This window comes from Malania oleifera, chromosome 4 (assembly GCF_029873635.1).
Source record: "Malania oleifera isolate guangnan ecotype guangnan chromosome 4, ASM2987363v1, whole genome shotgun sequence".
NCBI lineage: Eukaryota > Viridiplantae > Streptophyta > Magnoliopsida > Santalales > Ximeniaceae > Malania > Malania oleifera.
Window position 1 is genome coordinate 33,766,187 of NC_080420.1, and position 72,089 is coordinate 33,838,275.

The 72,089-nt window shown below is 35.8% G+C and overlaps 1 protein-coding gene across 1 annotated transcript; it reads left to right on the forward strand.

Annotated features, from left to right (window-relative positions):
• The first annotated feature begins 508 nt into the window (after window positions 1-508).
• LOC131153753 (subtilisin-like protease SBT5.3) lies at window positions 509-29,960 on the forward strand. The gene is made up of 12 exons (XM_058106198.1): window positions 509-794; window positions 843-961; window positions 20,433-20,548; window positions 20,638-20,735; window positions 20,833-21,000; window positions 21,405-21,501; window positions 21,911-22,436; window positions 26,752-26,849; window positions 28,018-28,260; window positions 28,589-28,700; window positions 28,912-29,131; window positions 29,249-29,960. Exons 1-12 carry the CDS (start codon window positions 509-511, stop codon window positions 29,833-29,835), a joined length of 2,670 nt encoding a protein of 889 aa, XP_057962181.1. The 3' UTR covers window positions 29,836-29,960.
• Window positions 29,961-72,089: the final 42,129 nt, after the last annotated feature.

Consider the following 72,089-nt stretch of genomic DNA (forward strand, 5'->3'; position numbering starts at 1 on the left):
GGTATTGTTTGCGACATTTAAGCTGACCGGGGAGGCAAAATGCTGGTGGAAATTAGCAAGGTTGATTGAGGAACATAGGCTTGATCCGGTAGTGGTGACGTGGATCCATTTTTAGGAGTTGTTTTTCAACCGGTACTTCGCTGCCACCATTAGGAGAGCGAAGGCAGCAACATTTCTACACCTGACTCAGGAAGAGTTGACAGTACAACAATATGCATCCCATTTCATAGAGTTGTCTCGGTTTGCCCCATATTTGGCGTCAGATGAGGAGAAGAAGGCAAGGAAGTTTGAGGAAGGTGTAAAGCAGAATTTGTTTGAGCAGGTTATCAATTTTCGAGCTCAGACATTTGCAGAGGTTGTGGACAGAGTTGCAGTAATCGAGAGTGGCATATAGAGAGGCACCGTAGCTCAGAGTTAGAGGAAGAGGCCCATGCCTCAGGGTTTCCAGGCTGGTTCCAGCCGGGGCCCATAGAGAGGAGATCGATATGGAGGAGGTCAGGGACAGAAAATGAGGTACAATAGTTTTCAGAGTGGGAAGACCTTTCCTATTTGTCCTGAATGTGGCCGGAGGCATCTAGGTGAATGCAAAAGGGGAGAAAATGTTTGCTATCGTTGTGGGAGACCGAGTCATATGGCATGGGCTTGTAAAGGACCACCGATCCATACACCAGTTCATAGACAACTTCAGGGTGGTTATCAGGCACCCTGTGGGGACCAGCAGAGGAACACAGCACCGGAGAGGGTGTATGCTTTGATGCCAAAAGATGCTGAGGCTGCTGGAGACATTGTTACAAGTATCTTTATTGCTTTTTCATATAAAGTTGTTGTTTTGTTTGACACAGGTGCCACCCATTCTTTTGTCTCATCAGGGTATGCTAAATTAGCTGGGATTGAAGCGCGATTGTTAGATATTGAGTTGGTTGTAGCCATGTCGATTGGATCTACTGTGAGGTGTAGGAAGGTACTTAGAAATTTTCTAGTGGGCCTTCAGGGGAAAAGACTACCAGCTGATCTTGTGATATTACATATGCAAGGGTTTGATGTAATATTGGGTATGGATTGGTTGATAGATAATCACGCCAGCATAGATTGCCCTCAGAAAGAAGTAATTTTCAGACCCTCAAGTGAGCAAGAATACAGATTTGAGCATTCACGTGTGCGCGCCTCGCCACAATTGGTGTCAACTATTCAAGCGGGGAGGCTGCTTCAGGGAGGTTGCCAGGGATATGTTGCTTATCAATCATGGTTGAGAATTGAGTGCAAGAGATGGAGAAGATACTGACAGTGGTGAGTTGCACTAAGGAGTAGAAGGTTCTCTTCGCCACCTTCAAGCTGACAAGAGAGGCCGAGTGATGGTGGCTAGTGGTGAAGCTGCTGGAAGAGTAGCGGTTAACCACAGTTATGACTTGGAGTCATTTCAAGGAGTTCTTCTATGACTGGTACTTCCCCGCCACTACAAGAGATGCGAAGGTGGAGGAACTTCTTAACCTGACTCAGGGGCACCTCTCTATTTAGCAGTACGCTGCTAGGTTCGTGGAGCTTTCTCGCTTTGCTCCCTTCATGGTCCCAGATGATTACCAAAAGATGAGGAGGTTTGAAAGGGGCCTGAAACAGAGGATCCACGAGTAGGTGGCAGTCGTGCAAGTACAAAATTTCTTGGAGCTGGTGGAAAAAGCCATCGTAGCATAGTTGAGCCTGCAGAGAGGTGTAGAGATGTCCAAGCAGAGGAAGAGACCCATGCCTCCTAGCTCCCATGAAGATGCTAGACATGGTTCATGGAGGGGAGACAAAGATAATGTGGGCCAGAGGTCAGATAAGGCTGATCAAGACTACCAAGAAAATTCATCACACCCCCACTCTACTAGATGCAATTGGAGGCATTGGGGGGAATGCCAGGGTAGGAGTACTGTGTGCTATCGGTGCGACAGATACGACCATATAGCTCGAGATTGTCATGGACCGCCCAGCAACGCACCCACTCCTGATCTAAACTGGAGGAACAATTCGGTGCCTCGCAGCGGCCTAGTGCAGATATCGTGTTTAAACACTTACCACAACCAAAGCAGATATCGCTCGTGGCATGACAACAGGTAACATTTTTATGAATTGAGTTAAGTAATAATTTTATTTAATACTGAGATAATGTAGTTATTTGCATATAAATAGCATGATGAAATTTTGGTATAAGCTATGTTAGGTAATACCATAGTTATGTCAAATAAATAATTAATGAATTTCAAGGATGGAATTTTTATAAGAGGGGGAGATTGTAGAGACCCGAACCCAAGAAATAGAAGAAAAATAAATGAAAAAAAGGAAAATAAATAAAGGGAAGGAAAAATAAGAAAAAATATGGAGATGGTTAGGTTTAGCACCAAACCATCGACAGTTTCAAGCCCTCTTAGAAAAACCGTCAACAGTTTAAACTATCGAGAGTTTTAAAAAAGGAGACATAGGGCAAACCATCAATGGTTACAGGAAACCGTCGATGGTTTCACGTGGGGACAGCTTGCCTATAAATAGATATTAGGTCATTTTTGTTTAGAAAAATCAGTTCTATCTCTTAGCTTCGAACCTCTCTCCCTCCCTCATCCCTCACGAGACTTTCTCTCACTTCTATGCTCACCCGAAGCCACTCTCACTCTCCGATCATCACTCTCTCCTCTCTCGGGTTAGTGGATCAATTTCTGCGGCAGATTCATAAAGCTAGGGTTTTCATCTCCCGATCGTTTCAGATATATTTTTAGGATCAAGTAAGGGGATTAAATTATGTCGACTCTTTTGTAAATTTCTACCGGTTAAAATGGAGTTTATAGGTTTATGTATATGAATACCTCTTTTGTTTCGAAACCTATCCATGTTAAAAGGAGTATTTGAGCTTAGGATTATGTAAACGACTATTATTTCCAAAACTAACCGATTAAACTAAGGTACATGGACACATGGTTATAGAAATGGATTTTCTGAATGTTCTAATCGGAATAAATTATTGGTTTTGAATCAATATATGTATTTTATAAATGATCAAAGTGAATAGGGTTGACCATCTTAGTTTATTGAATTATGGTTTAATGCTTAAATCGTGTGGCATTGGATTAACTCTTTATTATAAATTGGTTATGATTACCGTGGTACATGAATTGATATGTTTGGGTGATTTGTTTTGTGTTGTTATTCGGGTATTTTACAATATAACATTGGCAGGCCTGAGGAGTTCATTATATTTCCCTGGATATAAATCACGAATAACATTGGCAGGCTTGAGGAGTTCGTTATATTGTCATTTATATAAATGGGGGTAAAAAATTGGTAGGTCTGAGGAGTTCGTTTTATTGATTTACTATGAATAGGTCATTGTGAAAGTGTAACAGTGGATGTCTGTTGGGAAGTATGTGCTGGGAACTATGGGGAGGGACGCCCTAAGAACCATGGAAAGTGAAGTACTTGTGCAGTATCCTTTGTGGATGTGAATGAAATGTATGGTAAATGTCGATGTGCTGTGGTGTATGTGTATGCATATTCTACGTTATGATTGATGTTGAATGTGTGTGAGTACATGTATGGGAATTAACATTCATTAATGATTATGGCAAAGTAAAACTCTTCGGCCAAGAGCTTACTGAGTAAGGTGAGTGCCCTAATAAATATCAGTTGTAGTCACACCCAAATTAAAAGGGTAAAGTTACAAACGGTATTAGAGTAAAGGGGTGTTACATGTATGGGCGTGTAATCTCCCCAATCCTTGGGAACTCTCGCCTATAAAAAATAATTATGTATGTGTGAGTACAGTCTGCATGTGTTTTTCTAGTTGTTGTTATTAATTAACAAATGATTATATTTTGTATACACTAAAACTCATGATAGATACACACCAATAATAATTTATTCCATCCTTACTGAGAAGTGTCACACCCTAGCGATTTATTAACTTTTCAGGTCCTTCTAGAGATCAAGCTTGAAAGCCTAGGCAAGTTGGGTTTAGTTTTATTGATTGTGAGTGAATGTAAGACATTGAAACATATAAGTTTACGTTTTAAATGCTGCTTATGTAATATGGATAGATGGAAACTCTTTTTGGTTGTATAGTATAGTACTCTGGTATTTTATTTGAGGTAGTTTAATTATTATTCCGCTGCTTGGATGACATTTATGGTATCAGAGATAGGTGAATGGAACATATAATACCTCGGGCCCCACTTGGCAGGTTCGGGGCATTACATTCCATAATTATTTTATTAATATTATTTTCTGGGTCTCTACACTTAGTTTCATTGCTTTCTTGTGCAATTGCCAAAGCATAGCCAATATTATTAGAATAACGAAATTGTACAACATTACTATACCTTGATGATAATTTGATCTTGAAATTAGGAATAGCTTCCCAAGAGGGGGGGTGAATTGGATTCTAAAAATTTCTTTTGATTCCTTTTAAAATACCTTAAACTTCTTTTATTTATTTTAACCAATTCTTGACTTGTTTTTTAATTCCTTAATCAATCAAGAACTTAATTCTTTTATCCAATCAATTAAACACAATCTTCAAACCAAACAATCAATTTATTTGCCAAGTACAAGTTAAATAACAAACAACCAAACCAAGATATAAAGTATTCAGCGATTTGGTAATATAAGATCTTGAGATAGTTTGTTTGTTTATATAAGCCCTGTGATTATGAATTATAATTTATGCTTACTAAAGTAAAGCCCTGTATAAATAAATCCAATCACTCTTTCCAAATATTTAGAATTCAAATAAACTCTTGGTAAATTTATCTTTGGGGTGTTAACCAAGTAACGTACTCCCGTATGGTTTCCGCAAGATATGGTGTAACCAACGTACTTCCTTTCGGTTTCTGCAACCCAAATCAAAATTGGATTTTAAGTTTACTTGATTTCCAAATATGCGTAGTATGTATAATTTAGATATTCAAATCATCCACGCAGTTGTATATGATCTGAAAATAAAGAATAGGGAAAGAGAGAGTGAGACGGAGATTTTTACGAGGTTCGGCTTATACCCAGCCTACGTCCTCGCCTTTGGCAAACCACCAAAGGATTCACTAAACCTGTTCCGTTGACGGGTGGAACAAAACCGATTACAACATTCCTTGGTTAAGGCTAGAGCCTACCTTCTCCAAACGATATTCCCTTGTTCGGTCACCCCTTACATAGGCTAGAGTCCGCCTCTTTAAGCAATATCCCCTTACTTAGCCAACGATGCAAACACCTTGGAATGTCAATGAAATATAAGAAACATAAGTTAAAATCTGCGTACAAGTATACTCTCTCAAAGAGCAAGTTAGTACAATTTCAGCACTATATACTTAAATGTAAAATATCAATAGGAAATAGAATGAAGCTCAAGTGTAGAATTCTCCAATATCCTTCTTAGAAGAGGATTAGTAGTAAGAATTCAAAGGAAGAAGGATCAGCACTTCAGAGTTCTCAGCAAAAAAATTTTTCAATGAGTGAGCAAGAGAACTTAGGAAGAACAAGAGTACTTTCAGCTTCTCAAAATAGATTTTTCAAATTTTGGGTTTATTTTGTTTTGAAAAACCATGTATTTATAGGCTTTCAAACTTGCAAAAGTTTCCTTAAAGAATTTCCCTATTTATTAGAATATTTAAGGTTCAAACGGCTATAATTTAAAACATTAGAATTTTAAAAATTTGCCTGTTGAACATTGTTTAAATGTCTGACAGCAGTGACTCCATTTCAGTGTTTTGACCATAAATTTTTCTGTATAACTCCAAATTATTTTTTCTTGGTATCAAAAGAAAGCTAAGAGAAAATACTACAACTTTCATGTTTACCACTCTTTAAAATAATGAGTTTGTGATAGATAAAAATTCATCTCAATGCGGCTATATAAAAACTGACAGCATTTGGGAAAAACTCTTTTTGGTGCTCTTTATTCCAAAAATGATTCTAACCTTTTTAAAATAATTTTTGACCTTATAAAAATATTATTCAGGTATTTTAAAAGTATCTAGGTCTAAGAAGTTAACCTAAGAGTTTCAAAATATTTCATACGATATTTTAAACATTAAAGCACTTACATGAGACTTCTAAAATATTAACATTCTAAGTTCTTGAGTCTTCATCCTTTGTCCTTGGATTGAATCCATCTTTTCTTCAAGCTTCCATATTCTTTAAGCTTTCTTACTTTGCCTTTCTTTGGATCTTTTGACTTTAATATACCTTAGCTTTCAACAACTTATTCATGTCCTCATGTTCTTCAACAAGTAATTCATGTCTTGGCTCATTTAAGCTTCATTTGATCCTTGTGAGCACTTTGACCTTGCTTCCATCATATTTGAACCTTGTGGGCACTTTGACCTTACTTTCACATATATGAACCCTGAAATATCATTACTCACACAAATACTTTAAATTTCACTTGTTTGTTAGCATCAAAACAAGATAACAAGATTTTAAGTCTTGTAAGGCCAATAGATCTCTCTCCTAAGCTTGTTTGACAATGCTATATGATTCCTCATGTGGAATATTTTGTACTTTACTAGTGTTCTCACTTGAGCTAGTCTAAATAGGAGTGCTCTTCTACAAAGTGGTAGAATCATCTTCAATATCCACTTTCTTTATGTTATTCTTGGCTTGGTTAATTTTTACAATGGTATCTTTCTCCTTTTTTGGGTTAAGTATCGCCAATTCATAAAAAAATAACATATCTACTGATAATAAACTTTGGTGACCCTTGGAATCATGATACCAAAGTCTATAACCCTTCACGTTGATTGTACAAAAAATAAAAATATAGTTCTTCACTCTAGGCTTTAATTTCACTTCATTAACATCTACATAGGCTGGACACTTAAAAATTTTTAGATCAGAATTAATCAATAGATTTATCGAACCATACCTCTTTTTGGATATTGAACTTTAAAGCTGAGGCTAGAGATGATTTAGTAAATAGCAAGCAGTAGAAATAGCCTATGCCTAAAAATCCCTCAATAAATCATCATTTAAGAGTATAAATAACAAGCACTCTCCAAGAGGGTTATATTTATGCACTTAGCTATTCCATTCAGTTGTGGTGTATGTCTGACAATCTTATGACTGACAATTCCTTCATTTATGAAAACTTCTTCAAATTGAAGTGAGCGAAATTCCAATCCTTTATCAATCCCAAGCCATTTGACCTTCTTTTCAATTTGTTTCTTGATTATTTCTTTCCACTGCTTGAAATATTTGTACACTTCGTTTTTATGCTTCAAAAAGAATACCTAGGTGTTTTTTGAGTGGTCATCATTAAGGTAAGCATCTATTGAGCTCTAATTTTGGAAAGAACATGGGAGGGTCCCTAGAGGTTAGAATGTATATAGTCTAGAGTACCTTTGGTTTGGTGGATGTTAGTGTTGAAAGTGACTCGTCTTTGATTTCCAAACACATAATATTCGTATAGTTCCATATTACTTGTACTTTGGCTGTAAAGTAAACCTCTTTTGCTCAATAATGTTAGCCCTTTCTCACTCACATGTCCCAACCTCATATGCCATATTCTGGTAATATCAGAATCTAGCATAGAGAGAAACAATAATAGTACCTGAAACTATAGCACCTTACAAGATATATAAATTAGGAGGTAGGTTCTTTGCTTTTAAAATAACAAGTGTACCCTTGCTGACCTTCAGAAATCCACCTTTACTGGAGCACTTGTACCCTTTATAATTAGGGGCTCCAAGAGAAACAAGATTCTTCTTGAAATCTAGAATGTGTTGAAGTTCAATGAGAGTTTTCATAACACCATTGTGCATTTTGATTCATATTATTCCAATCCCAACAATTTTATAAGCTGCATTGTTACCTGTCAATATAATTCCACTAGTTTATATGAGGAAACCCAATCTCTGTTGGGATACATATGAAACAAGTATTCTAAAACCATCACCTAATGTTTTTTTAAAGTATGCACCACCAGTAGTGGAAAGAACAAATTTTAGCACCTCTTGATTCATTATTGACAACATTTTCTTTGACCTTTTTGTCATTCTTTCAATGATTTTGGTCTTATTTGTTATGATATACTTTCTGATAATGCTATGATATGATAATGCTATATTTCGAGTTGATATGCTAATTTCTTGATCATTTGATACTTGATCTTAAAATTAGGATGTGATTGGCATACGTACTAATATAAAGTGCTCTTGAAAATCTATGATGATTTTTTCGTATATTGGAATGGAGCATAATATTCAATCTTATTTATTTTTTTCATCTTAAATAGGAGGAGAATGTTATAATTAGATTTTGATGATTGACAAAACATCAATGAATTGATGATGAAAACATATATTAATTGGTTTTAACTATATGAAATTTGATGAGATGTTTTGTAATGAACAAGTAGCAGAAGTATTAATAGAAACATAAATAAATGTTTCATTAGATGTGTTAATATGTGTCTCACTAGAAGCTAAGTCTTGATAAATCTATGTTAGTTTCTTCATTAGATGCATAAACAAAATCTCCATAAAAAGTTTGTATAGATGTTTAATGCATTACATTGGTACCTTATATACTAAGTGTCAATGGCTATTTAAAAGTTGTTAATTTATATTAACTCTTTGATTAAGTTTGCTATAGTATTCTAACTTACTTAAATTTTGAATTCAGCATGAATTCAGCTTATAGCTAAATTCTTATTGGAACTCAAGTTTTACTCCTAGAACTTTAGTGTCTCGATAATAAACTTTGTTAGCCTTGGTGGCTACATGAGTTTAATTGTCTTGTTTTGATGATAGTAACCAATTAGTGGTTCTAGATAAGCTTATCTTTGCATGTTAAGATTATGGTAATTTTAAATACAAATGCAAAGAGTAAGTAGATTCTTAATAGGTTAGACATCATCAAATCGGAGAAGAATGTTAGCCTTGGTGGCTATACTATCATGGTTTATATGTTTTGATGATATTAACCTATATGTTGTTCCTAATGCATTCCATCTTTGCAGATCATGTTTAGTACAAGTTCTAGTAACGAGTACATGAAGTACTGAATCAAAGGCAATGAATGGACCGAGTAGAAGTTCAAATAGGAAAGATCAACTGGACACTCACTCGAAAAGGACTCAAGCACAACCAACACAAGCTTAATTGTTAAATTATATGTAATAAGGGTTATGTGAGGTAGGAACATTTTGAAACTCTTGCGAGTGTGTTTCTTGCATGATTTCTGAGTAAGAGTTGAGAAAATGCATGCATACTAGGACACATAAGTAAATAGTATTTCACCTAAAGTCACAAACTCAACTTTAATAGTTTTCAAAGTTAAAATCAAAGAGTTTGTCAAAAGAATCCTAAACTCAAGATATGTTTTCAAAGGGACAAGTTTTTAACATTCTAGTTTTAAGAACATTTTTATACTTAGTTCCGGTTGTGTTAAAACGAATTTTATGTCCTAAGCACTCAAGAAAGTCAAGTATATTTTCATAAAGGACATACAAAACATATAAGATATCGAAACGAATTTTCAAATGTGTTTTCATAAAAAAGATATCATATATTCAAAAGAAATTTCTAAAGGAAAAAAATTTAAATTATATTAGTGTTATAATATTTTACAAACTTTGTCCTAGTTGGGTTTAAAACCTCATTTATGCACCTATCAAATTTCCTGAACACCATTCAGTATTTGGGACATCACTCTTGCTAGAAAAGTCCAAAAAAGACAATTTTGGTGTCCCTGAAAAGTTAAGAAAAAAAATTTCATAACTTTCATGTTGATGACTTTTTCTTATTCAGGGAACTCATCAACGATTGCGTGCAACACGTCGACGAGACACTAGTCGACGAGTGGGGGTTACTAGTCAACGAGAAGCATCGAGAACAATGCAATAACGACTAGAAAACGACTAGTTTCTTTTGGGAATTGCTCCCAACAGTCCAATAATGGTTTTTAGCCATAAATACATGTCCATAGGCTTGTTTAGCATGGTTTTGGTGATTTATACAAGTCCACAGTGAAAAATATCATTTCATTCAAAACCTAACACTTTGCATTTTAGTTATTCATTCCAAGTGCTCAATCTCTCTTGCTCACTTATCTTGTTTGAATCATTCCTTGAGAGAGTAGTGTGAGGTTTGATTGTATTTGATATCAACTCATTGTGAGGAGCATTGCTTTGTACTATCCATTATCTTGTAAAAGGTTCTTTGTGAATTGTTATTGGTGAAGGTTCTTTGTGAACCGAAGGCTTTTTGTGAGCGCAATAGGGATTTGTTCCTGAGTGTAGAGTTTGGTACCCGAGTTGTAAGACTTGCTCCATCGGTGAAGGAATATCTTAGTGGATTATAGAATCCTTGGTTTGGTGCTAAGGCGTGGATGTAGGCTTGGTTCCGAACCACGTTAAAATACCGGTGTTAAACTTTCTCTCCCTTCAATCTTTAATTTTTGTCTTGTACTTGATTTTCATTATATATTGTGATATAATTGCTTGCAATCTTACCAAGAGTTTTATTTTTTCGAGAAAGCTTAAAAACGCGAAAAGAGTCCATTCACCACCCCCTTTGGACTCTAGATACTCCCAGGTGGGACGCTTAACAAACTTGAGTTGTTGCTTGAACCTTGGAGCAATTATAAATGGACCAGCTTTTAGCAAGAAGGGAGAGATTACCACATTGAGAACTACTTATACTGATTTTATATTAAGAAGCTTTTATTCCTATTGTATTCTCCTGAACTTATTTTGCAATCCTAAGATATTGATATCATTATAAGTCTCTATAGCCTCACTAATTCTAAACAAAATACTTATGCGTGAGCTAAAAAAGAACCTCTTAATTAGATTTTATTTTACATTGTAATTGGGTTGTTCCTCGAGGGGACTAGGTGTCCTGAGTGTAAGGTGCACCATATTGGTTAGGTTTATTAGATCAGTTGTTTAGACTAAGTGTATCTTAGTGATATTATTTGATTGAGTTTGGTGAAAATACTCAAACAGGCTTGCTTGAGGAGTAAATAAGGTCTAGTGACCAAACCACTATAAATCTAGTGTCTCTTTTATTTGTGGTTTTGTTTTGCATTTTCTTTATTATACTTTCCGTGGTTTAAGTTATAATTCCAATTGATAGTTAAATTACCTGCATTCATTTTTGGTGTGTGAGTTTAATCATGTTATCAAATTGTGTTAACGTGGTAAAATTTTTAAAAACACCCAATTAACCTTCCTTGGGTGGCTTATATGGACCAATATTTATTTATTTATTTATAACCCGAAATCCCAACCTAAAACTACCTTTGGATTGATTAAGAAGATAGAGAAGAAAATCATGATAAATCAAATTGGAAAAAGTGGGCTCTTCTAATAAGAATGAGAAGGAGAATGATACTACTAATGAACCCAAATTAACTCTACTATTGCATTCTTTGACATCAGCCCTTGCTCATTATCTCCCCCCAAACGTACCATATCTTCTCCACGTGCCTCAACCTCATCGATCCTTTATCATAATTATTGCACTATCATTTAATTAAATTTATTAATTATTTGCACACTTAATAGATTGAGGAAATATCATATCAAGTTAAATCCAAAAAAAAATGCACATTTGGTGCCACTTCAGGGAAGTTGTTATGGTTCATGGTAAGTGGAAGAGGAATTGAGGTAGATCCAAGTGAGTTAAAGGCTATCCAACAAATAACATTCCCTCAAACAGAGAAGTAGGTGAGGAGTTTCTTGGGATAGATGAACTATATTGCCCACTTCATTTCTCAGTTGACAATTACGTGTGCGCCTATCTTCAAGCTCTTTTGAAAGAATAACCCTAAAAGATGGAATGAAGAGGGCCAACAAGATTTTAAACATATCAAAAGATACCTTTTGAATCTACCTGTGTTAGTCCCTTCGGTGCCTGGAAGGCCACTTATTTTGTATTTCAAAGTTTCAAGAAGCTCAATGGGATATGTATTGGGGCAACGAGATGCTTTAGGAAGAAAAGAGCTAGCAAGCTATTTATTATTTGAGTAAGAAATTCACAGAATGTGAAGCGAAGTACTCAGATCTGGAAAAAAACTTGATGTGCATTGGTATGAGCTATTAATAGATTAAGACAATATACTTTATATTACACTACTTGATTAAGTTCCAAAATGGGCCCGATAACGTATGTTTTTGGAAAACCAGCGGTGACTAGTTGAGTGGGTAGATGACAAATGTTACTTACAAAGTACGATATTGTCTATGTTACAAGGAAGGCCATAAAGGGGAGCATAGTGGTAGAATAATTAGCAAATGGGGCTATTGATAATTATCGATAAATGGAATTTGATTTTCTCGATGAGGATATCGATGTGGCCATAGCAAGTTAAGGAAAGTTAACAAAAATGAGTCATGCTTTTTGATGGAGTGTCGAATGTATTGGGATATGGAATAGGAACTGTGTTGATATCACCTAAATAGAAATATTTTTCAGTTACAATAAAACTCTTATTTCCATGTACCAACAATGTAGTAGAATATGAGGCATGTATTTTGGGTTTGCAAGAAGCACTCGACAGAGGGGTTTGAAAATTAATAGTCAAGGGACATTCAGCTTTGGTAATACACCAATTAAAAAGGGAATGGGAAACTCGAGATACCAGGCTAATCCCTTATCAGCAGTTTATCCTTAAAATGACAGAAGAATTCAACAAAATTGAATTTCATCATTGGCCCAAAGAAAATAATCAGATTCTTGATGTTTTGGCTATGTTGGCTGCAATGTTTAAAGTGGAGCCTATGGTGGAAATTGAGCCAATTCATATAAGGGTATAGAATGAGCTAGTGTATTGTGCGGTGGCAGAAGAAGTTGATAGAAAGCCTTGGATCCATGATATAAAACAAAACATCCAAAAGCGCGAATATCCCATGGGAGCATCAGAAAATGAGTGAAGAAAAATTCAATGGTTAGCTATGAGGTTTTTCTTGAATGGAGGCGTGCTTTATAAAAGGAGCCATGACATGACACTCTTACATTGTATTGAGTAAAGAGAGGAGCAACAAGTTATGCAGGAGGTACATGAGGGGATTTGTGGTACACATGCAAGTGGACATTCATTGGCTCAAAATTTTTTTAGGTTTGGATATTATTGGATGACCATGGAGAGGGACTGTATAAGATACGCAAGAAAATGTCACAAATTTCAGATGTACAAGGATTGTATACAAGTCCCACCATTTCAACTCCATGTGTTGTCCACACCATGGCCTTTTTCAGCTTGGGACATGGATGTGATTGGACCAATAACCCCAAAAGCAAGCAATAGTCATCGATTTATCTTTTGTAGCCATTGATTATTTCACAAAGTGGGTGAAGGTAGCTTCCTATGCAAATGTTACCCAAAATTTGATTAGTAGTTTCATTCGTAGGGAGATAATATGTAGATATGGGATTCGGAAAAAATAATCTCAGATAATACCAAGAATTTAAACAATGAGGTGATGACAAAGTTGTGTATCTTGTTCAAAGTCAAACATCATAATTTAGCACCTTACCAACCTCAAATGGATGGATTAGTTGAAGCATCTAATAGGAATATAAAAAATATCTTGGGAAAGATGACATATACTTATATAGATTGGTATGAGAAGTTACCTTTTGCTTTGTTGACATATAAGACAACAATTGATACTTCTACCGGGCAACTCCTTATTCGTTAGTATATGGAATGGAGGCAGTTGTTCTAGTTGAGGTCAAGATTCCATCTTTGCGGGTTCTGAAGGAAGTAAAATTTGAGGAGGCAGAGTAGGTAAAAACAAGATGTGATCAGCTAATCTTATTGAGGAGAATAGGTTGACTGCTTTGGTTCATAGACGACTCTATCAAAGATGGATGATGAAAGCTTTTAACAAAAAGGTGCACCCTTGACAATTCTAAGAAGGTGATTTGGTTTTGAAGAAGATTTTGCCAATCCATAGTCATCCTCGTGGAAAATGGACTTCAAATTATGAAGGACCTTATGTTGTTAAGAAGACCTCTTTAGGAGGAGTATTGCTATTAGCTAATATGGATGGAAATGATCTACTACATCCTGTCAATTCAGATGCTGTAAAAAAATATTTTGCTTGATGTATTGTGTACCTCTTGATGATATCAATGAATTAACAATATTGCTTAACTTTCTATGCTAAATAATGATTAGTGTCTTATGGGTATAATAATAGTGTTCTGATCAAATGATGGGTGACCATCTTTGTAACACCCCAACCCTGAGGGGCTTGGGATATTAACTTTTTACTACTAATTTATAGCGGAAGCAAAATAAACTCAATTGTTATTAAACCAGAGCACTAATTATCCATATTATAATCATTTATTTCAAAAGAAGAAAAATTACACAAGCATAAATATCTGACATCATACTAATATTTCTAAACAAATCTTTATTTTTCTATCCCCACCCGTATGCTTGTTAAGCTTGATTTCCAACATGCTCTTCAGAGTTATCTGAAATAAAAATATGGTTGGAGTGAGACGACGCTCAGTAAGTAAATAAGATTATTATTAGTGTGTGGCCAAAATGAGTTTTTTTAAAAATTTCGTAAAATAATATTTAATATTATAACTTCAAAACTATCTCTAGAATAAATATAATTTTAAAAATTTCTGCATAAAACTTTTACCATCAACTATAACAGTAAAATTTTTTAATCATATACTATAACTGTTAAATTAAACTTTTAACTTTAAAATTGTATAGTATTTAATGATAAATATACATATACTTTTCCTTATACGTTTTCTTTAAATCGTCATTTAAGCACTAGAATAATCCTTTTCATGTAAACTTACACTTTTCCTTCAAATCATCAGTAACTTCGTACACGCAATTAACTATGTATAAACATATATTATAAAAACCACCCTTAGACCTATTTGTCGTAAGTCATGTTTACCCCCATGACTGAGTTGTGCGGTCCGAAGACTGGACTTAGCTGGCTGGCCGACCAAACTAAATCAACGTACGTAAACTTTAAGTGATATTTTCCTTATTAAGTCCTGGTCCGGAGCTAGGTGTGCACTCAGGAGAAATCCACTAACATAAATAACCACTCTGTAAACAGTGTGAGTGCACTCTGATTCGTATAAACTTTAAACTGCAGTACCGAGCATCTGTAACTTTGAACTTGCTTTGCCATAAGGGGTTTTAAAAACCATCTTATTATAATTTATGCAATTTAAAATAATCTCGTAAAAATCTCATCTTTACTCATATTTTCATAAAAAAAATGCAACGTACAAATAAACTCATGCCACACAATTTTTGTGTTAAAAATATATATAATTTTTGTTTCGAATAAAAAGAAATGCTGAAAATTTACCCGAGAGGATTAGAATATTTCTTAACAAAAAAATAAATAAATGCAAGTATATTAAAGATAGAACTGGTATAATTAAATATGCGTAAAAAATAAACTTATGAAAATTTTATGGAACTAACTAACATAATTGAAATTTATTTACAAAATAAACTCGGGTATGAATTTTAAATAAAAAAAACTAACATAATCAAAATTTACTTACCTTCTTCTTTTACTGTGTGCTACGAACACAATAACTATCTTTAAGAAATGAGAGCGGAAAGAGTGGGTGAGTGAGAACTTACTCAAAATTCTCTCTCCACCACAAATTCTTTCACTCACTAATCCTTATCTTCCTTGGAAAATTGTTGTGAAAAATGAAGGTTGAGAGCTCCCTATTTATAGGAAAATTTTGGGGAAGAAATGAAATTTATAAAAGTGTGGGGAGATGGGTGAAATTATAATTTTTTTAAAATTAAAGAATGGGCAAGGGATGGGCAAGGTATGTGTTGAGTATGAGATGAGGGTGGAGGCCATGTGGGAGTGCTTGCCACCATTCCCATTAAATAAATTTTTAATTAACTACTTACCTAATTAATTAATCAATTAGTTAATTAATTATTTTATTATTTTTCTTAATCATTATTATTATCATTGTTATTACTTTTAAACTATTTTTAGTATTTATTTATTTTTGAACAAAAATTAAATTTAAATTTTGAAAACTCATGTGGGCCCCACATGGTCTTGTGGGTCCCATACAACTTCGAGACTCGAATGGATCCTACGTAATTCGAATAACTCTTACACGATTTTATGCATCCTACATAGCTTTGAGACTCGTGTAAACCTCCATACGGCTTCGGGACTCATGTGGACCCCACACAGTCTTGTGGGCCCCGCATAGGATACCTATATTATTATTATTTTATCATATATTTTTACAAATTATATCAGTCAAAACATTATTTTATGTACTTATTTACGTATATAAACAGTGTCTTGTGGCTCCGGGACTCATGTGGACCCTACATAGTCTTGTGGGCCCCATATATGATACCTATATTATTATCATCTTATTATGTATTTCTACAAATTATGTCTGTCAAAACACTATTTTATGTATATATACTTATTTACGTGTACGAACAGTGTCTATCCTGTTTATCTTATGAAATTCCATTTTGACTTGGCCGACCTCTAGGGAGCGACTGAGCCGCAATGATCTCTGAGCACTTGCTTAGACAAGGTCTTTCTTAGGCATCAAACATGGAATCAAGGATCTTACAGAAAAACACTTCTGTGTTGATATTAACTCAATGACCATTTTTATTTTTTTATTATTATTGTGCTTTAATCATATATATATATATATATATATATATATATATATATATATATATTTGGGTCATCACAATCTTTGGCTAACCAATATACCCAAAAAACCAAATAATGTATTGATTTCCCATTTGGCAACTCATCTGAGCCTGGATTTTGAACTAACTTTTTTCTTATAGTCAATTTAACAAAAATTCATCCTAGGTTCGGGTCTCCTAGTGTCAAGTGATTCGTTAGAGGTAATGGTTATTGCCAAAAGGATAACAGACCATCTTTTTGCTATCCAGAAGAAGATTTAAAAGGAAATTTTTTGTTAGCACTATTGAGCCTAAAAAATTTATTTCTTGAATACACCGTCAAAGGATCAACCCCTAAGCTGAGCCAATTTCAAGAAGATTGACATAAAGCCCCAAGTGAGTTCCAAATAAAAAAGGGAAACCAAAATCCATCCACATAGGGAAAAATAAAAGATGAAGTAAAAAAATGATGAAATAAAAAATGAGGGACATGCTTCATAAGTGATCTTTGGTTAATGTTTCCCTACTAAAGTTGATGAATTTGAGTCTTATTAAATCTTTTTTTTCTTTAGCCCATACCACTAGCCTACATTATGGTCTAAAATGAAAGTCCTGATGATGACCTGATTAGCATGTGCTAATACCTCGAATGAATTGTCAAAATCAATAGAGTTTGAACTATGTTATGACCTGATCATAATAAGGTACGTAGACAGTTTGTTCAAAGAACAAGTTCAGTCAACCTTTTACACCATTAGGGGCATAAACATCATTTTGGGGAGGGGGTTTTTGAGTTTTAGTTTCCCTATTCTTTTGGAAACCTGTATCCTTAACCTACATTTTGTCTTGTGTCTTAAAGTCCTCCCTAAGATTGGAATATTGATCAAAATACCCAATAAGACATTGATTGCAATTCAGGATGGAAAGGTTAGAATGGGTTATAGAACACAAATCAAGATAGTACTTTTGGAGTTAATCAAAGACCATTAAATTCAATTTTGGGATAATTTATTATTAATTAGGTACTGTTCGTAGGACAGGCGTGTAGAGGGTACTGATATCTTCCCCTCATATAACGGAACTCTCGATCCCAAATATGATAAAAGCATACTGAGACTACTAGTACCTTGGCATAAGTTTAGTCTAAAAGACTAATCAACAAGTAGTTATCAGGTGAGCTAACCGTACCTAGGTAAATAAAAGGTTAGTGGCGACTCTATTCAACTTTTAATATTTATTTCTCGCCATTCTAGACCCTTCTCCGGGATGCTGCGACAATAGTTAAATTACCTGCATTAATTCTTAGTGAGTGAAGTTAATCATAATATCAAATTGCGTGACTTGAATGTGGTAAAACTTTTTAAAAACACCCAATTATCCTCCCTTGAGTGGTTTATATGGATAAAAAATTATTGATTTTTTTATTAATAACCCAAAAGCCAAAACTGAAATGACTCTTTGGATTGATGAAGAAGATAGAAAAGAAATTCACAATAAGCAAACTGGAAAAGGTGAACCCCGTTAATAAGGATGAGAAGGAGGATGGTACTACTAATGAATCAAAACTAAAAGTAGATCTATTGCATTCTTTGACATCGACCCTTGCTCATTCACTCTCCCCCAATGTACCCTATCTTCTGTATGATGCCCTAACTTCTTCGATCCTTGATTATAATTATTGCACTATCATTTAATTGAGTATATTAATTATTTGCACACTATTGCTTAATTATTGCATGTTGGTGCTATGAAGTTAATCTTCTAAGGCTGGTGATTATTAGTTTATTTAAGGTCACACGATATGTATATGTGCGAGTGCATGTGGAGAAAGAGAGATGCAATATAGGTGTTCTAGTCTAGGTATAATATAGGATATTTTGTGTATGTGTATGTGCACGCGCGTGTGTGTGGAGAGACAGAGACACAATATAAGCGTTCAAGTCTTGGTATATATATGTGGGGAATTTTACGTGTTTTTTAAATTTTAGTTTTTAAAAGTGTATGTAATTGGGTGGATTAAAAGTACGACAAACATATTTTTTCAGATCTGTTTGATCTTGGAACACCAAAAAGTTGTCTACTCACTTGTACTCAATTTATTGTACATGGAGAGGCAGGGGGAAAAAATAACCTGATTAATTGTAGTTAAAAGTTGTAGAAAAAATAATTTGAAAAAATTTGATTAATTTATTGATAATACACGCCCTTAAATCAAAGTTAGTTATCAAGGTCGATCCATTGCATATGGAAAAAAAAAAGTTTGACCAAAAAATTAAAAGATTTAGAAGATTTGATTTGAATAAATTCAATTAATTTATTGAGAATACGAATCTTCAAATAAATCTTAGTTCATTATTAGGTCATTCTAACATTCAAGTAAATCTATTTTCATTATTTAAAGTATTTTCTTCAACAAGTACCATATAGTACGGAATTTTTTTAAAAAAAAATATTTTTTAAAAATTTATATATTTTTTAAAAATTTATTTTCTTCAACAATTATTACTTGTTAATTCCTTGTATACCAATAGCATTTGCATGAATTACATTTCCAGAATTAAGACAATATTATTATTATTATTATTATTATTATTATTATTATTATTATTATTATTATTATTATTATTATTATTATTATTATTATATCCTACCTAGCTACAAATTAAATCTCCCAGTCTATTGATTACGTTTTTGTCAAAAAAGTGTTAATCTAGCTATCAAAAAGCAACCTACTCTCAATATATAATCAATACTTAACTTTTTTTGGGCTGCCTTTTGACAGTAAGAATCAAATTAAATCAAGTTAGTTTATTCGTAAATAAAATTCTTAATCAAAAGTATGGATCATATCCCTCAAATCAATAGTTCCCCATATATTATTTTCTTCAAAGAAAAATTAAAAAATATTACAGATCGGTTGGGGGGTTGATGCCTCCTGCCTATAGTTCGTTTTTACCCTTTTTTGTTTGTAAAAAGAAGGAAGTTGCATTTGAGGGCGTAGATTCCGAATCTTGAATCCAAGATTAAATATGAGTGAATTTAGACTAATTTTAATATAATATATATTATATTTTTTTCAAATCCAAGACTGCGTCAAGATGAGATAAGAAAACACTTTGCAAATTGAGAAAAAAATTTTGAAGTATTTTTTGAGTTTTACTTTTTTAATTAATGCACGTGGTTTGCTATTATCTATCAAAGGGAACATGATGATAAGTGTTTAGGGAACTCATTCATTTTGACTTCTTGATTTATGCAAATTTGTATGGCTCTTTGTGCACATGAATTCCGAATTTGTTGCATGATGCATGCAGAATCCCAGTCCCGCCAATTGAGTTGGAGAATAAATAAACATGTGTATATATATCTATGAATTTTTGGTTCAGTAAAAGTTTTTTGGTCGTTTTTTCTTCCTTACAACTAGACTAAATCAAAAAGAGCTAGAGACCTACAGGCTGCAGTCTTTTATATATATAAAGGAAGAGGAGGAGGGGATCAGTCTGCATGTTGATGTTGATGAAGAAGATCAGGAAAGAGAGAAACTGAGATAGGGACCAATTATGAAGGCTAATTCTTTGTTTCTGTTAACGCCAGTGCTGTCTCTGATCTTCTCAGCGTTGCTAGCAGCAGCTGCTGACAAAAGGGCAAGCATTCATTTCTCAACTCTCTACCATTTATTTATATATCTCTACTTTCTTGATTCCTTCATTAATTCATAAGCTTCTCTGATTTGCCATTATAATAAATATACTAATATTCTTTTTATTTAATCGCAGTCATATGTGGTATACTTAGGGGGGCACTCGGGCGTTGGGAAAGCTTCTGAATGGGATGCCCATGCAGCTGCAGTCGCCGATTCCCACTACCAGCTTTTGGGTTCTTGCTTGGGAAGGTAAAGTTAATTAATTGTGCATATTCATGTAGGAGTAGATGATTTTTTTAATTATTATTAATATGAATGTGTACAATGAATGTATGTAGCGTGGAGAAGGCAAAGGAAGCAATTTTTTACTCTTATACAAATTATATCAATGGTTTTGCTGCAGTCCTTGATGACCAGGAAGCGATTGCCCTCTCTGGTATATGAGCCTTATATATATATAAGTGAAGTTGGAATGGTTATTTATTTGTTTTCTTCTTTAATACGTTTGTTTATATATATTTTCATGGGCACAGAGCATCCAAAAGTCATATCTGTTTTTAGAAATGAGAAGAAAGAATTGCACACGACAAGGTCATGGAAATTTTTGGGATTAGAGGGAAGCAGAGGGGAGATTCCTACTGATTCTGTTTGGCCCAAGGCCAATTTTGGGGAAGATGTCATCATTGCAAATCTTGATACGGGTAATTAACTCAGTATTGATCCTTTTGTTGATTAAACTACACTAATTAATCAGTAATTGTTCACTAAGTCCTGAACTTCTTTATATGTTTAGGCTTTGTCCTGAAAAATCTTAGTGAAAGGAAAGGGAGATATGAAGGAGTTCGCTTTTCATGTTTGGTTACCAAGAAAAATAAGAAAGAAAACAAAAAGTATACTAAATCAGTTAACAAAAATATGATAATTAAACTAAACTTTGCTTCTTTTTGATTTTTTCCTTCTTGATAATTAATTAAAGAGAAACACATGCAAAAATTGAAGGGATTTTATTTTGTGTTTTTGCTTATTCGATATTTCACCCCCCCCCCCCCCCCCTTTTTTTTATGAGTTATGATGAATTGGAATAATGAAGATTAATGCAATGTAGGGGTCTGGCCAGAGTCCGAGAGCTTCAGTGATGAAGGCATTACTACACCCATACCAAACAAGTGGAAAGGGTCCTGTGATGGACTTCAATGCAACAGGTTCACTTCCTCCTAATCTTTTTTATCTCATTCTATAATACTTACTATTAATTGTGGGTACACAATATGCCTCACTCATATTTTTAAATATGTTATTTCTAAATTAGAAAATAATGATTTGTAAATCTTGTAATCAAATGATAACTCATAAGATCAAGCTTATTTTACAAAAAAATATGGAATAAAATAATGCGAGTTGAAAGTTACTTCCTCCTCTCCTAATTTGTAATATAAATACATATTTTACTTTTAATCGAGATTGTTAAGTAATTAATCAAAAAATATTTTTTAATATTATAGTAATCCATATCTCTTAACGAATTTTCCCAATAACTTCAAAAAATTACAAATAATACAATTATGGATTTGGTTTTCTTGATCATCACTTGAATCGATAAATTAAGTGTAGGAAGTTGATTGGAGCAAGGTACTTCAGCAAAGGGTTTGAAGCTGCCCTGGGTCGACTCAACTCCTCTAACTTTTCCCCTCGTGATACTGAAGGCCATGGTTCCCACACCTTGTCCATTGCTGGCGGCCGCTTTGTCTACCCTGCTAGCCTTTTTGGCTCTGGCTATGGAACCGCCAAGGGCGGTGCTCCACTTGCCCGACTTGCTACCTACAAGGTCTGTTGGTTTGCGGGATGTTTCGATGCTGATATTTTGGCCGCCTTCGACGTAGCCATCTACGATAGGGTTGACATCCTCTCTCTCTCTCTCGGTTCTATTGGCTCTAATGATTACTTTTCAGATTCTGTAGCCATTGGCTCATTCCATGCTACCCAACATGGGATTTTGGTGGTTTGCTCTGCTGGCAACGAAGGACCCAATCCCAGCACCGTTACAAATGTGGCACCATGGATCCTCACTGTCGGAGCCGCTACCATTGATAGAGATTTTCCTTCTTATGTCGTTCTCGGTAATAACAAGAAATTTAAGGTTCGCGTTCTATCCTTACTCACCTTACTTGTTTTGCTCATTATTCCATCCTTGGTTCTCCTCCTCAATTGATGAGTGCTATTAAGCACAACCCACATATAGGTTAGGCAAAAACATATTATGACTTAGACCTAGAAAAGCAAGTAAGGTTTCATGTTGCACTAAAGAAGCTATAGACTGAATCAAACCTAGCAAAACAAGAATTGGCTTTGGTAATTTTAATTGGGCCTAGGCTAGTGTAATAATTTTATTGGTTTTTACTTTTGTCCTTTCTAATTCTCACTATTTTTTGGCTTCCATTTAAAAATTCATTTGTTGCAAAGAAAAATTAAAAAAAAAAAAAAACTATAAAGCAAAGGTTATGTCTTCCCAAGTCCCCATTGCATCTCCATTTCCCCATACTTATAGGGGCATACCCTATGCTTAATGCCTCATGTAGATGCCCAATTTTGCCTGGCCATTATATAGCAAAATTTGGGTTTTTTTAACCCTATTTTCATATCATTTTTAGGCTTATTAAGGTGGTCTTTGTTTTAAAAAAAATATGGGTGTCGTCTTAGGTCTTCCCCCAAGAACGATCCCTCATTTCACTCACCTCGCTAGCCATTTTTTCAATTATATGCATTAAAGTGTCTTTTTTTTTAACAATAATTAAGGTTTTCATTAAGACAATCAAATAATACAAAAAATAAAAATAAAAAAAGATAAGTACAAAAAAAAAAAAATAAAGAAAAAAAAAAAAACAAAAAATACTAGCTTCTCAGGTCAACTCTTCCAATCTTGAAAACCTTCACACACAAGGACAGATGCCTAGGTTATAAAGGGCCCAACTTGGCTTATTTTGGAATTTAAAGCCTAATTGGGCTTATGTGGGGAAGTCAAGTCCATTGTGGACCTATGCCAAACCCCATTTCCCCCAACCTATTTCCACCTAAGCCCCAAATATCTTAAAAGACTTAACCCCCCTAGCCTACCTGCAAAGCTGTTTTCCCTCCTTCTCCACTATAGACTACACTTGCTCCACTACTCTTTGCCCCACCACCTTGCCTCCCATGCCAACCTAAACATATCTAGACCCCTTACAATCTTGTCCCTCCCTCCCTAGCCTATAAATAGAGGGAGACCTAAGAAAGCCAAAGGGGGAAACCACTTGGGTTGTAGCATAAAAAAGAGGAAATAGAGAGAAAGAAAGGGAAAGTTGAGAAAGGGGAACTATGTTGAGGCAGAGAGGAGGAGCAGGAGAAAGAAGAAGAAACGGGGAAGAAGAAAGGAGTAAGAAAGAAGAGGTGAATCAGAAGAGGAGGAAGAAGCACATCAAAAGAGGACTTTTGGAGACCAAAGGTAGGCTCCCCCACTTTCCCCTAGATATGTTTTCTTTCAAGTATATTAATATGCTCTCCTACATTTGGTTTCAATCCTAAAATCTCAATTTCAGATCCCCAAAAATCTTAGTTTTAGAGACCCCTAAATCCCTAGACTAGTGCCTTTGAAATCCCTAGCAAGAGACCCCTAAATCCCCACCAAGAGACCTTTAAATCTCCATACTAGTGCCCCTGAAATCCCCCACCAAGAGACCCCTAAACTCCCAAACAGGGCCACAAAAATCCCCTAAAAAAACCCTTGGAAAAACCCCTAAGGCAGACCCGATTTTTGACATGGATCTAAGAAGCCCAAACCCGAAAACCCAGGTCAAAATACCCAGATCTAGGTCAAAGGATCCAAATCCATACACCCTGACTCGACCTAAGGACTTAGGTAAACTTAACCCAAGTCCAAGTCAATAGACCCAAAACCCAATTTGGATCCAATAACCAAGGTCTGACCCATTTACCTAGACCCAAGTCAGTGCTGGCCTAGGTCCCCTTTGACCCACCTACCCGAGACCGAGGCTAGTTTTGACCTGGGTCAATTACCCTGACTCAGCCCTAGCTAGTCCAAGCTTAACCTAGACCTAGACCTAGACCTAAACCCCTCCTAGACCTAGCCCATTTCTCTGGCCTAGTCCCAAATCAAGCCCAATTGGGCTTGACTTGCACAACCCCAAAACCCATAGCCCCATTGGGCTTGTTAAAGCCCAAGCTCCCACAAGACCACTCCACTCTAGCCCATTCCCAAACCCTAACTACATATTTGACCCATTCAAAAAAGAAACAACATCTAGCCCTACTTGTTAAAGCCTATTCCCCCACAATCAACCCCTAGCCCAACCATCTTAGGGCCTAATTGAGCCTTACCCAATTAAGCATGTCCTAACCTATCCCCCATGGCCTAACCTAAATTAAACCAAGACCCAAACAGAACTAAACTCTAACTAGATCCCTAACCTAACCTAACCTAGCCTCTGCTAACTCTAGTCAACCTTGAACCCAAACCCTTGTTTGGCTCAGGAGAATTGGTAAGAAAATCCCCAAAAAAAAAATCCACAGTAGACCCAACGAACACACAACATGTTCATATATTTTATCTTTCCTATTATGTGTGCATGTGCCTGTATGATTGTGTGTGTATGCACAAGTCTTGAAAAATTCTAGAAAATAGAGGAAAATTATAAAAAATAAAATAAAAATTGGGACCATTTTTAATCAATTTTGTTCACCTTTTGTGGCTTCCCTTATGTAGTTTGTTTATGTTATGTCTTGTTTGCTGCATGATCATGTGTTTTATCTTTCCTCTTATATGTGTTTGTGCATGTATGATTGTGTGTGTGCACACTCCCATGAGGAGGAATTGAATGAATTAGGGTTATGTAATCCCCAGTTATCACTTGAGGGGTGAGAAGTCTAATAAAATCACTTTGGGTTCATATGACGGTGATTCTATTAGACTCCTTGATTTATGTTCATTGTTTTGCATACCTTGTGATTTACATGCTTTTGAATAAATGTTTGCTTTTATGGATTGCGTGTGTCATTTAAACAAACTTCCATAATAAATTTTCCTTTGAACTTAGTGGTTATATCTTTGCATGCCCTCGAGGAATCAGAGGCGTGAGGATATTGTCTTTCACAAGGCCTCCTGATCTTTAAAGGTCGGGTAAAAGAAACTCCCCCTAATTTACAATAAACTCAATAAGAAAATAATATTCATTGGGATCATTGGGGGTTGTGCTGTCGCACGTCTTTGGAGATCCCGAGGTGAGCGTAGCTTTTGATTCTCACAAGGTTGCCTCATATATTATGGGCTGGTTATTGAAATAAAGGGGAAGAATTTGAGTATTGATCAGTTATTTTTTGAAGATAATCCTAGGGTAATCATGTTCCATCCTTTAGGTGGATATAAAAGGGTGTTAATACCTTCCCTTTGCATAACCTTACTCCCAAATCCAACTTGATTACACAAACTATTGACTATCGGTTTCCTTAAACCTAGGAATAGTTTAGAGACCAACAAATTGGTAACATTTTTAATAGGTGTTCTAACCTCACCTAGGTTAAAAATAGGTTAATTTCAAGTCTACCATTCGGTCGAGGTGACATAAAGATTCGACCCTTGTATTTCAGGAGTTGACCCCCTTTGGGACGTCGAGACACCCCAAAGCAACACAATCAATGCTACAAAGTGCTACCTATAAGATCCTTGACAGTTGCATGAGGACCCAAATCAGTCGAACTACCAAATGCCTTATTGCATTTTGTGGATTTTTTAATTTAATCAAAATTTAAAATTTTAATCTTCTTAAAATTGTTATTTGTATTTTCATGTGCCTTCCATAAACATAATATTTTTCCCATCATCCTACAATTGACATATTTTCCTTCTTAACTTTTTTTTTTTTTTAATTTGCAATATTTTGTGCTTGTATCAACTTTAAAACGTATAATTTCATTTTTAAAATATTGATATCATTTTGGAGTGCTTGTGCTTTTTAAATGTTTTCTATACTTCTCATGCTCTGAAAACCCTAAAACACTACTTCCAATGTAAGATTTGCAAATCACTATCGTAATTCTCCTTTTTAGCTAGAGTTACTACTTTCTTTTAAAAAATAAAAATAAAAAAGTTATATATTGTGTGAAATCTGACAAAAATGGTTTGATTTGGTGAAAAACTATGAGAATTCAAATGAATTATGAACCCTCTCCCACTCCCAAAGTATATATATATATATATATATTCTTTTAATAATTCTTTTTATTAAGGATAACCAAAAAAGAAGTAGGCAAAAATACTCAAAGCAAAAGAATTCACTTGTAATTCCATCCATTGCACGCAACATTGTTTAATTTTTAAATGAACTGAATTGAACAGAGTGATTCCACTTGCATGTGCCACAACATTGATATGCTTTATTTGTTACTTTTTATTTTGACCTCAGGGAGTGAGCTATATCACCAATACTCTCCCAATCAAGACATTTTATCCTTTAATACAGTCTGTGGATGCTAAAGCTACCAATGCTTCAACCATAGAAGCGTAAGTAAAGACTCAAACACATTCTCTTTTTTCTTTTGTCAAATTTCTTAATACAATATTGACATGTTGAGAATTCTCTTACGACAATATAATCTCTTTATTTTGCAATTGTAAATAGATATTACTTCATTTCCTTTTAAAACAAACAAAGGAAATCATTATACCTCATAGCCTTATGATTGATTGTCATTAGCGGCCATCCAAAAAAGACGACTTAGAGGAATTTGGAAAGAATATTAGGCAACTTGCTAATATATATATGTACTTCATTTCTTTTTAAAAACAAAGTTAGAAAACTATGTTGCTCAACTTTATGGCTGATTATTATTAGAGACCATTCTAATGCCAGAATAATTGAGATGATGAGAGGAATTTGAAAACAATATTAGGCGCCTTAATTAAGGAAGTATTACATAAAATAATTTCGGTATTATCATTCTCCTTGAGTCGATGTTCGTAAATATTATACAACTTGTTAGTCATAATCAAATGTCAGCATACTAGTAAAGAAGTATAGGTTTCAAGATCCATTGTTCGTGCATAGTGTCATAGTCTACGATCTCAAACTCCCCCGTGTGATTTGAGTAATGAGTTATAGGCCTTTCACATGCTTTTATAGTTAAGGGTGACAAGTCAAGTCAATGGGTTGAGTTTGGTTTAGCTTGTTAACAGGTAAGGCTCAAATTAGGTTTGGATTTGGGTCAATTCATTTATAAATAGGAGTGTAAAGCATAAAACCGAACCCTTCCCATTAATTACCAGATTATAAAAGATATCCATTAATAAATATATAATACTTTTATTTTAAACTTTTATTTAATATTTCAACAAATATATATATGATTAATTTTTTTTAAAGTACATATTCTCTTTAAATTTCAATAAATTTGAGTTAACCTTTTTTCTTAATAAAAAAATAGTACTTATTTTGACTATTTATTATTTTTCATTTAATATTTTAAGAAACATGAATTAAATTTTTTTTTTTATAAAATAATATTTATAAGTTAATATTGATTGCATACCTGAATCAAATCAGATTAACTCGTTAAATAAATGAATTAAATTTAAATTGATTTTATTATAAACAGATCATCAAACCTTAAATCTAAATAGCATTATGAGCCTTGGATACATAATTACGCTTGCACGCTCTTGAATGTGGCAGGCGGCTTTGTGTTGTTGGATCCCTTGACCCAACAAAGGTGTCAGGGAAGATTGTGCATTGTTGCCGCGGTGGAGTTACTCTGGCCTATAAAGCATTTGCTGTTGCTCAGGCCGGCGGCATTGGCATGATACTATCTAATCAATTTTCCAATCAATATACGCCTCCTCTACCCCACATCCTGCCTACTTCACATGTCTCCACCGCTGATGGGCTTGCCATTTCATCCTACATCTATGGTTCAGAGTAAGTTCTTGCCTATGGATCTAATTTGGGTTGTTGGATCAATACCTATCAGTAACAGTTGACTTCTCATGCATTAAAATGAAATGAATAAGTAGATTGATTGATGTATAAATGGGCAGGGTGATAAATGGATCAAAATATTTTATAAGAATGGGTCATGAATGAGTAAGTGGGTCACTAATAATCTGACCAATTTTCATTCAAACCTATATATCTTGATCCATACGTGCCATTTAACATATTTAATCATGACATACAGTTCGTTTTTCAATATGCACCTCTTGTTTCTGTGTTTGAGGCTTCTTTTTTTTCCTCCTTCCAACTTCAGATCGCCAGTGGCCTATATTATTGGAGCAACTGAAATCGATATAATACCAGCACCTATGGTACCTCGTTTCTCGTCAGTTGGACCTAACAACATCACTTCAGAGATTCTCAAAGTTAGCATTTTACCAGCCCTAATTCATGTCAAACACTTGGTTAAGTAATTAAAATGTGTCTGTAATACACAATTCATGCTCTTACGGCGCAAAATATTTGATGGCCTTTCATGTTTTTACTTGTTATTTAATTAGTCGCATAAAACTAAAAAATACAATGCACGTACATTGTCCACCTTCATTATATTTAAAGCTAAATTTCAATTTTCAGCCGGATGTCACTGCGCCCGGAGTGTCTATTCTAGCTGCATTCTCGGAAGCACCAGGCCTAGGTCCTACTTTTATTCCATTAGATCAACGTCGTGTCCCGTTCAATATTCTTTCTGGAACTTCAATGTCATGTCCCCATGTTTCTGGTGCTGCTGCCCTTGTAAAAGCCATTCATCCCGGTTGGAGCCCAGCGGCCATCAAATCTGCGATCATGACCTCTGGTCGGTACTCGCTTCTTTTTCTCTTGCTTTCTTTTCTCTTTCCCCCTTTTCTCCGTTTTCGCCATTTATTACTCTATCAATAGCTCTTGGATGTTGCAACATGCATTACTGTTCCAGCCAGAACCAAGGCCAACGCGAGAGAGCCAATGATGAATGAGTCTCTATCAGTGGCAAACTTCTTCAGCTATGGTGCAGGGCTAATTAGGCCCAATCGGGCAGCGGACCCAGGCTTGGTCTATGATCTAGGTACCCTTGATTACTTGAACTTTCTATGCGCCATTGGTTATAACGCAACCAAAATGTCAATATTCATGGAGGGAGACAATAAGCCATTCACATGCCCTCCAAATGCCACTGCGCCTACAGATCTGAATTACCCATCAATTACCATCCCTGATCTCTCTGGCAAGAAAATGGTGTACAGAACAGTCAGGAATGTGGGAGATCAAGGCAGCACCACCTATACTGTTCGTATCAAAGAACCTGCAGGAATATTAGTTAAGGTTGAACCAGAGAGTCTGAGGTTTGAGGAGGTGAACCAAAAGCAAATGTTCACGGTGACTGTGGAGCCGAAGAAGGAAGATGGCGCAGTTGCAAGAGATGATGAGAGCGGTGACTATAGGTTTGGAATGATTATATGGTCGGACAGGAAGCATTCAGTGAGGAGCCCTCTTGTGGTCGGCCTGAGCAACAAAAAAGACTGAAGTGAAAGAAACTCCATGTTGTTTCAATGTTCATAAAAGTCGTTTCATCCTTTTAATTTGGTGTATGTGGTCTCAGAATCATATCTATAGCCCATAATAAATAAATAAAAATTCAAATAATCTACTTAATTGTTGTGCATTAGCAAGTAGCAACTTCACTTCAATCCAAAAAACATACTTTTGTTTTACATTTGAGGATTTAAGTTTTGTGTGCATTTAAATTTTTTTTAGCCCCTAGAAACTGCTTGCTTAATTGCAATCACAGCCATTACGAGGATGCACAATCCTGCTTGAGAATAATAAATTGAAGAAATTAATTTGAGAATTCCAAGTTGGAACTTGAATGGAATTCCCTTATGCTGGAAATTCAAATACAAGAACATATGTATCAGACAGCTATGTTGTATTTCACATACAAAAACAGAGAGAAACTAACTGTGCAAGGGCTCATCTTAAAGTTGGCATTGAATTCAACAAATTCTAGTATAATTAGATTGAAATCGCTTATTTCAGGAAATTTTTTTTTTTTTTTTTCAAATTCTAGTATATATTATGTATGTAGTTAGTCAATTGAATATCTTTTTAAATTTTGTTAGATTTTTATTTTTGTTACTTGTCATCTATTGTCCAACAATAAAATATGTACATAAAATATTATGGAAACATTTGACTTGGGTTATATGCTAGTTAAGTGCATTTTTAATTTTTTTTTTTGGGTGTATTTTCTACTTGAAATTGTGATTACTATCCTGTGAATATAATTTTGTTTGCTCCTATGAATTCCCAAATATGCAATATCATAATAGTGGTTATCTGATTCATTGGGTAACTGATAAGGTGGGGAAAAGGGTCTTGAAGGAGAAAAGAGATTGAATATGGCAAATGAGTGTAGTAAGAAAAAATGTGTGTACCTTGCTCAGTGTACGCACCTAATTTTATCCGAACTTTATATAGCAAAAATGACTACTAACTTTTTCAAATCGGAAAGTAATTTTAAGAGGTTTTCTAAGTTTGCCTTCTAACAATCTCTTCTAATTTTCTAATACTCACCTTTTCGAGCTAAAATATAAATATGTTTATATTTTTTTTACATCATATTACAAAATTCATGAAAACCACAATTCCATATATTAGAATACATCAGAGAGAGAGAGAGAGAGAGAGAGAGAGAGAGAGAGAGAGAGAGAGAGAGAGAGAGAGAGTGGTTCCCAGCCCATCTTCATTCTTAGGCTTCAATTCCTGCACCTGCACACACAAAAGCCCAAGATTAAATTAGTTTCAGCCCACAGAAATTTAAACTAGCCCATGTAATTTAACCCAATCCCTTATTTAATTAATTTTTCTTGCAGCCTCAATCAAATTTGGCAGCAACCTACATGCTGCTGCACCAATTGCCCTAACCCCATAGCCCTTTGCTGCCTGTAGCAAATTTTGTAGCAGAATAGCTGCCCAAGAAACCCAACTGTAGGCTGTCAATTGAAAAAGCAAATTAGAGAGGGAAATCCCTCATTAAAAGCAATAGCATGACTGGCCAATGAAAAAGTAGATTGCTGATTTTGTTGAATTTGGTTTAAATGTTTAGGGGCAAGTACATAAAAGGCAGTGCTGACAATGCTCAAAAAGGGCTCAAATTTGCATTGTTAAATTTTGAATGGTATAGATTTTTAAGCTTCAAATATATTTGTTAGCCTCAATGGCCACATGATTCTAATTGTCGTATTTTGATGATTTTTAAGTCACTAATTTTTGCATATCAAGTTATGATAGGTACAAGTGGCGAAATCATGAAAATATAGGTTAATAGATAAAGATCTAGTGAACACTCTCATGGAAGATCTCAAACACATTTGATGGATCACGTGTGAATTCTTATGTAATGGGTAGGCCTGGCAAAACGGGTCATAACCTGTCAGGTTATTCGGACCCACCCGTTTAAAATAGGTTCGGATTTAAAGAAGTCAACCCTTTTAATAATTGGGTGGGTCACGAGTTGACCTGTTTATAAATGGGTTCAACCGGGTTCGGACGGGTCACCCGCCGAGTGACCCGTTAATTTGGATCCTTTATATATATATATATATATATATATATATATATATATATATATATTTTCAATTTAGTCTTCACTCTTCATAGGCTCACAGCCTTCGCCCTTTAGAAGACTCTCGGCGATTCCAGTCTCCACCCACACGACCACAAAAAAAAAAAAAAAAAACCGTAAGTCCCTAACTCACATCGCCGACCGCAGCTCTCCTCTCAGGCTCTGAGCTCTTAGCTCTCACTCTCTCAATCATCTCCTCTCCTTTAGACCTCTGGTGCGTTGCTACGTCGTAGCCTGCGACTCTCCTCTTAGCTCTCACTTTCTCAATCCTCTCCTCTCCAGCTCTCCTCTCAGCTCTCACTCTCTCATTCTTCTCCTCTCCGGCCCTCCTCTAGTGTGCTGCTACATGCTGCGGTGAACGATCCACTCACAATTCTGGATCAAGCCACACCTCCAGCCTCCACAGTCCACACCTCTAGCTTCCACAGTCTTGCATTAATAAATATAATGCAGTATTTTTTTTTTATTTAAAAAAAGTCATTTTATATGGAATTTTTTGAAAAATTTTAAAATAAATAAATTATATTTTTTAAACGAGTGACCCGTTACCCGCCCGTTTAATAAACGGGCGGGTTAGGGTTGGCATGTGTGTAACCTGTTTAACATCGACCCGTTTATGACTCAGCCCGTTGGTGACCCACCTGAACCTGGCCCACCCACACGTTTCGCCACCCCTATTAATGGGGAGTGTTTGAGGTAGAATTATTGTAACTCTTTTAATACTATTTCATGCAAGATTATTGAGCAAGAGTTGAGCAACTTGCACATGTATACTAGTCCATACAATATGTAGGATTTCATTCAATCATTCAAATGAAAAATAAGCTTTTCATAGTTTCATACTTAAAATTTTTCAAAGACAAAACCATGTCTTATATGAAAATATCTTATACTCAATCTTGTTTATTATGGGACAAGGGTTAAATGGTCTAAGTATTGAACACTTTAATATACTTGGTCCTGGTTTGGTTAAGATCATTTTTATGTACCTAAAATACAATAAAATTAAGGATTTGAAGAAACAGGAAAAATCGTCGACGGTTTTCCATAGGCGCATCAACTGTTTTAGACAGAAGCTAATTAGGAAAATAGCCTGAAGGAAACCGTCTACGGTTTTGTGAATCCGTCGATAGTTTGTGTTGGGATTCAAAACCCAATGGCTATAAATGGCTAGTTTTCAAAATATTAAATTGTTTATTATGTCCAACGGCCATAAAACAGCTAGTACTCTATTTTTCCTATAAATACAAGTGTTATAGTTTGTTTTAAAATCAATTCAAGTACTTCATAATTAGTGAATATCATTCACAAGCACTTTGTATGGGATTCATTACTTGAGAGATTAGTGTGAGGATTTGTTAGTGATTGATATTAGCTCATTTAAGAAAAAGAAAAGACACTACAAAAAACCTAGTTTTTAGTGACGAAAGTACTACTAACGGTTCCAATTTCGTCACTAATAACAGACTTTTAGTGACGATTTTTAAAACTATCACTAATAGAGCAAATATTAGTGACGGTTTTTGAAACCATCACTAATAATACACTTTTAGTGATGAAACCAAAATCGTCACTAATACTTATGTCACTTAAAACAAGCTCTCCCGCTCAAACCATCGTGGGAAACTACTTTTCACACGAAAACTATTCCGAGAAAATATTAGCGATGTTTCTTGGGGTATTAGTGACGAATTGAAGGTGTAACTAAAAAAACATATTAGTGACAGTTATTTAACCGTCAGTAATAGTATTATATTACTCACGGTGTGTGTAAGTCATCAATAATAGTCCATGATCAGCGACGAATTTGTTAAACTATCACTAATAAATTTTTTTATTTAAAAAATAGAAAAAATTTGTTTAACTATATTAGTGACGGTTTCGTAAATCGTCACTAATATTCATGTATTAGTGATGAATTTATTAAATTGCCAGTAATAGTTTTTTTTTTATTTAAAAAATATAAACACAATTTCTTTCACAAGATTAGTGACGATTTAGAAGAACCATCAATAATAGTTTGTTATTAGTGATGATTTGTTAAAACTGTCACTAATAGTATATTATTAGCGACGAATTTATTAAACTTTCACTAATAGTCTTGTATTAGTCCCGCCACTAATAATGCATTTGTTGACCGGGAAAACAAGTAGATTAGCTTATAGATAATCCAAACCTAAAAGTTAGGCCTTCCCATTAAGACAAAGATGGCAAAGGAATCACCTCGATTGTCGTTTCAGACAAACATACATGCATGCCCTAGCCCATTAGTGTTCTTGATCACCTAAAGTGGCCAAGATGCACCACAAATGAGAATCTGGATGAGCTGAAGATAAAATACAACGAGAAGAGCATGTCCTAGGTTTAATGGAACCAGACCCCTTACACATCATATTATATAGCTTTCCCCCTAATTAGGAAGTCTCACTTTCATGATCTACGAAAGATTTTAATTTGTAGTTTCTTTGAGATAGACTTTGTAGTGTTAATGTGCAAAGGCTTCACGCACCGAAGCATTACTCATTTTTAGCTTATTCAATGAATCATTCCTGAAGGTCTTCTCTCACTTTTCCTAATAGAAGCAACCCCTTTCAAATCTGAAGGAAAGATCTACTTGTCTAGCCATGGACTAGGATTGTTCTTAACATAGTGGACGAAAAAAAAAAAATGATAGATCTGTCATTGATATATAGTGAATATTGGTTGAAAAGATTCTTTAAATTTAAACCTTTTCAAGTTCATACTTTTTGGAATGACTATGTATAGACCAGGGTAGGTGTGGTGAAGTTATGAAATGATTGGACTGATTTCTTAAATGTAATAGAGTTAATTTAAGAGATCTTTTGAAGTTGTTCATCGCGTACAGTAAAAGGAATGAGATGCACGAAAGAGAAACAATGCACTTTTGTTCAAATGTCTATGCGTATATGGGTGGGTTCCTCGTGAAGATGATTACAATTCAGTAAGACTAGTAAGCTAAGAGGCTATCTTCGTAGTAGTGGACAAATAAAAATAGTTGCTAATATTGCCCAGCTAGTAAGCAAAACTTGACACCACAAATGGGAATCTAGATGAGTTGAAAATAAAATACAATGAGAAGGGCATGTCCTAGGTTTAATGGGACTAGACCCTTTACACATCATATTATATAGCTTTTCCCTCAATTAGGAAGTCCCACTTTCATCATCTGCGGAAGATTTTAATTTGTAGTTTCTTTGAGACAAACTTTGTAGTGTTAATGTGCAAATTAAGGCTTCACACGCGGAAGCATTACTCATTTTTAGCTTCTTCAATGAATCAGGTCCTGAAGGTCTTATCTTACTTTTCTTAATAGAAGCAACCTCTTTCAAATATGAAGGAAAGATCTATATGTTTGGCCATGGACTGAGATTGTTCTTAGCATAGTGGACAAAAATAAAATAAAAAATGGAAGAGTTATCATTGATAGTGAACCAGGATTTCATACAGATTACTAGTAGCTGTTTGAGTGGATGAATTCAAGGTCCGCATCAGCCGCAATTAAGCCAGAATGAGATTCTGCATACACAGCCACCATGTCGGTGCATGCATGGGTGGGTTGCTCATGAAGATGATTACAATTCAGATAGCCGAGCCAGTATGAGACTATCGTCGTAGCAGTGGACAGATAAGAATTGCTGCTGATATATATTGTCCAGGAAGAAAGACCGTCACTGATAGTCTTTATATCAGTTATGGTTTTTAGAACCGTCACTAATCATTCAGCTTAATTAAGCAGCTAATGCATGCATGTTAATTTTATTAAAAAAATTAGTAAAATATAAATTAGTGACTAAATGGTTATCAAAACACTTTAAAGTAGCTTTATTTTATAAACTCAATTTGTAATTAATTATTAATTCCGTTAATTCGATTAATTGAATTAAAATTTATATTAACCAAACAGATAACCGATGAACCAAAAATTAGTACAATTGTAACCGAATCGAACCGACCCTATTTATTGACCAAATTGAATTGATGGCCGAAATTGGTCGCTTAATTTGGTGAATTCGGGTTTCCTCGAATAATGCTCACCCTTAATTGGTACAAAATTTTAAATTTCAATTTTATATGGTCGACTATTAGTGACGGTTCTTAAACTGCCACTAATATTCCATATTAGTGACAGATAGTCAAGTCGTCACTAATAACAAACTTTTAGTGATGGTTTTAAGAGTTTTAGTGACTGTTTGAAATTCGTCACTACTTCTCTGATTAAATTCCCTATTTTCCTGAGCCTCCCTCGCGCGATTGTCGATCTCCCTTCTCTTCTTTCCCGCATTTCTTTCCCTCCCTCCTTTCCCTTCCTCCGTTCCTCACTGAACTGAGTCCCGCCTCCCTCGCTCACCCATGCTCCTCTCGTCGCCATCGCTCACCTAAGTTGCTCCTTAGCCCGCCGCTGCTGCTCTCCTGAGTTGCTCGGGTCCTCGTTCCACAAACTCTAGAGCTCGGTCAATAGGTTCATCTTCTTCTTATTCTTATTCTTCTTCTGCAATATGTGGGTTGATCGTGTCTGCGTGCGTTCGTTCATCGTGCGCGCGCGCGCGTGCGTGCGTGTGGGTGTGTGAGTGTCTGTGTGGGTCTCTGTGTGTGTGTGTGTGTGTGTGTGTGTGTGTGTCTGTGTCTATGTGGGCGTGTGAGTGTCTGCATGGGTCAATGTGTGTGTGTGTGTAACGACTCAAAAAAATTTTAAACTATTTGAAATAATAAGGAAGATAGAAGGGAAGGAGGAATAAGTTGGAAAACGGGGGGCAGCAAGCATTCGTCAATGAACAAATTGGTCTCATCGATGAGTGTTTTGTCTTGGCTCGTCGACGAGGGTACGTGTCTCGTCGCTAAGGAATTACTGAGAGGGGGGTTTTCACGACTGAAATTTGTCAACGAAGTTTACTGTTTCATAGCTGAACTGTGTACTAGGACTCGTCGATGAGTCCACGTGTCTCGTCGACGAATCCCTACGTATAAATAGCAAGTTCTTTCATTTCAAGCATGAATTTTCTACACGTTCTCTCTCTCTCACTAGAAATTCGGCCCTACTACCTTCTCTCTTCAATTCCAGGCTGGATTTAGTTTGGTTTGACAATCGAAAGCTACCACAAGACTCCTAGGAAGATTCTCTACAATATAAGCGGGGTGGATCTTTGATTTAAGAAGTTTGGGAAACATCCCAAAACCAAGGTAAGTAAAATAATTTAAGGTATTAACATTATTTTGAGGTATTTGGAGCTTAGGAAGTATTATAAGGGTATTTTATTAAGATTTTTGGAATTTGAAATTTTTGGATTACAGGGTCTCGTTTTGTTGATTTTGGGTCGAATTTCAAGGAGCAGATAAGGGGAAATATTTTATAATAGCTTTTTAATAATTTTAAATGACTAGTTTTGAGTATGAATTTCTATATATATCTATATATATATATATATATATATATATATATACAGGTATAATTTTTTAAACCTTACTGGTATTGAAAATGTTGCTTTTAGATAAATAAATTATATTGGGGAAAAATCGTGTGGTTGAAACCATTTTTGATAATTAAATGATTGTGAATATATTGGCTGATTGAAAATACTGGTATTGTGTATATTGTGGTAGAATTATGGATATGTTAAATGATTGGTTGCTGTTGATTTGGGTTGTGGTTCACGTAAATTATGATACAGTGTTAGCAATGGTATGAGGAGGTCGTTATATCGTACCTGGTATAACCGTCATATAACGTTGGCAGTGGCATGAAGAGGTCGTTATATGGACGTTTATATTGGGAGGTAAACATTGGCAGTGGTTTGAGGAGGTTGTTTACCTATTTACAATGAACGGAGTGTTGTTTGTATATTGTGTGGTTTGATTAGTCATGTGTGGACTAGTCATGTGTGGACATTTATGTTGTGGTTTGATTAGTCCTGTGTGGACCAATCTTGTGTGGATATGTATGATGTGTGTGATAGGGTCTTGTATGAACGAATATATGATATGTGAATGTAGACACTGTGTGGGTAGAATTGAAAACCGTATGAATATCCTATGTGAATTGATTGTGATATGGGTGTATATGTGAAAATCTGCGAGGCAATTGTGATTGGTCGTGTGTAACTTTAATTAATTAACTATTTATGGTAAAGTAGATTACTCCACCCGAGGGCTTGCTGAGAAAGGTGAGTACTCTGGTAATTATATGTAGATATTAGAGTAGAGGGAAGCCACTTGTATAGGTGAGTGATCTTCCCTATTCTCGGTGACTTTACCTAGATACATAACTCGAGGGCCTACTAAGAAAGGTGAGTGCCCTGGTGTTAGCACTAGAGCATAGGAAAACTACTTATATGGGCGGGTAGATTTCTCTATTCTCGGGAATTACCAGTAAAATATTGATGATTGTGGGTATGTGATTGGTTGGCAAAGATACTGACTTTGTGTGATTATGGGCACGATATTTTGGGCTACTTATGGACTATGAATGCATTTTGGATGGATATTTTAATTGTATATTAAACACTACAGCCACACACTGTTATAAACTATTTCTTTCTTACTGAGAGATGTCTCACCCCATCGATGTTCTAAACTTTTCAGGTTATCCAGGTGATAAAGCTTAGATAACCCCAGGGGGGTAGTTTTGTGAGTGGTACTGAAATAGTTATGTATTAGTTTTTATGTTTCTTTATATTTCTTCTAGGTTTTGTAATATAGAGAACGTGGATGTATGATATGCATTTCCTGATGTACACATGTAGAACTCTGGTATTTTATGTTCGAGGTTACTTAATTATTTTCCGCTGTATGAATGGTATCAGAGACGTGTGTCGGTCTCATAACACTCCGGGCCCTACGTGATAGGTTAGGGGCGTTCAGTGTGGGTCTGAGTGTGTGTGGGTGTGTCCGCATGGGGGTGTGTGTGTGTGTGGGTGGGTGTTTCTGCGTGGGCGTGTGAGTGTGTGTTTGGGTCTTAGTATGTGTGGGTGTGTCTACGTGGGCATGTGAGTGTGTGAGGGTTTAAGTGTGTGTGGATGTGTCTGCGTGGATGTGTGAGTGTGTGTTTGGAAAGATAGGAATAGGCGAGTGTTCAAAAATTCATCCTCAACAATCCAAATCAGCCAAAAAAACACTGGTTTACTGTGGTCAATAGTAGGCATAAAAGGATTATTATTTATGATTTTGATGTAATCTTTTATTTGTGTGACACCCTTCAGGTTGCTTGATTCTGTGATGGCATTTAACCACCATGCCTCTTCAATATAGTTTCCTCTACTAATAAAAAAATTATATATATTATATATATTTTATATATATGATGTGTATTTTATATATTAAAATATTAAATAGGTTAATCGATTTAACCAAAACTCAATTCAGTTGGTTTTGGGTTTGGTCAATATGGAATTTCGGTTCAGTTCAGCTAACAAGATTTTTAATAAAAAATTTTTGGTTAATCCAGATAATTAACCTAAACCTAATTAATCGTAGTAACCGAATGTTCACCCCTACTCAAACTTGCAAATGAAACTTAATACAATACAGGTAGGATAATACTTATTGATGCAACATGGGATGAAATGATGAATTGTGCATTGAGAATTTTTATGAAAAGCTTATTATTGATAATAAAACTTAACTTTAAACACAAGCAATCCCCCCCCCCCCACCCTTTTCTGTTTCATATCTTTTTTAAAAAGAAAAAAACAATTACTAAATGATGGATTCATCTAAAATAAATCAACATCACATTTGCCCCCTCAGGTCCCTAACAACACAATGAACTAACCTTTAGTTAGAGAATTTGTATTAGCTTAGTATATCCAAATTCTTGTCATTGCCTCCACAACATCATAAGACCAAGTCATTCTGCAAGCCAACTACTATTTGCCTAGGAGTAACTTAAATGCACTCACAATCTCATCTTATTTATGCTTATATGCTTTTATAAGATCAGCACTACACATACTATCCATAATGTACTGAATGCTTAAATTTATTTGATGGATGGTTTATATTCTGATATAAACTATTATTGAGCTATACTGAATTGCATGCTTGAACTGAACGCCATCTGCATGGCTGATGTAGAATCTTGTGATCTGCATGCTGGTAGTTGCGTAGGTTGTTGCATATTTGAATTGACACATGAGAACACACAGGGGAGTTGAGCTCCATCCTTAGTGAGTTGGCCTAAATTTAACTATATTAGAGGTTCAAATGAATTGTATTTTTATTGTTTTTGTGATTTGCAGGTTTGGGAGATGTTCTATTTACAAAAGACATACTGCCGAAATTTCATTAGAAATCCCATACATGACTACAGTCCTTAAAATGTGTGCTAAAATGATTATGATGTCCTGTATATTTTTTTGAAAGGATGAGTGAATAAATGAATAATTGAATTTCATTCTTATGCTTTGTATAAATTTCCTACATCACTAGGATATTGCTTGTTGGTGGAGTTCAAAGCATCTGCACGCTTGATGGAGAAATTGTGAAGTCACGTGGTAGGTTTTTGGATGAATATGTGAAAGGGGTAAATGATTTCATAGAGTTCGCACATCCTTATGCAGACAAAGCTAGTAGAATAAGATGTACACGAACCAATTAAATAACATGAAAGGTCAAATTTCAAGGTATAAGCTTTGTGTGCCTTGAAAATCAATAACTTTGTAGTATTAATTTTATTTTTTTTTATCTAGGAGAAAATTTGTTCCTAACAATATTAAAGTAAAATAATTCCCTCCCTTTTTAGTAAAGTTAATTAAGTTCCATAAGGAAATCCTACTTCTCACAGGCTCCTTATGCATCCAAGTCCATTGCCAAATAATAGTCTAGTTCGATATGATGGACGTGTTAGGACTGACCCAACTCTGTTTGGACCTTGTATGCCCGAATTAGACACCTAATTAATTCAAAGCGCATCTCCACTTGGGTTATCTAAGTACATGGTGGGGTGTTATGACAATTTGTTAGTGATGGAAAACTAACAGCATGTTCACTTCCCCCAACTCATGTACTTGGAGAGTCACAGGGAGATGCTACCAAAATTTAGAATGTTTATGATGAAGGAATTTGAACGATTGACTGCAATGTAAATGTAGCATTCCTGAATGGGATATGATTCATACACTTTAGACTAAAAATGCTTGATTTTAGGATTTACGATGTATGCCTCATAAATATTATGATGGAATGATCAACACCATCTACATGAACATGTTATAGGGTAATTAATGAACATGGATAAGAGTTGGATGAAGGCTCGAGATAGGTTTTTTGCATAATACGTTAAAGGGGTACATGATTTCATAGAGTCCACGCGTCCTCGTGCAGGCAAAGTCAGTAGAATAATACTTCTACCTTTTCTTTGTCTGAGCTGATTACATTTCAACAGAGTCAATAGGAGACTATCTTCGTAGTAGTGGACAGGTAAAAACAAATGCTAATATTATCTAGGGAGCAAAATCGGATATGTATCTGTTGATGTTGTGTGTAATGCTGTGTGCCCTTGCTGCCATCCAAGACCCAGCCCGAGGCACTCCACTATAGAACCACAGCAGCCTGCTGCCACTACCAGATCACAACAGCCTGAGTCCCCTCTCTAGTCTTTCCTTTCTCTGTTCTTCCTGATTTTCTATTTTGCTTTATTTTGAATGTGTTTTGTTTTTAAGTTAGTTAGTTAGTTAGATAGAGTATTTGAAAACTTGTTGAATAATTATTAAGTACTTTTTACTTTATTTTATTGAAGTTTAGTCTTGTTTATTTGAGATCTCTTAATTAATATTAGATTGGTAGGGTTTAGTTTAGCTTCTTTTAATTATTTATTTATTGTTCTTTTAATTTAAATTCTGTTTTACTTCTAGCCAAATAATAATTAAAAAAAAAAAAGTGTTTTTGTTTGAAGTTATTTTTCCAAAATTCATGTTAGTTTAGGACTTTAAATTACGTGTCATTTAATTCAAAGTGAAACTCAACAATTTTGAAAATCCCGAATCTGAACTGAGTTCAATACCCTTTTTGTTTTCGATTAGATGAACGTAACATTTGATATTAAAACACATTCCTTGAGGAGATGATCTAGCCCTTGGACTGAATATTACATGACGTAACTCCTATACTTGGGATAACTCTCAAACTGCTCATTTTTCGAGTGAGTCAAGTTTTTGGCGCCGTTGCTAGGGAATGTCGGTCTTAGTCTCAAATTAGCTTTTTTCCTATCATTTTTATTAGTTTTATGAAAAAAAAAAAAAAGTAGAAAAAAAAAGTAGAAAAAAATTGAGTTTTGAAATAAATAAAACACATAAATATGTCGATCTTATCGCGTTAATACAATTGTGCAGTCATATTTATGTGTTTTAGTTTTTTCAAAACTCAATTTTTTTCTATTTCTATTTTCTACTTTTTTTTTCTTTTTCATAAAACTAATAAAAATGACAGGAAAAATGCTAATTTGAGACTAAGATCGACATTACCCAGCAACGGTGCTAAAAACTTGACTCACTCGAAAAATGAGCAGCTCGAGAGCTATCCCAAGTATAAGAGTTACGTCGTGTAATATTCAGCCCAAGGGCTAGATTGTCTCCTCAGGAAATGCGTTTTAATCTCAAATGTTACGTTCGTCCAATCGAAAACAAAAATGGTACTAAACTCAGTTGAGATTCGGGATTTTCAAAATTGTTGAGTTTCACTTTGAATTAAATGACACGTAATTTAAAGTCCTAAACTAACATGAATTTTGGAAAAATAACTTCAAACAAAAACACTTTTTTTTTAATTATTATTTTGCTAAAAGTAAAACAGAATTTAAATTAAAAGAACGATAAATAAATAATTAAAAGAAGCTAAACTAAACTCTACCAACCTAATATTAATTAAGAGATCTCAAATAAACAAGACTAAACTTCAATAAAATAAAGTAAAAAGTACTTAATAATTATTCAACAAATTTTCAAATACTCTATCTAACTAACTAACTAACTTAAAAACAAAACACATTCAAAATAAAGCAAAATAGAAAATCAGGAAGAACAGAGAAAGGAAAGACTAGAGAGGGGACTCGGGGTGTTGTGATCTGGTAGTGGCAGCAAGTTGCTGTGGTTCTACAGTGGAGTGCCTCGGGCTGGGTCTTGGATGGCGGCAAGGGCACACAGCCAGGCTTCGGGTCTGTGCTGTAGGGTTGGCCGTGAGGATCTGCTGTAGGTTTCGCTGGAGTTTGCAGCAGGAAGAAGGTGTGGAGCTCGCTACAATGACTGGTGGCAAGTTGGCCTCGGGTCTGCTATGGAGGAGCTGGAGGTCGGGGCTGAGCTTTGCGTGTTGTAGGTGCTGTTCGGGGAGTTTGAAGAACAGAGAAGAGGAACTCGGAAGACAGGGGGGAAACAGAGAGTAAGAGAAAGAACAGGGAGAGAATGAGAAAAAAAAAAAACAGAGGAAGAGAATGGGAGAATGAGCAAGAGAAAGAGCAGAGAAAGGCTAAAGGAAAGAAAGAGAAAGAAGAAGGAGAAGAGAAGATGAAGAAGAGGAGAAGATGATTCGGCTGGTGGCAGCGCCCAACAACACAAAAGGAGGAGAAAGAGATTATTTAAAGGGAAGAAGAGTTGCTGCCCTAGGATCCAGAATTGTGACCCAAGAATGATCTGACCCGGCAAAAATGAATCTGACCTGGCTTGCATGGCCGGGTCACATCACCTTTTAATATATTTTTTTTCTTTTTTTTTTATTTTCACTTTTTTGTTCTCTGTTCACCGCCAATTTTGACTTTCTTGGAGCCCGTTTTGTGCAAAACTCAAAATACAAACATTGTAGATAATCCTTTCCTCTTTCTCCAAAAATTTGAATCGTCTCGATCGAAGTTTGGACGGAAAAGTTATGCATGAAATACGAACAGGTGTTGGTTTTGGTTCCCGCGAATTTTCCTGCGATAAAAAATTACCAAAAATTCATAAATGGTGCAATAAAGTTTAAGAATGATAAATATGACACTTTATTAAAATATTGGATAAATTTGGACATTTAATTAAAAATATAAGCCGTAAAGACTGGGTTAAAGTGCCCAATTATGCAGTTTTGACGCGTAATCATGTAACAACCTAAAATTAAACTGCTAAAAATATAAATACTCTCTAATACCACACACACACACACACACACACACACACATATATATATATATATATATATTGCAACCTGCCCTAACCAGGGAATCCCGGGTGCACCTGTCATCACTGGAATTAGAACCATACAGCGGAAGATACTAAACATCAAAACACTTTACCAAAGTTCTAACTGTTCCCAAACACATACATAAAACTACATGTTTATATAATACAACTCAACAAAATAACAAAATGCAATAGCTGTTGGCTCACCAACTCTATCTATCACCCCCTAAAAGTCTAATCCCTGCCCTGTAGTAAGTTAGGCACGATTCTCTAAAGGACCTAAAAAATAATTTGTATAATAGGGTGAGACACTTCTCAGTACGACAGATTATATTATTATCAGTATGTGGCTAGAATGAGTTCCTGTGTGAGTATAATTCTTCAATTATTTAAGTGTATATAAAAGTGGCATTTAAACTGAACTGTCGGCTTAATATAGCCCATAAATAGTGAATTTACCAATATATGCATAAAAGACACAACCTGGACTATTGAATTAGCGTCGTCACGCTATCACATACTCATACGACATGCTTCCCCCCATGACGGGTTGTGCGACCTGAAAGCTGGACTTGACATATGGCCGACCGACCATAGCTGAATAAAAAAAAGGTTGTAAATATGATTGTGCCTACCCTTAAGGGTCACTTGGAACTACATTGAATGGGGCCCCTGGAACTACCTCGGGGTAGTATTATACCCAGGTCTCCAATCGACTATTCCATATCACTTCCATCCCCGTGTGATTGCACTCATTACCAACTCATAGCTACGGTAACATACTCATAATATCACATTTCATATCTACAGGGTTCTTAAATCATATATGGCAATTTACATAATAATACTAAAATTATAATTCATTTTTTCATAACATTGTAAAAACATAAGTTGTTCATAATTTTGTCATTTTTTGTCATGGTATAAAACTGGCATCTCAAATCTCGGCTTATAGCCGTCACATCAAATCTTGACTTACCGTTGTCACATCACATATCGTCTTATAGCCGTCATTTCTTATATTGACTTATAGCCGTCACATCACAGCAGTTTACATACTCTGTTTATTTATACTAATTAAACCATACTCATGCCACACAATTTTCACCTAATAAATAAAAAATAAAGTAACTTTCTGAGAAAAAATACAAGTTGCTAAAAACAAGGGTATGAGCATCTCCAGGGTTTTATTTAACTCAAACTATATATTTTATTAAAAATAGGAGATGTTCAAACCATTTACGTTAAATTTCCCCAAAAACGTATAAAAATCAAAATAAGCATTTCCATATACCTGATTAGTTCAAAAAATCATATATACAATTTTTGTAAACATAAATTGCAATTTAATCGGTCCATAATTCAAAAACAACTAACATAATATAACCTGCTTACCTATTCCTGAAGAAAATGCCTAAAACCTTTGAAACCAGCGAACCTAACCACAAAAATCCGTCAAAAATCGACGGCCTACATGCCGAGAGAAGGGAGAGAGGACCGGAGAGCACTTGCAGAGATGTACCAAGCTACAGAGAGAGAGAGAGAGAGAGAGAGAGAGAGAGAGAGAGAGAGAGCAAAAGTGAATTATTAAAAAAATGAGTAACTTAGCCCTTAAGTAAGTCTGCCCGTAGGAAAACTGTCGCCGGTTTTTCTGATCTTGACAAAACCGTCACGATTTGGCCTTTAAACAACTCTTGATTGTTTACCTACAGGAAACCCGTCGACAGTTTTTTTGATCCTCATAAAATCGGCGACGGTTTGGTCTGATTAAACCCTTTTTCCTCCTTTTCCTTTCCTTTCTCTTTTCTTTTATTTATTTTTTTATTTTCTTGGTTTGGGTTACTACATTGTGGCTAACCTTGCCAGTGTGCTTGACACCGCAAATGATAATCTGGATGAGTTAAAGATAAAATAGAACGAGCAACCCATGTCCTTTTAAGTAGAATGTTTTATAAGTCAACTCAAGATCCCCCTAAGGGTTGCATTATTAGTGTCGGTTTTAAAAACCGTCACTAATATAGTGGATTATTAGGGACGATTTTCTTTAACCATCACTAATAGAGTAAGTAGTCGTGACGATTTTTTTAAAACTGTCACTAATAATACATGTTAACTAAAGAACAATCTGTGTTTGATTGGTTGAGTTTAGATGACAAGCTATGGTCTTTTGTTAGGTGCTTGGGTACTTATAAGCTAGTTGGAATAGGTTGTGTAGCGAAGTATCTGCCACATCGGGTGGCTATACAATTCAAAATGGATCAATAACTTCTGAGTAAGGTTGACTTCTTTTCTATCCCTCAAAGATCATTCCAAGCAAGGGTTTCCATTAGGTACTACAACTGCTGGAAGAGTCATATGTTGACTTGAGCAAATTGTAATGAAGTATATGTTTATAAAGATGAGTTTTCCTAAGACTTCACCATCTAATCAAGCAAAAATGCACAGGGAAGGTTGTGATTCCTCTGCATCGAAGAATCCTAGCAATCGTAGTGAAGAAATGAGGAGGAAGATTTCCAAGATCAAGGTAGAGACGGTAAGTGAATGGAGCAATGAGGATTAAGATTTCCCTCCGGATATGGAAGTTCAACCCAGTGATGCAAGTGAAACTAATGCCAAATCAAAAGTGGCACCAATGGTTCCACCCAAAAAGGGTGAAAGCAGTTGTCATGACCCAGTCGCATAAAGGAGTTTTCTAAAACCGTCACCATGGTGTAATGACAAGCTGTCTTGAGAAGCAACAGCACCAAGAAGCACTGGCTAGTTAGGGAAGAAACCATAATACAAAATATTACTTGCCTCTAAAATCCTTCACTAGGCATGGTTTATGACTTTGATCCTTCTCTTGGCTTTAATCACATCAATTTCTAATTTCACATGATGATGATCAAACGGTGGGTATTTCCTCTCCCAGGTAGTTAAGCCAAAGACCATAATATGAAACACCAAGTTCCCTTCATACATGAACTTTTTGTGATAATAATCGTCACCATGTTTTCTCTTGAAATGTCATATTATGATATCTCAGAGGGCTTTGTTCAACATTTTATAGGTTGGCCACCACATAACCATGTCGTTTTCTAGATGTGCAAGAAAGTTGCTGAAACTTGATCTGTCTTGGTGCGGCAAATTTTCGAATGAGGCCTTGGGGTTGATTGTGGACAGTAGCATGTCACTAAAGGTGCTTAAACTGTTTGGATGCACACAGGTATGTTTCTTGTGGCACCTATCTCCTGTTCTGTATGCTACTGTTGATCAATTATTCGATGCAATATTAAAAAAAACACCAGTACTTCAAGGGTCCAATTTATATGCTAGATGTTAAAAGGATAAGGTCTCATAGAGCTTAACACCACAAGGTTACAGTTCCAGCCTCCTAGAGACGTTCTAGAATTGGAGCCAGCTTCAATCCAATGATTTTCACCTGCTTATTTGAGTGGCCATCTAAGAACATGTCTGAAATCTGCAACATAAAGCTAGTGACATGCAACTGTCCACAATTAACCCCAAGGCCTTATTCAAAAATTTGCAACACTAAGACAGATCAAGTTTCAACAACTTTCTTGCACGTCTAGCAAGTAACATGGTTGTGTAGTGGCCAACCTACAAAACGTTGAGCGAAACCCTCTAAGATATCATAATATGGCATTTCAAGAGAAAACATTGTTGGAATTAGTGTATTCCTAAGAGGGGGGGGGGGATGAATTGGGTATTTAAAAATTTATGCCTAGGTTAAACCAAATGACAACAATATTACGCAACCTAGGGTCTGTCTAAACAAATTCCAATACACACAATATTCAAAGTATGTATGATGAACGATCAAGGCAATAAATAATTAAACATACATATGTATATATCAAAGTGCGAAAATGTAAAGAGTATAAGGGAAAGAGATAATGACACACACTATGATATCGGGGTTCGGCCAACAATGGCTATGTCGCTGCCTTAAGCTCACAAGTAAGAGGATTCACTACCTTTGCTCACTTACGAGTGGAGCGACACCTAATACAACACCCCTTTCCTTACTGCGCAAGGGAAACCCTAGGACAAATTCACAAGGATGACCTTAACCTTTACAACCTGATCCTTACGGGTTATATCAACACCCCCTCAGGCCACGCCTGGAATACAACATATAAGCAATACAATTTTTTTGTACAATATCATTGCTTCTCCAATAAGCAAGTATGTACCAATACAATCAATGCACTTCAATCTGATAGGAATTATAAGCTCAATGAGGATTATATAACTACTATCAAGATAATGCAAATATAGCAATCAGTATGTGAGAGAGTTTGTGTAGGGATCTTTGAATTAAGATAACTATATTATTCACAAAGTGGAATATCAAAGATTTGAAACACACAAGCAAAGTTATAGAAAATGATTTTCAAAAGTCAAGCACACGAGATATTTAGAAAACTAGCTTGTTAAAAATATTTTCTTCAAAACACAAGACAAGCTCTTGAGTCTTGCAACAAGAATGCAAAGACTCACAAGCTAAAGAAAGTTTCCTCAAAAAATAAATTTATGGATTAAATCATAGGGGAAAATTTTTTGACTTACTCTCACTAAAATTTAAAATCAATCAACGTATATGAGAGTGTAAGTTTGTAGTAACAATATGGGTTATCTCAAGATACTCTCACCAAAGGTATTTTTGCAAAGGAATGAATAAGGGTGGAGTATGTAAGCTTGTATGTGAATGAATAGCCCAAGGAATTTCAAAGAGAATTTTTTTTAATCAAGGCCTTAATCAATCTCTAATTTTTTCAAATGAAGGTATATATATAGCCTTTGACAAAAATATAACCGTTAGGACTCAAAGGGAATTTTTAGAAAAGTTTAAGTATCATTTTTACCCTAATCACCATAGTTAATTTATGGCAACCCGAGAGTTTTGGTCGCCTGGTCCTTAGGATCGGTCGCCCGGATAGACACAAGGAGAAAAGGTGAATTTTTGGGTTCAAGTGCCCGAGGGCAATGACCGGTCAGCTGAGCTAGGCGATTTTCCAAACCTTCAGGGTTTTGGTCGCCCAGTGAATGGTTCAGTCTTCCAAAACTCATAATTCGTTTGCCCGAGCCTATATTGAACTAAAAGGTTAGTCGCCCGGGGATAGTGGAAAAGTAGCTTTTAAGCATTCGGTCGACCCGGTATAGTTAGTTCAATTTAAGTTTGGTCGCCCGGGCCTCAGTCAACTTTGTTGACCCTTTGTACACTTGGTCGTCTAAACCATTTTTAACACTCTAGGTTCGGTCACCCGAAGCCCTTTCAAAATTCAAGTTATGTTCTAATTGGCCACATAAGTTTTTTCCTTATAATTGTAGTGTGATATTTAATCTTTTAGGGATTTTTCATTATGTGCATGGGGATATGGCCAGTCTATGGCCTAGGCTTTTTAATTTAACCTAAAATCCTGGCATCGGTCGACTGCCTTTTCTATAGTCATTGAGTTCCCTATGGTCAGACTATGGCCTTTGAGGAAAAAATTATCATGCATGAGATGCAGTTATTACAGACCACAATATTACAAACCAAATAATGAAATAAAATACATTATATGAAATAAACAATAAGTCTTCTTCTTCTTTGCTCTTCTGAAACTTCATAGAATATGCCAGGAATATGTATGCTTTCCATCCTTTCTGGCTTCCATTTCCTTGCCTTATGTGTGTGTTTGAATTAAAGACTTGTTCAAGTACTGAGTGCACACATAAGTAACTTGTAGTTTGTCATTATCAAAACCAGGGATCGGACTCAAAAAGTCAACAAACATGGTGATAGTAATTTTCACAAAAAGTTTAGGTTGAAGGGAACTTGGTGTTTCATATTATGGTCTTTGACTCAACTACCTGCAAGAGGAAATAACCATAGTTTGATCATTATCATATGAAATTAGAAGATGATGATCAAAGACAATAGAAGAATCAAAGTTTCAAACCAAGCCCTGTGAAGGATTTCAGAGGTAAGTAATATTTTGTATTATGGTTTCTTCCTTAACAGGCCAGTGCTTCCCAGTGCTGCCGCTTCTCAAGACAGCTTGTCATTACACCATGGTGACGGTTTTAGAGTACTCCTTCATGCGATAGGGTCATGACAATTGTTGTCACCCTTTTCGGGTGAAACCATTGGTGCCGTTTTTGATTTAATATTAGTTTCACTTGCATCACTGGGTTGAACCTCTGTATCCAGAGGGAAATCTTCCTCCTCATTTCTCCATTCACTTACCATCTCTACCTTGATCTTGGAAGGTTCTTCACTATGATTACTTGGACTCCTCGATGTAGAAGAATCGCAGCCTTCCCTGTGCATTCTTGCTTGATCAGATGGTAAAGTTTTAGGAAAACTCATCTTCTTAAACACATACTTCATTACAATTTGTTTGAGTCAACATATGTTCCACCAATTGTAGTACCTAACGTAAACCCCTGCTTGGAATGATCTTTGCAGAATAGGCAAGAAGTCAACATTTCCCAAAAGTTATTGATCCATTCCAAATTGCATAGTCACCCGATGTGGCAGATACTTAGCTCCACAACCTATTCCAAATAGCTCACAAGTACCCAAGCACCTAACTAAAGACCGTAGCTCATCGTCTAAATTCAACCAATCAAACACAGATTGTTCTTTCGTTAACATGCATTATTAGAGACGATTTTAAAAAACTGTCATGAATACTTACACTATTAGTGACGGTTAAAGAAAATCGTCCCTAATAATTCACTATATTAGTGACAGTTTTTAATATCGAAACTAATAATGCAACCCTTAGGAGGATCTTGAGTCTACTTATAAAGCATTCTACTTAAAAGGACATGGGTTGCTCGTTCTATTTTATCTTTAACTCACCTAGATTCTCATTTGTGGTGTCAAGCACACTGGTAAGGTTAGCCATAACATCTCCGAATACATATCAGGTTTTTCTCCCTAGATAATATCAACATTTTTTTTTACCTATCCACTGCTACAAAGATAGTCTCCTATTGACCCTATTGCAATGTAATCAACACAAGAAAAGAAAGGGTAGAAGTATTATTTTACTGGCTTTGTCTGCACGAGGACGCCGGACTCTATGAAATCATGTATTTCTTAAACGTATTCTACAAGAAACCTACCCCGAGCCTTCGTCCAACTCTTCTCCATGTTCATTAATTACCCTATAACTTGTTCAAGTAGATGGTGTTGATTATTCCCTCATAATATTTATGAGACATGCATCATGAATCCTAAAATCAACCATCTTCAGTGTAAAGTGTATGGATCCTATCACATACTATACAATGTTAGCAAGTTGAACTAAAGGATCCAAAATACACTAAAACTACATTGGTTGATGGAAAGTGGGCAATTAAAAGGTCACTAATGGTCTTACCAAATGTGATGAGGATATGCTTGAAGCTTAGTAGGGTTTAATGAAGTCTTGAAATTTGTGATAATAATCCCATCGATTAGTATCTTAATTTGATTAATTACTTTTGTGAATGTTTTTATTTTTTGAGCACATCTTTGTTAATAGAAAATAATGGAATTAATATTTTGCAAAGTCTTGTAAAGCGGGTTTAGTGGTCAAAATGAAACTACAAATTAACTCCTTATTGTTATGTATGGTATTATAACTTCTTTTTTAAGTTTATGAACTAATGTGCTTTACTCTGTTAAGAGCTTGACATATTTTGGTTAGACACAATTTAACAATGGAGAACTGGCCTACCGCCCTACTAACTTTTGGTTCAGATTTTAGTGAAGGCGGTGATTCTAGTGTTGGAAGTGTTGCCCGCCATGAGGATATTTATAGTTCAAATGTCAAGAACAAGTTAAGCTTGTCTCAATCTATAGAGCAAGATGTAGATATGGGAGGGGAAACTTAACTTATTAATGGAATCACTGGTTATGACCATTTTGTGTTAATTGACAATTTGGAGAAAGACTTGTCCGCAAGAATAGTTGTGGAATTCATACATAAGCATACTACCATATCAACACAAGTGTGATTTTCCCAAGCTTGTCTTCAGAGACATACACGAGGGGAACCATTGTGTTAGATTGTAAAGAAAACCTGGAGAAATTATGGAAATTTTTGGAGAATCCAAATCACATTATAACATCTTCAATAGGAAGGTATCTATTTTTGTTGCGCCTTGGTGGTTTGGTAACTTGCATGTGTTTGTCTTGCTTGCTTTCCAATGCCAAGTGATGTTTGTAATTTTGAGCTTTTTATGGTCAGTTAGCTTTCATTGCTTTGTTCATTTTCTACAGGTAGTGGGTGATAACTGAAAAGATACCAAGGCATGAATTGTTTAAACCATTAATTGGGAACCTGAAAGAGAAGACCGTGGCATGTTCTTTCATTTTTATTTACATTATTTTTTGAGGAAATATCATCAAGTATAAAAGTTAGGTTTTGTCCTAGTGTTGGAGTTCTGTTGTGGAATTGCATAATTGATTTTATGATTCTCATCTTGTAGTAGGAATTACGGAGCACAAATGCTATAATTAGTGAAGAATTAAAGCTCTGTCAGTTAGGAACTGCAACATATAGGATAGCTAAGCGGCGAAGGGATTTATTCATGGAGTTTTCAAATCATCATAAGCAACTGCACAAGTGGCTTGCATTGGAGGAGAGAAAAATCATCGATCCATCTCACCCATAAGTTCTAGTGGATGTATTATCTACACCTATATTAAGGTAATGATCAATGTCCCAACTTTTATCTATACTTTTGTACTTGTTGTACATGGATTTTAGGTTTATAACATGCACAATTATCTTCCTAGCAAATATTTCTATGAAATACAGTCCAAGCTTGAACACCTTCTCCACTAGTTGATTCTCCACACTTGGGTCTATGTAACTAGATATTATATAATTATCTATATATTCAAGAAGTTCAATATTCCTATACATGTTATAAAGCTTTGTGTCTCATTTTTGCAAACCAAGTGTGGTTAGTCCCGACACATCTATCACATTGACCTAAATATGTCGGAGCTGACGGTGCCCAAAAACTCCTCCCCGAGAGCTTTTTCCCCACTTAGAAGCAAACGTAGAATACAAACAAACTTAGTAAATTTAGTTTAGTTAAATCACCCAGGTGTCCAAGTCGCACATACGAGGTCCAAACCAAGTGTGGTCAATCCTGACACGTTCGTCACATTGACTTGGACATGTCGAAGCTGATGGTGCCCAAAAACTCCTTCCCGAGAGCTTTTTCCCACTTAGAAGCAAACTTAGAATACAAACAAATTTAGTGAACTTAGTTCAGTTTAAACACCCAGGTGTCCAAGTCATGCATACGAGGTCAAAACCAAATGTGGTCAGTCCCAACACGTCCGTCACATTGACCTGTACGTGCCAGAGCTGACGGTACCCAAAACCTCCTCCCTAAGAACTTTTTCCTTACTTAGAAGAAAATTTAGAATACAAACAAACTTAGTAAACTTAGTTCAGTTAAAGCACCCCAAGTGTCCAAGTCGCGCATATGAGGTCCAAACCGAGTGTGGTCAGTCTCAAAACATCCGTGAAATTGACCTGGGTGTGTTGAAGTTGATAGTGTCCAAAAAATCCTCCCTAGGAGCTTTTTTCCCACTTAGAAGCAAACTTAGAATACAAAAAAAAATTAGTAAACTTAGTTTAGTTAAAGCACCCAGATGTCCAAGTCACGCATACGAGGTCCAAACCGAGTTTGGTCAGTCCTAACATGTTCATCACATTGACCTGGACGTGCTGGAGGTGACGGTGCCCAAAAACTCCTCCCCGGGAGCTTTTTCCCCACTTAGAAGCAAACTTAGAATACAAACAAACTTAGTAAACTTAGTTCAGTTTAAGCACCAAGGTGTCCAAGTCAGGTATACAAGGTCCAAACCGAGCGTGGTCAGTCCTCACACGTCTGTCACATTGACCTAGATGTGCTGGAGCTAATGGCGCCTAAAAAATCCATGTCAATTGCAAATTATAAGCTTAGAGGCGATGATGGGGATCAACATGCCTTATGTATCCCTTTTACTAATATGATGACACATGGACGACCTCCCGATCTCCACTCCTTTGCTGACATGGTGACACGTGGACGACCTCCAGATGTCCACTATTGTTTATATCTATTTTGCAGGAACACATGGGATTAATTGAAGATCATCTACTTCTTTGATGGAAGATTTTTTTTTTCGTGAAGACTTTGCTATTGTGTTAATTTATATTCTTCGTGTATATGTTATTTCAAGATTATTAGGTGCTTGAAGACCATGCTTGAAGACCCAAGTGAAGTATTGAAGCAAAGTCCAACTCAAAACCCATGTGGCCCCCACATGGCTCCAATGTCCCACATGATTTTGGCCTTCCTTTTGGAATGTGTTTAAATTTCAAATTTGAATTGTAATAATGCAAGACAACTAAGCTTGACTTGTGTGCTTATGAGTTGGAGTTCCTTGTTTTTTAGTAAATATTAATTGTGTTAGGTTAATAGTTGTTGAAAGTTTTTGAGAGTTGTTGTTGAAAGTTGTTGAGAGTTGTTGAGTGTTTAAAGCTTTGTCTCCCAGGCTATGCCTATAAATAGCCTTCTTATTGTAAGAACAAGGGATAGGAAGTTGAAGTTGAATATTGAAGAAGCATCTCTTTGCTTGAGCTTGTAAATCTTGTTCCTCTCCTTGTGAGTGAGTAGTGTGAGGCTACGGCGTTCTCTCCGGAGATCAAGTGGTGAGAGACCACTAAACTATCCAACGACTCCATCAACCCCTCCTCCATCTAATATTCTCACGGCCCCCATCAACACCACACGGCCAGCGTCTTCATACACCCACACGACAATCATCATCTACACTTCACTGCTGTGTTCATTTTGTGATTCAAAGCTTGTACAAAGGACCAACGGTATGACCTAACTACGTGTGGAAGAACGTCAAGTCATCCAAACTAATATCTTGGTAACTTCAATACTTGTGTTTGAATATTTTTTATATTCTGTGAACCCTTGCTATTAGATTAAAATCACATCTTTGAATAGCCCATTTGATCCATAGATTGCAATATTGGTACTTGCTAGTTAAAATCAATTGTATGAGTATTAGTTTGCTAACATAGAACTTTTATTCTTGAATCTTTAAAATAACAACTTTTCAGTATATAACTTGATTCCTTTGTGAAAGAACCAATCGGGACTTAATTGCTGGACAAGTCATACACCTTTTTAAAATCCTTGAACATGTGAAATAAAACATGAATTATTGTGTTTATGTTCGGATAATTAAATTCTTAGATTAAAGTGTTTAAGTGTATGTGCTTGTGTGAGGGTTGAATCGTAGGACATAGGTTGACCATTCCCGTCCTACATCATCTTGGTATCAGAGCCTAGTTCGAATTAGGCGAACCCTCTAAGTCCCAACATCTTCATTTTCCGTCTGCCATATTGATGTGCGATTTTCACTATCAAAACCTTACCATCTTCAAAAACCTTACACACAAGAGTTGTGGAAAATTTTCTTAGATTTCTTTTGACACTAAGATCGCCTTATTTGGAGTTCTGTAGCAAAAGTTATGCCCCAAATACCAAAAGGTGTTTGCAGTTGAAAATCCTTTAGCAGCTCTCGGGTTTCCAGAAAAACGGGTGACGGTTTTTCCAAGAACAGCCCATCTATACTCTGAATTTTGGGTATTTGGACCTCAATTATGTTACGTTTACACTTGAACTTACCTCGTGTAACCAAACACCATTCCAAAGGGCTGCCCTAATGCTCTCCGAATCCTTTCCCAACCCCTAGGATGTCTACTCAAGTTGGGAATCCTCACCGAGGTCGTACGATTCATGTTGAGAGAGAGCCACTTATGACTCCTAGAGAAAGACCTTCCCTCCCCCCACAAAGGCGAGTGAGTCGCCAAGATGACATTGCTAGGATACCCCCACGTCATGAGCCCTATGCCCAACATTGGGATGATGAGGACTATGACGTTGATGACCTTCATATTAGGAGACCTTGCCATAGGGACCATTGTGATCCTTACAATGATTAAATGAGGATAGAAGCCCCCACCTTTGATGGAAAAAAGGATCCTAAAGTCTTCCAAGATTGGTTGACTAGAAAGGATGCCTATTTTGAGTGGTATAAGATGCATGACTCACACCGAGTGAGGTTTGCAAAAATGAGACTAATCGGGCAAGCCAAACTCCATTGGATAAATGTTGAGAGGCAAGAAACGAGGTTAAACCATAGACCCATTGAGCATTGGGATCTAATGAAGGATAGATTAAGGGAGAAGTATGCACCCCTTAGTTATAGAGAGCACCTTGTAGATCAGCTTTACGACTTGCGTCAAGATAGCATGACTATTCTAGAATATATGAATCAATTCGATAAGCTGACTGTAAGATGTGATGTCTATGAGACTGATAGTCAACAGACCTCCCGATTTTGCCTAGGATTAAAGCTTGAACTGAGGAGAAAACTGTTCCAATATCACATTGAGTCCCTTGAACATGCCTATAGTTTAGCTTATGAATTTGAGCAAATGACTAAAGGGCACGTGGGAAAACAGTTTGATACCTCTTCCAATGAATCATACTCTCGCCAGATTCAGAGTTATGAAAAGTCTCAACCAGCTTAATTAGGTCAAGTCGCTTCCCGAGGGAGCAATCCCACGGACCAAAAACCTATGGACAAAAGGAAAGCACCTATGACTAGATCCTCTCACCAGAGTTCTGGCAGTGCAGTGTGCTTTAGGTACCATAAACAAGGACACTTTCCCAAACAATGTCCCACTAGGAACTTGGCACTTGATAAGGAAGATGGTGAGAAAAAGAAGAAGGAAAAGAAAGAAACTAGTGGAGAAACCTTGAATATCATAAGTGAAGAGTCGTTTGAGCAGGAAAGTCAAGATACACAACAAGTGTTGGTGGTTGTTACTAAGGAGACTGAAATGGCCCTTTCTGAGAAAGAAACACTCATAGAAGTATCAGCCCTACCTTTTGAATTTAAGGATGTCATCTTTGAGTCACCTAGTGAGTCATCTCCCACGAGAGACAATCAACATATCACTGACCTTGTTCCTTATTCATCTATACCTCATTTACCACATCATAGAGTGAACCCGATATAACATGAGGAGCTGAAACAAGTGAATAAATTGAATGAACATGACTTTGTTCATAAGAGTTTAGGTCCACTTGCCTGCCCTACTTTCCCTAATCCCAAGGAAGATAACACTTTGAGCACATGCATCAATGATAGAGCAACCAACAAGATTCTCATCGAGCATAGGTTTCTCAAAACCATTGTTTCAAATAAATATGTACAACTCATAGGTTACTTCTTGAAAGCCTTAAGGACCATATTAGGCACCAAACTTAAATGTTCTAGTGCTTACTATCCCCAAACTAATTGTCAAGTTGAACTAGTAAATAGGAGCCTTAGGGACCTATTGAGATGTAAGGTAGTTGAAAACATTATATCTTGGGATTTATGCCTTCATGTGGCTAATTTTGCATTCAGCAGTTTAGTGGATAGGACAGCAAAACTCAGCCCATTTCAGGTTATTACAAGATATAGTCCTAGAAAGCCTATAAATCTTGTTCCACTACCACTTAAGTCTAGAGTGAGTGAGCCGACTGATGCTTTTGCAAAGCATATACACAATCTATACTCTGAAATAAGAATGAAAGTTAATTTGAATCATGAACATTATAAATCTACTGCTGACCTACATTACATGTTGAAATAATTTTCAAAAGGTGATATGGTTATGGTCCAGATTCATCCTAAGCAGATTCTTGTAGGAAAGGTGAGGAAGTTACATGCTAACAAGATGGATCATTTCAAAATTTTCAAAAAAACTAGTTCTGGTGCTTACATACTTAATATTCCTATTGATTTAGCATAGACAATGTTTTTAATGTTGAAAATCTAACCCTTTTTCTTGTAGCATCTTATTTTATGGAACCTTCAAATTCTAACCCTGCAGGTGACCCCACTCCATTTCCCACTCCTTTTGACCCTGAAAACTCAAAATTGCCTTTGCCTCTACCCTTACCCATGCCCAAGTACCTTGGTGTAATCTTGGATGACAAGCTAAAGTTCACACGAGCAGGATCATATCAAAAGTTCTTTGTCAAGTGGAGAAACAAACCACTTATTGAGAGAAGCTGGATACTTAAAGAAGACCTTTTTCATCACACTTCAGAATTGTATTCCCAATACATCACCTCTAAATCTTCGGAGAAGAATTCTTTTGGGCCCGGGAGAGATGATGGGGATCAATGTGCCTTATGTATCCCTTTTACTGATATGATGACACATGGACGACCTCCCGATCTCCACTCCTTTGCTGACATGGTGACACGTGGACGACCTCCAGATGTCCACTATTGTTTATATCTATTTTGCAGGAACACATGGGATTAATTGAAGATCATCTACTTCTTTGATGGAAGATTTTTTTTTTATGTTAAGACTTTGCTATTGTGTTAATTTATATTCTTCGTGTATATGTTATTTCAAGATTATTAGGTGCTTGAAGACCATGCTTGAAGACCCAAGTGAAGTATTGAAGCAAAGTCCAACTCAAAACCCATGTGGCCCCCACATGGCTCCAATGTCCCACATGATTTTGGCCTTCCTTTTGGAATGTGTTTAAATTTCAAATTTGAATTGTAATAATGCAAGACAACTAATCTTGACTTGTGTGCTTATGAGTTAGAGTTCCTTATTTTTTAGTAAATATTAATTATGTTGGGTTAATAGTTGTTGAAAGTTGTTGAGAGTTGTTGTTGAAAGTTGTTGAGAGTTGTTGAGTGTTTAAAGCTTTGTATCCTAGGCTATGCCTATAAATAGCTTTCTTCTTGTAAGAACAAGGGAGGAAGTTGAAGTTGAATATTAAGAAGCATCTCTTTGCTTGAGCTTGTAAAGCTTGTTCCTCTCCTTGTAAGTGAGTAGTGTGAGGCTACAGCGTTCTCTCTGGAGATCAAGTGGTGAGAGACCACTAAACTATCCAACGACTCCATCAACCCCTCCTCCATCTAATATTCTCACGGCCCCCATCAACACCACATGGCCAGCGTCTTCATACACCTACATGACGATAATCATCTACACTTCATTGCTGTGTTCATCTTGTGATTCAAACTTGTACAAAGGACCAACGGTATGACCTAACTACGTGTGGAACAACGTCAAGTCATCCAAACCAATATCTTGGTAACTTCAATACTTGTGTTTGAATCTTTTTTATATTTTGTGAACCCTTGCTAGTAGATTAAAATCACATCTTTGAATAGCTCATTTGATCCATAGATTGCAATATTGGTACTTGCTAGTTAAAATCAATTGTATGAATATTAGTTTGCTAGCATAGAACTTTTATTCTTGAATTTTTGAAATAACAACTTTTCAGTATATAACTTGATTCCTTTGTGAAAGAACCAATCGGGACTTAATTGCTGGACAAGTCATACACCTTTTCAAAATCCTTGAACATGTGAAATAAAACATGATTTATTGTGTTTATGTTCGGATAATTAAATTCTTAAATTAAAGTGTTTAAGTGTATGTGCTTGTGTGAGGGTTGAATCGTAGGACATAGGTCGACCATTCCCGTCCTACATCAGGCAAACTAAGTACACTTAGTTGAATTTAACCACTCAAGTGTCCAATTCGAGCATAGGAGGTCCAAACTGAGTGTGGTCAATCCCGACACGTCCGTCACATTGACTTGGACGTGCCGGATCTAATGGTGCCCAAAAATTCCTCCGCGGGAGCTTTTTCCCCACTTAGAAGCAAACTTAAAATACAATCAAACTTAGTAAACTTAGTTCAGTTAAAGCACCCAGGTGTCCAAGTCACGCATACGAGGTTCAAACCGAGAGTGGCCAGTCCCGACATGTCCATCACATTGACCTGGCCGTTCTGGAGTTGACAGGTGCCCAAAACCTCCTCCCCAAGAACATTTTCCCCACTTGGAAGCAAATATAGAATACAAACAAACTTAGTAAACTTAGTTCATTTTAAGCACTTAGCTTACAATTCGGGCGTACGAGATCTGAACCGAGTGAGGTGAATTCTGACTAATCAAATTTAGTTAGTTACAATTGTATAATTTTTTTACACTATGTTTGAACGTCCGATCATTTTGCTATCAAATCATTTTTAATTATACTATATACATATATGTTCAAACATTGTATACTAGCTAATTTCTTGTATATAATCATTATTTTGTAGGGTTTGCGGCTGTCAGAACACTACGACGATGCCAAGCATTATAGTCGGGTCGGATGCGCTCAACTATTGGCTTTTCCTGTATTTCTTGTTAACTAAACAGAATTAATTTGTATCTTTTAATTTGAATTTGTATATTTGTATGTATTTGATTTTTAAACAATTTGTATTTTAAATTTTAATGATTTATGAATGTTTTAGTAGTTATGGTTTAATATTATGTATGCTAAAATGTAATTATAGGTTTTTATAGGAATTTTCAAAAAAAAAATAATTATTTTAAAGTATTAGTGATGGTTGAAAAAATCGCCACTAATAATAGCTCGATGAAGTATTAGTGATTGTTTCTAAACCATCACTAAAAGTCAAACGCCATCACTATAGAATGAACATTTTCTCGATTCAAATTTGTCACTAAAGGCCATGTATTAGTAACACTTTTATATTTGTTTCTAATAGGACATTATTAGTGACGGTTTTGAATTTCATCACTAAAATAGTAATATTCGTGACGGTTTTGTTTACTATCACTAATAGCATCATATTAGTGACGATTATTGAACTATGACTAATACTTGTGCTTTAGTGACGATTTTCAACGGAGAACATGTATCTTTTATAGTGACGGTCGTATGTTTTTAGTTACGACATAAAACCCTCACTAATATTGGGCTTTTAGTGATGGTTTATAAATTCGTCACTAATAAGTATTAGTAACTGCAGATATGACAACTAATTTTAAACTATCACTAATACTTATAAAACAGTCACTAATACTATTAGTGACAGTTTTTTAATTATTAGTGATGATTTTTGTAGAGACCTGAAAAATTATAACTATTAAAATAAAAGATAATAAATAGAATAGATAAATAAATAATAAGGGAAAAGGGAAGATTTAAAAGAAAAAGACAGCAAACCTTGTCGACGAATCTTCTGTCTTCGTTGACAAGTGTCTTTCTAAAATCGTCGTTGAAGTTCAGTCCCTCGTCGACAAAGAGATCCCGAGTGAGTGAATTTCAGATTTTAGGTTTCGTCGACGAATGCATCCTCTCATCGACGAACCCTGTCTTCTCGTCGAAGAAGCCACGTGGCAACATCGTGTATAAGAAGATCTAAGGTTGCTTCTCTATGAAAAAAATCATATCTTCTTTATTTTCTCTCTCTAAAACGGTTTTCTCTGCCTTCTCTCTAAAATTTTGGCCCGAATTCAGCCCGAAACAATGAACGGGAACCGCTATGGTGTTCTAGGGGAGATTCTCTACACATCTAGTGAAGCAGATTTCTAAACTGTGCTTTCCAGGCATCGCTCCAAAGTTGAGGTAAGGGTTAGAATTCCTAGTTTAGGGGTTTAAAACGTTTATTCAAGGTTTATGGGTTGAGAAAATGTTGAAAAAGTAGGTTATTTGGGGTTTATTTGATTAAATTAGGGTTTTTGATTCAGGGTTCGGGTGAGTGTTGCAGGCATCATTTTGGGGTCCCTGTCGGTGTAGTTCAAGAAATCAAGTAAGGGGAATATATTAAATTAGGATTTTTGAGGAAATAACTGGTGAAAAATGGAAATATTATGTATATATGTATATGATTTTCACGTGAGTTCTGAAAAAGCCAACCGTTTGAATTGTAAATTTTTGAGCCTAGGGCTGTGCTACGAGATATTATTTGTGAAAATGGGAAGTTAAAATCAACAGATTTTCTAGTTAATTGTGTAAGAAATTAAACGTATATTTTCAATATATGAATGATGAATGTGGGTTGGCTTATTTTATAGTAAATGTACGAAATATGTTGCTAAATTGTGTGGCATGAGTAAAATGAAGTTTCTGTGTTGAACTATGATATATGTGTGAGATGCAGGAAATACTATAAATGTATTGAGATTTAAAATGTGATATGATTTATTCTGCATGTATTTGATAATATTAAATTACAATGTATGGTTTGAGAACTTTGATAGACCAGAAAAAGGGCACAGTACTTTTACGGATATGTATGGTAGCGCTAGTGCACCCACACGTCTTAGAGAGAGTGTACAGACGGGATGGTTGATTGTGCTGGGAAGGGTAATGTCCCCCTGGAGTCTAGATCAGTATGGGAATACCCAATCGGACCTACAGACTGTAGAATGTGGTTGATTTAACTCTAGTGGGCCGACCAGGGTTAAGTCCAACCTTCGTACCGCACAACCCATCATGGGGAGGAAGCATGACTATGATATTTCACCAATATAAAGAGTTCTAAACATACAATTGTTAATTTAACCATTGATAATATAAGGACAGTAGATAACAAATATAGAAATAGTCGATATGAAAATAGCAGATACGGGAACAACGAATATAAGAACAGCAAACGAGAATGATATGAAAACAGAATATATGAAAGGTGACATGAATATACGAATGAGAAATGTAGAATATGAACGTGAATATGAAAAGTGAAATGTGAAGTGAATAATATAGAGATAATAGATATAGAGTAAAGAAAGAAATGTATTATATATTGTATTATAGTATGTATTTGAGGCGAAGTATACACTCCCCTTGAGGTATTGCTAAGAAAGGCGAGTGCATTGATAGGTATCATATGTAGCTATATTAGGCTACATAACATATTAGGGTAGAGGGAAGCCACTTGTATGGGCGGGCAATCTTCCCTATTCTCGGGAACTTCTACCAGAAAACCTTTGCGTGAAAGTGTGAGTACGAGATAAACTAACCACCTAAGGGCTTACTGAGTAAAGTAAGTGCCCTGACATACTTTAGTTGTGACCGTAGGTTGCTTAAGGTATCAAAGCATATGGGTGCTACTTGTATGGGCGGGTAATCTCTACTATCCTTGGGAACTCCTGTTGGTAAAATATCTTGCATGTGTTTGAGTAGGAACAGAGAATGATTTCATAATTGTGGTTTCATTTGAAAATAAAGAATATATATGTTGTACTTAAACCTCATGATTGTCACACACTAATTTAATGTATTTCATCCTAAATGAGATGTGTCTCACCCGATAGTTGAATTTTATCTTTTTCAGGACCTTCGTGTGATCGAGCTTAGTGAGCTCGTGATGGGGATCAACATGCCTTATGTATCCCTTTTACTAATATGATGACACATGGACGACCTCCCGATCTCCACTCCTTTGCTGACATGGTGACATGCGGACGACCTCCAGATGTCCACTTTTGTGTATATCTATTTTGCAGGAACACATGGAATTAATTGAAGATCTTCTACTTCTTTGATGGAAGACTTTTTTATGTGAAGACTTTGCTATTGTGTTAATTTATATTTTTTGTGTATATGTTATTTCAAGATTATTAGGTGCTTGAAGACCATGCTTGAAGACCTAAGTGAAGTATTGAAGCAAAGTCTAACTCAAAACCCATGTGGCCCCCACATGGCTTCAATGAGTCCCACACGGTTTTGGCTTTCCTTTTGGAATGTGTTTAAATTTCAAATTTGAATTGTAATAATGCAAGACAACTAAGCTTGACTTGTATGCTTATGAGTTGGAGTTCCTTGTTTTTTTAGTAAGTATTAATTGTGTTAGGTTAATAGTTGTTGAAAGTTGTTGAGAGTTGTTGTTGAAAGTTATTGAGAGTTGTTGTTGATAATTGTTGAGAGTTGTTGAGTGTTTAAAGCTTTGTATCCTAGGCTATGCCTATAAATAGCTTTCTTCTTGTAAGAACAAAGGAGGAAGTTGAAGTTGAATATTAAGAAGCATCTTTTTGCTTGAGCTTGTAAAGCTTGTTCCTCTCCTTGTAAGTGAGTAGTGTGAGGCTACAGCGTTCTCTCCGGAGATCAAGTGGTGAGAGACCACTAAACTATCCAACGACTCCATCAACCCCTCCTCCATCTAATATTATCACGGCCCCCATCAACACCACATGGCCAGCGTCTTCATACACCTACACGACGATAATCATCTACACTTCATTGCTGTGTTCATCTTGTGATTCAAACTTGTACAAAGGACCAACGGTATGACCTAACTACGTGTGGAACAACGTCAAGTCATCCAAACCAATATCTTGGTAACTTCAATACTTGTGTTTGAATATTTTTTATATTTTGTGAACCCTTGCTAGTAGATTAAATCACATCTTTGAATAGCTCATTTGATCCATAGATTGCAATATTGGTACTTGCTAGTTAAAATCAATTGTATGAATATTAGTTTGCTAGCATAGAACTTTTATTCTTGAATTTTTGAAATAACAACTTTTCAGTATATAACTTGATTCCTTTGTGAAAGAACCAATCGGGACTTAACTGCTGGACAAGTCATACACCTTTTCAAAATCCTTGAACATGTGAAATAAAACATGATTTATTGTGTTTATGTTCGGATAATTAAATTCTTAAATTAAAGTGTTTAAGTGTATGTGCTTGTGTGAGGGTTGAATCGTAGGACATAGGTCGACCTTTCCTGTCCTGCATCAGCTCAGGGCTGGTATAACGTTTTTGAAAGAAAGAGAGGGAACAAACTTTGGTTATAATTTTTGGGGTTGTAATATATTTATGTTTTCGGAGTTGTGAATATTTGTGAATACTGGATGTTGATATGTACTTTTGGGGTTATACAAGTAGAAACTCTAGTATATTATGGAAGAATTTTTATTATTTTCACTGTGTAACTGATATGGAGCCAGGTACAAGTAATAGAACACGTGGCACCTAGGCTCCACTTGGCGAGTTCGGGGCGTCACAAGGTGGTATCAGAATTATATTTCAAATAACACTCCGGACCCTTGTTTCGAGTTCGGTGTGTTACAATTTTGAACTGTCACTAAAAACCTTATTTTTTGTTGTGAGAAAAGAAAGAGAAATAAGTTATTTTTGGCGTATTCCCAAGAGGGGGGTCAAGTGGAGGTTTTAAAAATCTAGATTGTTTATCCCCTAATTTTAAAATCCACAAGTAGTATTACACAACCTAGGATCTTTCTATGCAATCAAAAATATTGCAAATATAAAGATATACAAATATTTAAATCATGCATAAAAAATTAAATATTACATGCAAGTGCGGAAAATAAAGAGTATAGGGTAGAGAGTGCAAACACAAGGTTTTTACGAGGTTCGGCAAACCTTGCCTACATCCTCGCCTCAAAGCAACTCGCTTGAGGGATTCCACTATCCGTTCCTTAACCAAGGCAGAGCTACCTTATTACAATTCGCTTCTTACCAAGATGAAGCTACCTTCCTAGACGATACCCCACATCTGCCCAATTCTATACCCAAACCATGGATACAATAGAAATAAGAATTTGAGTATAATAATGCTTCTTTAAAGCTAGTATGTACAAATGAAGTTCTATATGCACTCTTATATGATAGGATTTATGCTCAATAGAGCTTTTAGGGTTTCTCTCTTAAAAGTATATATATATGAAATAATATGAGAGAAGAAGATAAAAAATGATCTTTGATGTTGAAGATGATGTATGCAATAAAAGATTTCAAAGATCTTGAAAACCCCAAGTGATATCTCCAAAGATGTTTTACAAAAGATACGTGTTGGAGATTCTAGGGTTTAGCTCAAAATAAATTTTTGCAATAAAAGACAAAATGAGCTTTTGAATCTTGCAATGGAATGCTCCAAGATTCACAAGCTATAGAAGTTTCTCCAAGAAAAATTATCAAAAAATAAGTTATGGGAGAAACACTAGATCAACTCTCTAAAAGGATTTTTGAAATCAAGAGTATAAGAGAGTGAGTATGCTTGATGTTTATGAAAGAATGAGTGAAAGTAAGCCCAAAATATTTAAGAGAGTATACAAGATAATCAAAAGTTATTAAATGAGCTTTGAGTGGGCTATTTATAGAGTTTTTGAAAATGTGGTCATTAAGTGACCGTTGGGGATTATTTTAATATTAAAATTTGAATGTTCAGCTGTTTTGGAGCTTAAAATGGCTTTACTTGAGAGGTTTGGTCGACCAAGACTTGCACCCCTCAACTAAACCAAGGCGATTTTCAAATCTCCTAGGTTTGGTCGACTAGGGCTCAAGATCCGGTCTTCCGGATCATTAGGCCGGTCGACTGGGGCTTTCATGTGTATTTTGGGCTAGTCAACTGGGCCTTTGTAATCTGGATGTAATGAACTGGTCGGTCGGTTAGGGCTTAAAAGGCATTCAGATGTCGGTCGACTGGGGTCCTTATAGAATTGAAATTTTTGGCCGAGTGGCAGGGTCAGTCGATTAGGCCTTCTTGGCTGATCGAATGGGCTTGGTTAAAATTATTTTTTTAGCCTTGTTTTGACCTTAAAACTTTTCAAACCTTTTGTGTAGAAGTATGGCAGTTAATGAAAAGTTTTTCCAAAAAAAATTTGGTTCTCTATGGTCAGTCTATGGTCCATATTGAGCATTCATCATATCACGCAAGACAAGTATATTACAATACAAATCTAAAACAATACGATTGAAAATTTATGTGTCTTCATCCTTTTGCTCTTTAATCTTCATGGAATGGGTCTAGCCATATGCACTTTAAGTTCCTCATGGCCTCTATAATGTAATCAGTATTTGTGCCTTTTGAGATATACATCTGTTTAAACACTTAATGCACAAATGAGATTCTTTGGATTTGTCATAATTAAAATGAGATAGGACTCATAAAGTCAACAAAATAAAATAAAAGAAAAGAAAGTGGGGAATAGTGGGTTGTTTAGAGTCCAAGAAAAGAAAGATAGGAGAGGGTTCGGTGTTTTGCAATCAAGAAAACATGAGAAAAGAAATGAAAAAAAAAAAAGGAGTGTTTGGGATTTTTTTTTTGTTGAGAAAAAAAAAAAAAAAAAGAGAGGAGAAGTGAGAAGGAGAGAGAGAGATAGTGTGTGTGTAACGACCCAAAGAATAATGTTATTTAAATAATGAAGAGGAAGGGAAATGGGAACAGAAACAAAAGAAGGCAGCAAACTTCGTCGACAAATGGACATTTCACTTTTGATATAATAACCCAAGGAATTTTCTAATGGCCTCGTCGACGAACACATAGGATTTGTCGACGAGGGTACAAGAGGGTCTCGTCAACGAGGGCATGTTTTGTCGATGAGAAAATACCGCGAGAATGTTTTGGGTGATTCTGAATTTCATCAACGAAGGGGAGAGTTCATCCACAAATTTCCTATTAGACTCGTCGACGAGATGACGTGGCTCGTCGACGAAGGCCGCAATATAAATAGCCCTAAACTTGGTTTAATCGCAGAAATTCGACGAAAAACTTCCCCTTTCTCTCTCCTACAGTCTTTTCTCCATCTCTTTTTGATTCCAGCCCCGTCAGTTGCCAGATCGACAATATGAGGCCACCACGATGCTTCTGGCGAAGTTCTCTCCAAGTTTACCAGAGCGAATCGTCGGTGGAATCGAGTTGAATTTCTTCCCAGAAATATGCATTTTCAGTAATTTCAGAATAACAAGTTTATCAGTACCATAACGGCCCAATATACAGATATTCAGGCTCTCCATCAGATATGGATTAAGGGGGCTGATCAGACTGTCGGAGTTCAGTTGACTTACCCTGGTTGGCCGGCCAGGATAGGTCCCGCCTTCAGGCCGCACAACCCTATTATGAGGGGTTAAATCATGACATACAACCATCTAGGGAAATTTCTCAGATATTATGAGTACTATCACACTTTTAGAAATAGTAGTATTAATATGAAAAGTAATTTCATACAGATTGGCATGTTCAGTTATGTAGTTAATGATTTTATTATATGTTATGTAATATCAGCACTTTTGGATTCAATTATTTATATTATTCTTAAATCAGATTATTTTTACCAAACTATAGCTCAATAGCCACACCCTAGTAATAGCATGTTTCGTTTTACTGAGCATTGGCTCATCCCATTGTTGAATTATTTTTCAGGTAAACCAGTTAGGTGGGCGGAGCAAGCTCACATGTAGAGGGCTTGTTGTACTGCCCTTTTTGAGAGTGAGTATTTTTGGGTAGCATGTTTTTATAAACCCTTGGTATCAGTAAGGGTAGTTTCGGGAAAATAGTGATGATTGTATATTATGGGATGGTTTGACACTCTGGTATTGTATCATGTGTGGTTTTATTTTATATGATTGGCCTTCTACTGTTTAGGTTAATGATTGAATTTAAAACTAGGGAAAAATATTTTATTTTATTAGCAGGTCGTTTCAGTGTGTGTGTGTGTGTAAAGAGAAGAGAGAAAGAAAAATAAAAAAAATAAAATAAAATAAAATAAAAAAGAGGATCGGAGAGCAGCCCAAAAAAAATGATGAAATTTATGTATAGTGTCATGTGTCAACCAAGGGGTGACACATGGCGAGATCATGAGTAGGCAGGTGGTAGGACGGTAGCACATGCCACCTAATTTGTGACGTCGTCAATGAGTCACTAAGCCATGTAACCAACCAGCGGACGCATCCTGCTAAAAAAAAAGTTTGTGGGCCACATGTCACCTCAGATGGATGACATGTGGTGCAATTTGGCATAATGGACGCCAATTAGGGTGATGTTAGTATGACGTCACCTGCTACATGTCCCCCGCATATTCACACTAGAAAATAATAAAATAAAAATATTTAAATAAACTAATCTCAGTCATTCATTGTGGGACACGTGTCATTATCTCTAAATTCTAGCTATTCAATTTTTGTTTTCTCTGGAAAGCCAGATCTCCACCATGTCAACGATCCATATGAGAGGAGAAAGAGCCAATCACCATGCGCCACATGGTGATGCGGCTAGCTAGGATGATGCTATGTTGATGTTAGCCATCATGTGTCGCATACTTGTTTTTCCCAAAAAAAAAAAAGGACAGTGAGTCACATTAGCGATCTAAAGAAGGTCGAGGCACCAATCAGAGGGCACTATGTGCACTCTCTGGATGCTTAGGGTGACACCCAGTGCCATGTGGCACTTTCCCCACTTCCCCTTGAACCGATTTGACCCTAGTTAACCCAAGTTGACACATTGATCGATTCAACATATTTTTGACCGATTTCACCTAGTTTAACTAGTTGAACCATTTTTTATTTTTTATTTACCTTTTTATTTTTAATTTCCAAAAAATTCCTTTTAATTCCTAATAAATCATTATCAATTCATAAAAATAGTAAAGATTATAGAAAAAAAAAACCAAAAATTTCTAGAAAATCTAGGAAGAATCTTAGCAAATATTTGAGTTAAAAAAATAAAATCAAAAAATCAAAAATTAAAAGTCATTAAAAAAAGAGGAATTTTGAGAAAATTCTTTAAAAAAAATCTTTATATTACCAAAAAAAGATAGAGAAAAAAATTCAAGGAAAATTCTAGGACCTTTTTGGCATGTTTTTGAACATTTTCAGGTGGTTTTTTGACTTTTGGGTGACTTTTGAATATATCTTTTTCTTAATGTTAGATTGTTGAATGTTAATTTGTTTCTTGTGTGTGCTTGTGTGCACCGCCCCTATAAGGAGGAACTTAATAAAATGGGGTTATGTAATACTAAATCATTTTCTAAGGGCCGAAGAATCTAGCAGAATCACTCTAAGCTTGCTCAATGGTGTTTCTATGAGACTCTTCAATTTCGATACACACTTGTTATATGTCATACATGTATGTTGCTATATATGCTGGTATGCATGTGTACCTGTATCTTTTTCATGTTTATTTCGTATGTGTGTGGCTTAGCTTGATAGCTTGCATGTCTCTTTTATCTTGGCATGTGTTAGTGTGTTGTTTTGAAATAAATAAACTAAATTCACAATGAACCTTCCTTTGGGGGTTATGACTTTCGGTGCATTTGAGAAACCGGAGGTGAGGGAGGTTTTTTGGCTTTTGTAAGGCCTCCCAATATCTAAAGGTTAAGGGTAAATAAGGCATTTAATATAAAGAAAACACAATAAATAGTGAATCCTCATGAGAGATTATTAGGGGTTGTATCTTTCGTATGTCTTTAGGGATCTCGAGGTGAGGGTGGTTTCCATCTTTTGAGGTGCTATCCAGTATTTAAAGGTTGAGTAATTAAATAAAATGGAAGAATATAAGTCCTAATTTGTAGTAACCGAAAAAAAAATTATTAATTAATTAATAAAATAAACAAATAAAAGGAATAGTATGAAAGAAAAAAAAAACTAATTGGAATAAATATATATATATATATATATATATATATATATATATTACCTAAAGTGTGATACCCTGTGGAAGAAAGGTTTAAAAGGATTAGATGTTACTACGCATATCAACGAGGTGCATCTTTCTTTTAGGGAGCCTTCCCATAAGAACTCCATGGTTAAGCATGTTTGGTTTGGAATAATCTTGGGATGGGTGACCTTTTGAAAAGTTTTCTCAAGAAGTGTGTGAATGTGGACAAAACATACTGAAAATGACATGTGTTAGTCTGTGGGGCCAGTCATTAGTCCGATAAATCCCCCCTATTGTCTGGTCTAGGTGGAGGAGGAAAGACACGATGCTCCCTAGCAAACCCAGGTTGGGGCATTACAAAATGGTATTAGAGCAATTACCCAGCCAGAAGTGTGATGAGATTCGCATCGCCTGGGATAGGAAATGTAGGTTCACAACGAGGACGTTGCGTTCTGTAAGTGGGAGAGAATGTGATACCCCATGGAAGAAAGGCTTAAAAGGATTAGATGTTACTACCCATGTCAATAAGGTGCACCTTTCTTTTCAAAAGCCTTCCCATAAGAACTCCACGGTTAAGCGTGCTTGGCTTGGAATAATCTTGGGATGGGTAACCTTCTAGGCGGTTTTCTCAAGAAGTATGTGAGTGAGGACAAAACACACTAAAAAGGATGCATGTTGGTCTTTGGGCCAGTCATTAGTCCGATAAGGCTTGCCCCCTATTGTCTGGTCTAGGTGGAGGAGGAGAGACGCAATGCTCCCTGGCAGACCCAGGTTGGGGAGTTACAAAAAGCTTCTTCAGGAAGCTTCTTCACATCCAATTTCGAATTGGATTATAGGGGAATCCAGCGCTCTCATCTCTCTCTCTGCTTCTCTCTCCATGCTCTCACTCACCTCACGCCTTTCCTTTCTCTCTCTCTCTCTCTCTCTTCTCATTTCCTTGGCAAATACTCGGCCGATCGAAAAATAGAAAATACCATTTGGTTCCATTCTCCACCATCGTTAATTTAACCAAAGTGGATTTTTCATTAGAGTGTTGTAGGAACCACTCCTGGGGTAAGGTAAACCCACTCTCTCTCTTTAATTCCTCCCCAATCTTCAGTTAAATCGACGATCGGGCACCACCACGGGGTCCTGGTCTCAATCGTCATCATTTTAATCGGAGTGGATTTTCAATTTGAGTTTCCTAGGCACCACTCCAAAGCTAGGGTAAGGTTATGGGAATTAAGAAATTTGTAGTTTTTGGGAATTTAATTATTTATTTGAAGTTTATGAGTTTAGTAAATATGGAAAAGAATGGTATTTTATATGGGGTGGTATTGATAAACTAGAGTTCATGAATTCAAGGTTCGAGTGAGCGCCACGAGCATAATTTTGGGATCCCTGCAGGTGTAGTTCAGGAAACTAGGTAAGGGGAATACATTAAGCCAGTAATTTTGTAATTCAACCGATTAAAATGGAAATTATATGTGTGTGTATATATATGATTATCATGTGGGTTTTGAAAAGCCAACCATTTGAACTGTGATTTTGAGCCTTGGGTTGTGTTATTAGTTATTATTTGCAAAAATGGAATGATTAAAGTAATGGATTTTTTGAATAAATTGTGGAAATAATTTAACGCGTATTTTCAGTAAAACAGATGATGAACATGGGTTGGCTTATTATTTCAGATGATATAATTATG

Coding starts and splice junctions, on each gene's coding strand:
- LOC131153753 (XM_058106198.1), top strand. CDS start 509: ATGAGGTACAATAGTTTTCAGAGTGGGAAGACCTTTCCTATTTGTCCT. Junction 20,549..20,637: donor TTGGGTTCTTGCTTGGGAAG/GTAAAGTTAATT, acceptor GAATGTATGTAG/CGTGGAGAAGGCAAAGGAAG. Junction 22,437..26,751: donor GTAATAACAAGAAATTTAAG/GTTCGCGTTCTA, acceptor TTTTGACCTCAG/GGAGTGAGCTATATCACCAA.